This window comes from Conger conger, chromosome 4 (assembly GCF_963514075.1).
Source record: "Conger conger chromosome 4, fConCon1.1, whole genome shotgun sequence".
NCBI classification, from domain to species: domain Eukaryota; kingdom Metazoa; phylum Chordata; class Actinopteri; order Anguilliformes; family Congridae; genus Conger; species Conger conger.
This window is the reverse complement of record NC_083763.1, coordinates 14,041,525-14,113,613: the sequence shown is the minus strand read 5'-3', so window position 1 is coordinate 14,113,613 and position 72,089 is coordinate 14,041,525. Positions and strand designations below refer to the sequence as shown.

The 72,089-nt window shown below is 41.4% G+C and overlaps 4 protein-coding genes and 1 pseudogene across 7 annotated transcripts in view; 3 read left to right on the top strand and 2 right to left on the bottom strand.

The window, feature by feature from the left end:
• The first annotated feature begins 11,355 nt into the window (after nt 1-11,355).
• Nucleotides 11,356-18,762, top strand: LOC133126106 (zinc finger protein 480-like). Of its 3 annotated transcripts, none has more exons than XM_061237946.1 (3): nt 11,356-11,596; nt 12,840-13,411; nt 16,815-18,762. In XM_061237946.1, exons 2-3 carry the CDS (start codon nt 12,865-12,867, stop codon nt 18,401-18,403), a joined length of 2,136 nt encoding a protein of 711 aa, XP_061093930.1. In that variant the 5' UTR covers nt 11,356-11,596; nt 12,840-12,864; the 3' UTR covers nt 18,404-18,762. The 3 variants fall into 3 exon arrangements, with proteins under 3 accessions (XP_061093930.1, XP_061093929.1, XP_061093931.1); XM_061237945.1 differs by having other exon boundaries at nt 12,840-13,417; XM_061237947.1 differs by lacking the exon at nt 16,815-18,762 and having other exon boundaries at nt 12,840-15,289.
• Nucleotides 18,763-24,574: 5,812 nt separating this feature from the next.
• LOC133126112 (zinc finger protein OZF-like) lies at nt 24,575-27,971 on the top strand. 2 transcript variants are annotated; one of them, XR_009708499.1, is made up of 3 exons: nt 24,576-24,741; nt 25,654-26,232; nt 27,778-27,971. XR_009708499.1 is itself a non-coding variant. In XM_061237956.1 (2 exons), the coding sequence occupies exon 2, from the start codon at nt 25,800-25,802 to the stop codon at nt 27,336-27,338; it is 1,539 nt and encodes a 512-aa protein (XP_061093940.1). In that variant the 5' UTR covers nt 24,575-24,741; nt 25,654-25,799; the 3' UTR covers nt 27,339-27,755. The 2 variants fall into 2 exon arrangements, 1 of the variants encoding a protein (XP_061093940.1); XM_061237956.1 differs by lacking the exon at nt 27,778-27,971 and having other exon boundaries at nt 24,575-24,741; nt 25,654-27,755.
• A 1,100-nt stretch (nt 27,972-29,071) lies between these two features.
• On the top strand, nt 29,072-35,434 carry LOC133126109 (zinc finger protein OZF-like; annotated as a pseudogene).
• Nucleotides 35,435-42,750: 7,316 nt separating this feature from the next.
• On the bottom strand, nt 42,751-64,358 carry mfsd12b (major facilitator superfamily domain containing 12b). The gene is made up of 11 exons (XM_061237961.1): nt 63,749-64,358; nt 58,646-58,856; nt 53,227-53,356; nt 52,610-52,813; nt 51,297-51,389; nt 50,904-50,996; nt 49,242-49,415; nt 46,761-46,855; nt 45,466-45,596; nt 45,120-45,164; nt 42,751-44,531 (listed from the first exon to the last, which is right to left on the bottom strand). The coding sequence occupies exons 1-10, from the start codon at nt 64,011-64,013 to the stop codon at nt 45,139-45,141; spliced, it is 1,422 nt and encodes a 473-aa protein (XP_061093945.1). The 5' UTR covers nt 64,014-64,358; the 3' UTR covers nt 42,751-44,531; nt 45,120-45,138.
• A 5,045-nt stretch (nt 64,359-69,403) lies between these two features.
• Nucleotides 69,404-72,089, bottom strand: part of csnk1g2b (casein kinase 1, gamma 2b) — a 43,540-nt gene continuing 40,854 nt past the window's right edge. Inside the window, exons 10-11 of the mRNA XM_061237963.1 lie at nt 71,335-71,441; nt 69,404-70,596 (exon numbers count right to left, since the gene is read on the bottom strand). Of these exons, the coding sequence (XP_061093947.1) occupies nt 70,542-70,596; nt 71,335-71,441 (162 nt within the window). The 3' untranslated portion in view covers nt 69,404-70,541. The remainder of the gene's footprint in view (nt 70,597-71,334; nt 71,442-72,089) is intronic.

Below are 72,089 nucleotides of genomic sequence, written 5' to 3'. Positions count from 1 at the left end.
TTCTGTCTACACATATACAGTATGATAATGGTTTGAAAACCGTTAATAAACTCGCATTCAAGTTTGCCAAGTCCTGACAGCAACTGTAAGACTACAACATGTTAGAATACACACGATAGGCAACTTTTCACATTCGACTTCACAAGCTTGCTAATGCTCAAACTTTACTACAGTTTGTACAGGGGGCTATTAAACATGCTCGTTTTAGAGCATTTTACGTAAAGTTGATGCACTTCTAACCTCGGACTATTAGCAATACGAACAAATTCTGGAGCAAACAAATACACACCTGAATGCGAGCCTTCCTGACAGGCCGCAGTTTTCTAGTCAAAATAATGCGTGACAATAAGTAACGGGTCTGACATTGAAATCCAACATACTGCTTATGCTATGGACAGAGAAGTTACAAGAAAAATATATTGCTTATATTTTTTAATTTACCTAACATAATATATTCTCACGAAAAGATCACAACTTTATAGGCCGATGATAGCCTGTGTCCTCGAGCTTCTTTTCACAGACGCACAGCAGTCGATGTGTTTGTTGTCTATCGGTGTGTTTGTTCAGACTGCCTGCCTAAAATCATAACTTTTAAGCCAATATGTTTCCTATGTTATATAGGATACCTTTGTGGAGGCTTTCATCATTTGGGGCCTATAGTTTTCATTAGAAGTTAAGCAGCCCAAATTTAATAGCCAAGCCCAGTGCGCGGTTCATATTTTCTCCGTGATATTCCAAATAGTCCCTCAAGTTCCAAATAGTTCCACTATACCCTATATAATATATATTGAAATATATATTGAGTATAGGCTATTTAGGAAATATATATATATATATTCATCATTTATCATTTCTGACGAAGCAGGCTCAAAGCAAGGTTAAATGACTTTATAATTCATTAAAACAACACAATGAACAATGTCCGTTTATATGATTTCAGCAGCAACAGAAATGTATTTAAATGATTTAAAGTCGTCTTTGCAGATACATTAATGAATACAACGGAGTATTAATTTTATATATAGGCTTACTAAATACCTAGATATTTAAATGAATCTTTTATTTTGAAACAATGAGCGTTGGTTTGTATTCAGTTCCAGTCTTTTTTTTCTTTTTTTTTGTTAGCCATGTATTACATTTCCTTAATTGACATATTTTTTTTGTTATTATTCAATATGTGAACATTTGTATCTGGCTCAATATAATAGCATTAAACTGTTCCATAAACATGCCATTGCCTTTCTGTTGGATTGGAAATTATTCAACCGCTTCCCAGATATTTAGGCATGTTTCTTGTGCTTTTTTTACTGGAACCCTGTTTATTTGTATTATAGTACATTGCTTCTTATTCCAGTTGGAAATAAACAGATTTTGTGGACAGTTAGGCTATTTAACTGTTTTTTTTTATTTAATTTTTATTTAATTTTATTTAATTTATTGCCTATTTCTGTACTTTTATCAAACGCGAAGAACAAAAGTCGTTCCGTAATTTTCTATTCAAATTGTGTTGTTAAATGAATGTTGAGGAATTGCATTACTGGTTGAATGCCTGACACAGTCATCGATTTAATAATTAACTCTTGATCAGCATTTATGAAATACATGGCTATATCACAAGAGGAAAAACAACGGAAGTATTTTGGGGCAAAAAAAAGTTTACAAAAGACCTTAGTAATCACCCCAAATCATACATAGGAACATTAGTAATATAGTTACAACCTATAAATATAAAATATTATATATGAACACTGGTGGGAATAATGGAACTCACTTTCTATCTCTGTAAATATTTGAACTGTTTTTAAAAGGCAGGCTACATCATATTTTCCTGGATTACTAGCTATAGATTCTCACCTTTTATATCATAAGAAATGCATGGTTCCATCAAAATTAAGAAATAAAAATTACCTGGACTTTTGACCAAATTGCGCAAACCTAAACAGTAATTTTACAGGGAATATAATCTGATGAGGTATAGCCTTTAATTAGCAATAATAATTATGTTTTTAACTACTGTTCAGATGAACCCAAAGTTACCCTGTTTTTCCCTGAAACCTAATATACAGTAAACTTCAAAAGGCAGCATTAATAATTTAATATGGCTCGCAGTGAATTATTATGTATGCGTTCCCAAAGCTCTTCCACCTCTTTAACCCTTTTGTCTGATTTGTTCTGCGGGATATTGGCAATGTAAAATAGGCTTTGCTCACGGAAAGTCTGACAACACAAATATTTTGCATGGATATGGCACACTGCACGTACAGTTCTCTGAATTACTGGTGCATCTGCTCATTCTTGCAACTGTATTGCAGCACGGGCGACAAATTGCTGACGAAGGCTGAATTTCTACTGTACAACCAGTGCAAAGTGAACATCTGTTCTCCCTAACTTTCGTCTCCGCAGATTCGTTTTTTTTTTTTTTTTTTTTTGAGGTGAGGAGTAAATAGATTTGCAATTAAACAGGGGTTACCTTTTCTGTATTAAATACTTTGGAACTTGTAGGTCCATATTTCTGTTCAACGTGATATTTTCTCTCTATGTCAGTCATTATGTCATAATACCTAACCTTTATTGGGTTGTTTTAGATAACCACATTGTTTACATATAAATATTTATACGAGTATTATACACCAATATACAGCGTCGCTACATCGTAAATTGGAACAAATTAGGTGGGGGGAATCCCTAAGGCTATGTGAAACAATGCCAGCATCAGATTTTTTTCAGAAACACCGTTAAAATCGTTTGGTAAATATGAATATGCTTCAAAACTTTTATTGAATTTGGTCAAATTCCAGCACAAAAACCCCACGCGCTCTGACTTGTTAGCTGAAATATAAACGAATCGGAAGCGAATAACTTTTTAGGAGCTACCAATAATGTTAATATTTGATTTGTGATCTAACCTAAAAATGTTGTCATTCTTGAGACAATTCAAATGACTTTGTCACAGCACGTATACATAATATATGTTCAATATGGATTTTAATGGGTTTTAATCAATGCATTCCAACCACTGGACCATTTCTATTATTATTATTATTATTATTATTATTATTATTATTATTATTATTATTATTATTGAGGCTGACACTAAAATACTTAGAGGAGTATTCAGCTGTAAATCAAGTAAAACACCTTTTTCAGTAAATGGCAATGTCACCACTCCCCCTTCCCGTTACTTCCTAGCTTGCAAACTATATATTTTGCACAGACACAAACATTAAACAGGAATGGAATTATCGTAGACTAATTAACTCGGCGAAATCTGAAATGATTTAAGAGGAACACAAAGTTAAGAGGAACAAACACAGGTCAGCAGAACGCTAAAATAAGTAACGCCAACCAATAAATAAAAAAACAAATAGAGTAATATGCTGGCTGGATTTCGCCAACGAGCGTACCAGATCTGGCCTTTTCCCAAAAACACTCAAAGATCCGAAGGAGAAGCGGTATCTGGTTCATAGCACTCACAGCGCTTCCGTGGCTCTCGGTTAGATGGCACTGTCGCGGCACGCCACCTGAACCTGCTCGCAGGAGTCAGAGGAGAGAGACATTATCCAACACTTCAAGGTGGATTAGAGGATTGTGCTCCGAGACCCCTTTCAACAGAAAAACAAAGCGCCCTAGCCTACATTTAAAAAAAATGCTCAGAAAGATTACACCAGGGCTCACAATACATGTCATGTCTTCCCCTTTTAAAAACGAGAAGGTTACTGATCTGGAAACATTCCCATCAAGTGTCATATTTTGATTATTCTCTTTTCCTTCTTTCTTCTTCTTTTCGAAGGCACAGGGCATTTGGCAACGACAACAAGAGGTGGTTCCTTCAGTCTACCCGATCAAAGAGTCTGTGAAAGTTTACTAACCCTAATCCCATGGTCTCAGGTTTAACAGAACAGCATGTGTGTTTGGTTTGTTTAACAGTACTTTTTGTATTTAGCAGACACTGTCATCCAAAGTGTTGTACAAAACCCTGCATATCAAGGTCATACAACAAACAACCGGACACATCAGATAAGGTACAGTTCATATATGTTTGGTTGTAAGGCCATGGACATACTGTATGTTCAGTGCACAAGGTAGATAGGCCAAGTCTGTAACTACTATACCAAGACACCTACAACTTGAGTACACACATGTAATACACTCACCGAACACTTTATTAGATATTTATTAGACTTAATTTTTAGACTTCTACTGCTGTAGCATATCCACTTAAAGTTATGATGCATTGTGTGTTCAGAGATGCTCTTCTGCATACCACTGTTGTAATGTGCGGTTATTTGAGTTACTGTCACTTTTACTGGTTATTTGCTTTGACCAGTCTGGCCATTCTCCTCTGATGTTTTTCATTAACAAGGCGTTTCTATCTGCAGAACTGCTGCTCACTGGATCTTTTTCATTTTTGCACCATTATAGTGCGTGTGCATGAAAATCCCAGATGATCAGCAGTTTCTGAGATACTCAAACCACCCCGTCTGCCACCAACAATCATTCCATGGTCAAAATCACTTGGATCACATTTTTTCACCATTCTGATGGTTGATGTGAACATTAACTGAAGCTCCTGACCCGTATTGACATGATTGTATGCATTGCACTGCTGCCACACAATTGGTTGCATGAATAAGTAGGTGTAATAAAATAAAAATGTTCCTAATAAAGGGCTCTGTGAGTGCATATACACACACATGTACACATGTGCATGTACACACACACACAAATCTGAATATAAAGTGTGGAGGACACACATAATATACAGTGGGAGCAATAATTATTTCAGCCCTTGCTGATTTTGTAGGTTTGCCCACTTACAAAGAATGGAACTGTGTAGAATTTTAATCATAGGTACATTTTAACATTGAAAGACAGAATATCACAAAATAATCCGCAATAACATCATATACATTTAATAAATTTAATATCATATTTACACATGAAATAAGTATTTGATCCATAGAACAATAGGACTTAATACTTGGTGGAGAAACCTTTGTTGGCAAGCACAGAGGTCAGACATTTGTTGTAGTTTTTCCACCAGCTTTGCACAGATCTTGGGAGGGATCTTTGGTCCACTCCTCTTTGCAGATCCTCTCCAAATCCTTAAGGTTCCGAGGCTGTCGCTTGGCAACTCGAAGCTTCAGCTCCCTCCACAGATTTTCGATGGGATTTAGGTCTGGAGACTGGCTAGGCCACTCCAGGACCTTAATATGCTTCTTTTTGAGCCCCTCCTTTGTTGCCTTGGCAACAAAGCTGAGAAACACCTTAGCTGAGAAACACCCCCAAAGCATAAGGTTTCCACCTCCATGCTTCACAGTGGGGATGGTGTTCTTGGGGTTGTACTCAGCATTTCTCTTCCTCCAAACACGGCGAGTCGAGTTGATGCCAAATAGCTCTATTTTGGTCTCATCTGACCACATCACCTTCTCCCAAGCCTCCTCTGGATCATCCAGGTGTTCTTTGGCAAACTTCAGACAGGCCTGTACATGTGCCTTCTTCAGCAGAGGAACCTTGCGCACGCAGCAGGATTTTAATCCTTCACGGTGTAGTGTGTTACCGATGGTTCTCTTCGTGACTGTGGTCCCAACTGCTTTCAGGTCATTAACAAGCTCCTCCTGTGTAGTACTGGGCTGATCCCTGACCTTTCTCATGATCATTGATATCCCACAAGGCAAGATCTTGCGTGGAGCCCCAGACCAAGGGAGATTGGCAGTGACTTTATGTTTCTTCCATTTTCTAATAATTGCTCCAACAGTTGTTAACTTCTCACCAAGCTGCTTGCTTATTTTCTTGTAGCCCATCCCAGCCTTGTTCAGGCCTACAGTTTTGTCCCTGATGTCCTTAGACAGCTCCTTTGTCTTGCCCATGGTGGAAACGTTGGAATCTGATTGATTGTGTGGACAGGTGTCTTTTATACAGCTACATAACGATGTAACGAGTTGACACAGGTGTTTTGGGTAATGAGTTGAGATTAGGAGTGCTTCTTAACGGAAAACTAACTGGTCTGTGGGAGCCAGAATTATTGTTGATTGGTAGGGGATCAAATACTTATTTCATGCAAAAATACGATAATACATTTATAAAATGTATATGATGTTGTTATTGTGGATTATTTTGTGATACTCTGTCTCTCAATGTTAAAATGTACCTATGATTAAAATTCTACACAGTTCCATTCTTTGTAAGCGGGCAAACCTACAAAATCAGCAAGGTATCAAATAATTATTGCTCCCACATGTACACATGTGCATGTACACACACACACACACACACACACACACACACACACACATGCACACACACATCTGAACAGAAAGTGTGGACTATAACCAGCAGCTAGCAATGGATGCATCGGGTGATACGAAACCACAATTGTGTCTGGATTCCAAAAGGAATCAATCTCAGAGTCATGGGGGGAAAAGAAGCTGGAATGAATTTGAGCTAGAAAGGACACCATTGACCTCTGCAGATAAATCTCAGTCATCAGGCTACATGCCCTGTATCCTCACAGCGTCTCAAAGCTGCCTCCAAAAACTCACCGAAGATCCAGTCGATTTTATTCTGATCAGACTCAGCGATACTGCACTTTTGCCGAAGGCTGAAAAACGTTTTAATTAATAGTGCATGTACATGCAGCGCATATAATACACCACTGTGGGTATTACAGTCGGCCCATTGTGTTGTATCCCTGATAGGTACAGTTAGATAAATGCTCGAGTTTCAAATGCATGTTCCCTGTAAGTCATGGTCTAGTTCAGCCTAGTCCATTTGAGACTTTAAGAGACAAGTTCAAATAAATACTGTAAATCACGACAAGCACTGCCCTATTTGTTAAAGCAAGGGCAAGGTTACAGAATATTTACACACTGGTACTGTATCGCCGGACCCTTATCCGCATTCGTATGTATTTCATTTTGGTGTATACATATGTTTTAATCTGTGTTCTATCTGTTCATATGCCACCAGAAAAACATAAACCAGACAGCAAACCGGTTTTCTTCTTTTGCCAGTCATATTCTCGAGTTTCCTGGCACTGTAAGATTTTTTAAAGCAGTGTGCGGTGAGTTGTTCCTTCTCCATTAGTGTTTAGATACGCTGTGCGAATCTGCTGCAGGTCCTTGCTGTTCTGTCGGGAGTGGCTTCGACAGGGCTGGTATGCAAGTCGCACAACACGCTTTGCAGCAAGCTATTTGTGACATAATTTTCCGCTGGCAGTGAAAACATCAACAAGCCTCCGTGCAAAGGTCTCTATCTAGACAAGTTTATCAACATTTTTTTTTCAGGATTATTTCCTACATCGGACAACCGGCGGTAGATGAAGCGAGATTTAATATTCATATTCAGAGCCAGCAGTGTTTAATTGCATGCTTCCGAATGGAGCGCCATAGCACTCTAACTTGTGAAAAACAGTCCCGACTGTCAAAGTTTTAGGACGTGGGGTGGATGGGGGTTGGCTCACCAAGCAGGAGCCTGTACAAAAACGGGATGGGGTTCTCCTCAATAAAATTAATCCCCATCCGAGTACAAGAAAAATATTCGTAATTTTCTCTTCATAGATTGGCATTGGCCATTCTCATTCGGGAAAAATGTTTTTTCAAAATGTATTAAAAGTATTAACCAGATTTATGCTTCCCCCTCTTTTAATTTCTAAGAGCTACATAGTAGCATTTCCAAGGGAAGTGAATATAGCCTATGATTATCTTAGATTGACTGTACTGTAAATCAAAGATTTAGCAGTGCTTCTTGTGGTGAAGCCCTCCCTCTGCTGGATGAGCAGAAGCGCAGCAACCTAAATCATTGAAATGACAACGCCTGCAATCTGACATTATTGATAGTATTTGCAAAACTGTTATACATACCTAACTGAGGATTATGAAACAAGCTTTACAGTACTTCCGGTCTCCCTCAGTAAAATAGCAGTATTATAAAAAAAGAGAGTATTGCTCAAGACACCAAGAGAACATGATCATCTCTAAGTGCATTACAATTTGTTCGTGCTTTCCCATGACTTCACAACAATAACATTGATCACTTGTAGATTAATAAAACGGTATGTAAAGATTACTGTAGTTTTAACTTCTGAATTGCGAAGGTGGAAAATCCAGGTTCAGATGTATTGTATTTTGTTCCGATCACCTGGATGTGGTAATTAGCACAATTCTGCAGCCGGGAGACAGAACGAATTGGTGAAATCAGCTGGCCGAGTTCACGGGTAAAAGAAACACATGGCAGGACTTTCTGGCCGCTGGACTTTACAACTCTGCCGAAATATCTACTGCCCTGTCTGACTGTCATGCATGTCTCAATGTGAAAACCAACATTGATTTGAATTAGGCACAGTAAAATGAAGCTCTCATCCCAACGCTCCATTCTTCTGCAAAACTGCGCAAAAATGTGCGCGCATATTGTGTACATAGCAAAAGTGTCCAGTGTTAAAGGTGCAATCGGAAATTTCGGATTTTAACGGTCAAGAGAGGAATTGAAGCAACAAACACGCTCAAACCACAACACTGTTTATCCCTCCCCCTTCTCTGTGAACGCGCTTTAAAAGCCATTGGCTGCAGCAATTAGAACCAATTTTCAACCAATGAGCTTGAATTATTGTACAGCTATATGATGTTTTGGTACAGCGTGCTGGTCCGTCAACTGCATATTTTGAATTTAACGAATATAAACACAGGCAGAGGGTGAGTCAGCATGTCAGTGAGCCTTTTTCAATGATAGGAAGGGATTTACAATAATCTTGTAACAATGTTTTAACACAAACTTACCTATTGTACGTTTAATTCAACTAACCGAGTGCATACTATGACTCCAGTAGGAGCTGTATGTGCCCTGTAAGAGTTGAATTAACACCGAACATTTTACTGTGTCGTCTATGTGTGTGTGAAACAGGAAGAGAGTGACTGAGAAAATGGGGGAAAAAAGAACCACATCCACTCAAATCTGAGGGACACGGCCTTTGATCACACAACTCTTCCACCAAACTCTGATCATACTATGCATAATAACTTCATGCTATGTGTTACTGAATAGCAACCCTGAGATTTTACTAAAAATGTTTCAATAAAAATGTTCTTGAGCATCACAGTCTATTACCGTACACATACCCCGTAACTGACATCCATCCATTATCTTAACCCGCTTATCCTGAAGAGGGTCGCAGGGGGGCTGGAGCCTATGCCAGCATACATTGGGCGGAAGGCAGGAATGCACCCTGGACAGGTCGCCAGTCCATCGCAGGGCACAAACACCATTCACTCATACACTCATACCTATGTTGCCATTTCAGAATGTAGCGTACACAGACAAATGAGAGAAATAGGATGGGTATATAGAAATATGAATAAAATCTATCTGTCTGTCTAATATGTAATATGTAATTGAAGAAAAGGTGCAGATTATGCAGCATTCCCTAATCCCAGCAGTAGTGATAATGCTAGCAGCTGGCTGGCCCAGTGGTGGCTGGGACAGGAGTAAAGACAAATCTTTGTGATGGAGCTGTGGTCCTGCGTGGAAGGATCCGAGGATAGCAGCCGTTAGCCTGTCTTCATCGCTTTTGTGGGGACAAGCTTTCCCCCTCATAATAAGCTAATATGCTATGAAAGTTTAGACGGCATCTCAGTTTAAATGTCCAGCTGGACAGGTCAAACTGTTGCTGAGGAATTCCAAATTCCAAAGACAATGTATTTGTGCAGGAATGGGCAGGGATGGGTGGTCCAGGGATGATGGAGCTCGATGAAAGATCCTTTCAGGTTGTTCTGAAATATCTGGTGATGCCCCTGCACACACATACACACACACACATACACACATGCACACACATACACACACATGCACACACACACACATACACAAACATACACAAATACATACATACACACATGCACATACACATACACACATACACATACACATACACACATAGACAGACATACACACACACGCACACACACATATACACATAGATACACACACATACACACTGATTATTTGTCCAAATTAGTGACGAACACTCTGGAATACACAGTCTCAAACAGCTAGAGGCAGGAAAATGTTACACTCTGGGATTTTTCTTCACTATTCAAAACAACAGCTACATGAGCAGTGGAAGAAAAAAAAAAAAAAAAAACCTTCTGGAAACTTTCCCCCTTCCAGATGCAACCGTGCCAAGAGGCTGAGGGCCAAAATCCCGCCTGTTTTTCAGAGAAAGCAAGCTTTTTACTACCTGTCATGTGAATGCTTTCTCAGTACAAACTGCTTCATTTTCTCATTATGAACCGTTTGTGGCAGTCCTGTAGTCACCTTCCGGGGATGCCAAGACTTTCTATTAAACACAACTGCTTCAAATCAAGTGGCTTTGCCTTGTACTTTGTTTATTTATACTAAGTTCAAGCCTCAGTGTGGTAGCTTTCTTCAGGAGACCAGAGGGGGAGAGGGTGTCATTCAAGGCCATGGCTGTAGAAAATTCCATTAACTCTTTAAAGAGTTCTTTGGAATGTTTGTTCAGAATTCCAAGTCAGTGTTTTAGAACTCCACTGCTTTCAGTGACCTCCCATAGTGATTGTTACATCAGCATTAGAGTGTTCAATTAAGAACATTCCAATCACAAGACTACCTTGATTTGGCAGATTATAATACCTCAATTACTAATTGGCCAAAATAATTGGCTGGTGCAATTGAGCCAGTGGGGAGAAAAACCCTCAAACAGTGGCAAGAACAAACTTCCTAGTATACAAGGGGAAGCCCAACCCCCTGCCGGCAAAGTGTAAAGGTCAGATGGATATAACAGAAGTGTAGTAAGAAATCTATTACAGCAATTCAAATGGGTTGAATCTTCACCATGCATTCCCAGCAATCTGTTTCCGTCAACTTTCAATGGCACAACTCTGGTCCTCATGTTGACAGATGCCAATAGCAGACTCCAAAGGCAATCAAAAGCCTAGAATCAAGACTAGATACTGAAAGCTCACTTATATTTGTACAAAGAAAGGGACTGAATACACCTTATAGCACTCTGAAACTGGGGGACGTAGGGGACAAAGGGCTGTAAATCCAGCACGGGTCAGTGGAAATGAATGTAAATACCCTGAAATTAAAGGCGACAGCCTGCACTTTAACGTCACATCGATTGTTTTATTTAAAATCCAATGGGTTCATACAAGGATTATTGCAATTCAGAGTGACATTTTTTTGTTTTATACAGAAGGTAAGGGGGGGGGGTAAAATCTTAGGACCACACTCCAACCCAGTAGGTGGCGGTAACAGCTTGTATAAACAACAAATAAAAACAACGAAGAAGAGATTTTATTTAAGGCAGAAATCAGCGTGCCCCGCGTGACCATTGTTGGTATTTTCAATGGTGAAGAAGCTTTCAAATGAAGTAGTCACGAAACCTGGCTTTTAGTTGCCGTGGCCTAATAAAGTTTAAATAAATAACCAAATACATTCCACGGAGAGGAGTTCACGCCGTTCATTCCGTCCAGAACGACTCAACATTATGGGCTACTAGACTGTTTAAAACGCACTCGGGATCATTAAAATGGATTTAGCCTGTCAACCCAAGAAAGCAAATCAATCAGAATGAATACGGGTAAGATTTTAATGATCTTTTAATATTTTTAAATCGGAAAGCTTACTTTAACTCCTAACACTACTGTTTGCACAAGATCTGTTGACAAGATTCCAATGAATTTCTGCTGCAAGTAACGTTAGGCTAACCTTGTGTTAGCTACGCGTCTTGAATGAAGCCATAGATCGCCAGTTGTTCACGAGTAAGAAACTTTTAAACGTAGCATATGCCAATTTATTTACCGTAAATAGTGTCAAAAGTATAGACTAACAGTTGTTTTAACCAACTGAGAACCGTGCTTCCTTTTCGTATTTTGTGGAATATCCACTAAGCTAGGCTATGGAAATGAATGCGTTATCTACATTCCCGTTGTGTAGGCTAGCCCACATTTGTAAATATCCCGCTCTGCCGTAATTTGGTGAAGGCAATGGGCCTGCTGGAGAAACAGACCGGTGAATTCGTTTTTGCTTTGTCTTTTAGTAACTAAATAATGATGAACTGTAGCTTGGAATTACATTTAGGATTGTAATTTAAACTTAGTTCCAATCACTTAAAAAACCCAAAGTGTCGCTAGTCCGAAACTCCAAAAGTCAAGAAAAAAGGCTTTTGGTCGATTATAAAGCATAGGCTATCAATGTTCTCCTTATGGTGGTTTAATATTAAACATTGATATCGTATCAAAAATGTAGTACACACCTAACTTGTATGCAATCATTCATTCTTGTATGTTTTCTGTAATCTAAAGTGTCATCTTTTGTTGCAAGGGGATTTCAACACTCAATTTCATTACGAGTGGTATGAATTCTAGCATTGCACGCCACTATGAGCATGCTCGCTAGCACTGCTCTGGGTATTCTACAGTGCTGCTTTGCTAAACTCTACTTACGCCACAAAACAAAAACGGCAAGCATTATTAGCAAAACCAAACCGTTGTATATTAGGGCCAATGCGAATGTAACATTATAAAAAATAAGCAGTAATGTGTTCATCTTCGTCATGTTCGTATGTGTCCCAGAGATATGTCCTCCTCTTCTGACTGAATTTGCTTGTTTGCCATGTGAATAAATTTGAAAAAACTTCCAAAAACTAGAGCAAAATTACTATTGAGACTAAAGTGCCTGTATGTAACATACTATTCTAATATTACAGAAGTGCAGGCCATACCCCCTTGGAAAGCATATATCGTACTCGGTAAAACCGTTCTCAATCAAATGAATTGAACTCAGTAGTAAATCCCAAAATCCCTTTTACCTATTCCCTCCAGGTGCTGCACATCTTTGAGCAGCAGTATGACGCAGGCAGGTGTCCGTCTAAGATGCTACTCTGAGACGACCCTACCAGGCCTCACTGAGCAGCACAGGATCAGACTGAAAGAAGAGGAACTCAGTGGTCTGGAGTCTGGAGTCCACCTGGCAGAGTCGGAGACAAAGTGTACTACACCCGGACTCAACACACTGGTGCCAGAGTGTGTTACAGCACACAGCGGGGTCAATGATGTACACCACATAGACACAGTACAGATAAAAACAGAGACTGATCTTAAAACTGAGAGCCTAGACTCAACAACGACGGCAAATGTAACCCATCTGCATCCCGACCAAATCAAAACCGAGACCGATGATGGAGGCTATGCTGAGGCTGAACACATCCATGTCTCGCCAGACGTTAAATGTTTTGTCATTAAATCTGATGAAGTGAAGTTTGAATCCAGTGAAATTTTAGTGAGTGATCTCATGAATACTGTGCTGGAGGGAACTGGTGTTGATCAAAAAGGCCAGACTGAACCATGGCAGTGTGCAGGAGAGCCGAATCCAGTCGGCAAAAAAACGAGAAACGGTACAGGTAAAAACTCCCATCAATGCTCTTTGTGTGGGAAGTATTTTTTAACGGCATCAGTTTTACAGGAACACCTGAGAATTCATACAGTTGAAAAACCCTACAAGTGTACTGAGTGTATGAAGTGTTTTCATAAGAAAACCTATTTGTATAAGCATCAGAGAATTCATACAGGTAATAAGCCCTTCAGATGTACTCAATGTGACAAGTCTTTTCTTAGGAAATGTCAATTAGATTGCCACCAGTTATTTCATACAGGTGAAAAGCCCTACAAATGTGATCAGTGTGAGAAGTGTTTTGTGAACAAGTCTTATTTAATTACCCACCAGAGAACCCATACAGGTGAAAAGCCCTACACATGTATGCAGTGTGGGAAGTGTTTTGTTGATAAATATTATTTTAGTGTCCACCAGAGAATCCATGAAGGTGACAAGCCCTACAAATGTACTCTCTGTGGGAAGTGTTTTCTTCAGAAAACATCTTTAAAAAAGCATGAGATGATTCATACAGGTGAAAAGCCATACAAATGTGATCAGTGTGAGCAATGTTTTCTGAGGAAATTCCAATTAAATGTCCACCTGATGACTCATACAGGTGAAAAGCCCTACAAATGTACTGAATGTGGGAAGTGTTTTGTTCATAAATCTCATCTAAGCACGCACCTGAAAATTCATACAGGTGAAAAGCCCAACAAGTGTACATGGTGTGAGAAGCGATTTCTTCGGAAATCTCATTTAAATAACCACCAGAGAATTCATACAGGTGAAAAGCCCTAAAAATGTGCTTAGTGTGATGAGTGTTTTATTAGTAAATCTCATTTGAGTAAACACAAGAGAATTCATACTGGTGAAAGGCCCTACAGATAGATTCAGTGTGGGAAGTGTTTTGTTCATAAATGAAGTGCCCACCAGATAATTCATGAAAAGCCCCTCAGATGCCCTCAGTCAGAAGAATTTTATTCAGAAGTGTTTGTCATGCTGGATACTATGTAGCTTTTGGGCAAACTAAGCAGTAGGTACACTTTAGTGGTAGGAAAAGGTGAGCATTGCTGGGCTGAATGCCTTGTCTTCATTATATTAGGCTATGTTATTTTAATAACAATCAGAAAATTCATACAGGTGAAAGGCCGTACACATACTCTGTGAGTGATGAGTTTGTTTTTCCCTAAAATTACCAGATTGTTTATACAGATACAAAACTGTCCAATTAAAAAAATTAACATAGTCAACCAAACAAATATGCCACAAAGGAAATAATAAATATTTAAATACTCCAAACATACTACAAGGCTGTCCTGCTGTTTTCATATGAAAAAATTGCATTGTAATGAAATATAATTATTCCCTGCTGTTTTCGTGGCAAACATTTATTGTATTGTAGTGAATTGTGTGCATGGTTTTCCCTCACATCTCTGGCTGATGCCGTTTATACCAATATTGATAGCGATATTGATCGCTAATTCTGGGTCAGTGGAGTGGTTGTACTGCGTTTTGTGCAGCTCGCTGACTGGAGAATACGGATTACATTTTTATTATGTATGGACCACTTGTTTTGCACTGTAATATTTCATTCTTTAATACGTGTCACGTTCTTCTATTTTAAAGACTGAAAATTTGGCAATGATGAACCATCTGTTAACATGGTAACTAAAAGAAAGCCCAAATCTCTGCAAAGTTGTGCTGGCTCACTGATGGGATTGCATTTTTATCATGTACAACCAAGTGCTTTGGACTCTCATATCTGATTCTTTAGTACATGCAATTTTCTTTCGTTTTAACAACGGAAATATTTGCAGGGATGCAGTTGACACAAATGTGTTCCTTTTAAAATGAATTTTGAACAGCCGCTTGGATTTGGAAATAAACATGAGTAAAAGACGTCCCAAGTCTCTTTTTACCTCCGTTTCATTGCCAACTCTGGACAGATGTGCTGGTTCACTGCTACTGCCACATCACCCTCCCACCCTCCTCTTCCACAACCGCCACACCAACCTGGAAAAACAACTCACCAGCCACAGATATTTCTGATCTCTGGTGGAAGGAAACTAAAATAAAATAAAATGAAAATAGTGTGACACTATTTTATAGATAAACAGTGAGTGTCATTTAGTGCGCTGTATAGTTTACTGGTTAAAGTGAATTTGGACAGCAGACTTATCGCGTAGGCTGTGCACTGCTGTATATAGCCACAAAACCATTAACAAACATACCATATTGCCGGTTCTTAAAGGATGACTCCAGAGATATTAAACCTATTTTCTCTCTTGCAATGTCCAGTAAAGATGCAGTTCACTTAACCCTGCAGCTTTACATTTTTAATTAACATTAATTATTATTATTTTATTATTTTTATATTAAAAGAAGAACGTCAGATCATTTGTCCATATACACAGTCGAGATAATTGCAAGGGCAACAGCATTACAGTGGATTGAGAGTTACAAATTAAAAAGGTTATTCTCTGTACAGATTCCTGTTTTGTATTAGCATCATTGCAGTCATTTACATCTCACAGGCAGGGTATAGTTAACGAGATATATGAAACTGTACAGATTTCAAAATATGCATATTTTGATAACATTTATGTGGATACCAGCTCACAGAGGGATAAAGGGCAATGAAATGTTGGATACATTTGCTCACATGACACTCTAAAACATGAGATTGTGGACTCTAATGTAAAGAAACCTCATTAAAGAGTAGCAGCAGAATTGGGATACAGGAAACACAGGACGACACCTTTATGCAGTGCAGTAAGAAGTGGCCACAGTGAGGACAGCTAAACGGAGCACTAAAGAGGAAAACATCTTAACCTGGCTGAGGGTAGGACATACCAGGCTTAATAAACACTGCATTTAATAAACAAACATTCCTCAGGATTATGTGAATATTGTCAAATAGAGGAATCAGTGGAGCATGTAATTTTTTACTGCCAAAAGTACGCCTGGGAAATCAGGAAGCTTTGGCGGGGGGGAGAGAACTGAGTTTTAAAAATGTGTTTGGGTTATGGTGTCTATTCCATTATTTGAAAGAAACTGGGCTGATCAAAATAATTTAGTGTTCAGTAAATTTAATTTTATTTAATTAGCCTGTACATAAGTCGGCCCATTATACCTTTTAAAGTACACAAAGTTTCATTTTGATCAGTCACTTTCCACCTTACCAACTATTTGGTTCAATTTGCAACACTTAGGTTCGTTTTACTTCAACTTATTTTCTTGTGGCTATTCTTAACAAAAATATTTACTGGTCTTAGAAGTTTGGAAGTTATACATCCAGTGGCACTGATGTAGTAAACCATCAAATATGGAAGAAAATTGCCAAGCGTTACGATTTAGCTACTGCTCTGCTTTGTCAGATGACGAAGCTAGTGTAAGGCTAAATCCCTTCTACCATTTCCCTCCAGGAGGTTCCCTTCTGCACACCTTTGAGCAGCAGTTTGATGCAGGCTGGAGTCTGAGACGAGACACTGAGACGACCCTACCAGAGCTCTTTGAGCAGCATGGGATCAGACTGAAAGAAGAGGGACTCAGTGGACTGGAGGCTGTCCACATGGCAGAGTCAGAGACAAAGTGTACTACATCAGGACTCAACACACTGGAGCCAGAGTGTGCTACAGCACACAGCGGGGTCAATGATGTACACCACTTAGACACAGTTCTGATAAAAACAGAAACTGATCTGGGCCCCACCAACACTGGGGATCTTATTAAGATAGAGAATCTAGACTTTGTAGAGCGGGCATATGTAAGCCAACTTCACCCTGACAAGATCAAAACTGAGACTGATGATGGAGTCTACGTTAAGGCCGAACCCACCAGTGTCTTGCAAGATATTAAATGTGTTGATCTCAAATCTGAAGTGAAGCTTGAACCCAGTGAAACATTGGTTAGTGATCTCATTAATACTATGCGTAATGGAGCACAGGAAGAACCATTTACAGGAGAGCCAAATCCAATTGGCAAAACACCAGGGAAAAAGCGGTACCGTTCCATCCAGTCTGTGAGTTGCCTTAATACACCATCAAATGTAAGCCAAGTTGAAGGACTCTATACAGGTGAAAGACTCAACCACTGCTCTCCGTGTGGGAAGCATTTTGTTAAAGCATCTACTTCACAGAAACGCCTCAGATTTCATGCAGAAGAAAAGCCCTACATTTGTACTCAGTGTGGGAAGTCATTTCTTCGGAAAGCTTATTTAAGGACCCACCAGAAAATTCATACTGGTGAAAGGCCCCACAAATGTATTGAGTGTGGGAAGTGTTTTCTTCGGAAATCTCACTTAAGAACCCATCAGAAAATTCATCTAGATGAGAAGACCCACCAATGCTCTCAGTGTGAGAAGTGTTTTGCTGACGAATCTAAATTAAGTATCCACAAGCGAATTCATACAGATGAAAAGCCCTACAAATGTGATCACTGTGGGAAGTGTTTTACTCATAGATATTATTTAAATGCCCATGAGCGAATTCATACAGGTGAAAAGCCTTACAAGTGTGCTCGCTGTGGGAAGTCTTTTCTTCGGAAATCTTATTTAAGGACCCACCAGAAAATTCATACAGGTGAAAGGCCCCACAAATGTATTCAGTGTGGGAAGTGTTTTCTTAGGAAATCTCATTTAGAAAGTCATCAGAAAATTCATCTAGTTGAAAAGCCCCACCAATGTTCTCAGTGTGCAAAGTTTTTTGTTGACGAATCTAAATTAAGTATCCACAAGATAATTCATACAGCTGAAAAGCCCTACAAATGTGATCAGTGTGGGAAGTGTTTTGCTCGTAGATGTTATTTAAATGTCCACGAGCAAATTCATACAGGTAAAAAGCCCTACATGTGTACGTGGTGTGGGAAGTATTTTCTTCAGAAAGCTCATTTAAGTACTCACCAGAAAATTCATACAGGTGAAAAACCCTACAAATGTACACGGTGTGAGAAGTGTTTTCTTCGGAAATCTCATTTGAGCAGCCATCAGAGAATTCATAGAGGTAAAAAGCCCTAAAAATCTGATCAGTGTTGGAAGTGTTTTGTTCATAAATCAAGTACCCACCAGTCAATTCATGAAAAACCCCTCATATAGTTCTATTTTAAAGACAAAGAATTTGGCAATGATTAAAACAAAATGGGAACATGGTATCTAAAAGAAAGGCCAAATCTCTTTTTACGTGTTTATAATATACTCTGGAAAGTTGTGCTGGCTCACTGCCGGGATTGCATTTCTATCATGTACAACCAAGTGCTTTGGACTGTCATGCCTGATTCTTTAATACGTGCAATTTCCTTTTGTTTTAACAACGGAGATATTTGCAGTGATGCAATTGACAGGAATGTGTTCCTTTACAATTAATTTTGAACATGGAAATAAACATGAGTAAAAGACGGTCTCTTTTTACCTCCGTTTCATTGCCAACTCTGGACAGATGTGCTGGTTCACTGCTACTGCCACATCACCCTCCCACCCTCCTCTTCCACAACCGCCACACCAACCTGGAAAAACAACTCACCAGCCACAGATATTTCTGATCTCTGGCGTAAAGCTAGTTAGTAACATTATTTCTCTGTTCGGAGGACTGGCTATGGCTTATCCCTGTGCTTTGTCTACTGTCTGTGGTTTGAATGGTTGGTACGCGCTGCGCTGCAAGTGTGCGTGTGGGTAATGTTATTGAATGTTATTATACGCCACTGCCTGTGCTAATATGCTGTAGTAGGTATGAGAGGGAGAGGATGTTGGAAGCCGTGAAATGTGAGGATATTGTGGGATGTGATTTCTTGAAAAACTGGTAGTGTTTATGTGGCAAGTGAATGGTAAATGGTTGGCATTTATATAGCACCTTTATCCAAAGGGCTGTACAATTGATGCTTCTCATTCACCCATTCATACACACACTCAAACACCAATGGCGATTGGCTGCCATGCAAGGCGCCGACCAGCTCGTCAGGAGCATTTGGGGGTTAGGTGTCTTACTCAGGGACACTTCGACACAGCCCGGGCGGGGGATTGAACCGGCAACCCTCCGACTGCCAGACGACTGCGCTTACTGCCTGAGCCAGGGGTGCACAAATCCGGTCCTGCAGAGCTAATCCTGTACAGTCACATCTTTAGGAAATACTATCAGTCTGCGGCTGTAACTGGTGCATATACAAATTTTGATCGAGATATTATTTAGCTAATTAAATAATTAAGAACAGAAGTAAAAAATCCTGAAGCGGATCGGCCCTTGCTGTGCACCCCTGGTATAACCTCATGAACTGTGCACATTCTGCACTGACCCAACAGCAGAAATATACCACTGTTTAACTGCGCTCCCGTCTAGCTACATTGCTAGCGAATCTGCAAAAGTCAGTCAATTGGTATTTGTATATTTTCCTAAATAACTTGTGTAGAGAGCATAATTTGGCCAAACCAGCTAACGATTAACTTTGCCAACATATGTAGACATCAACTTTCATGCAGAACAGGTTTTACTATGATGGTAGTAATTTTTTTGGTGGTGGTCACTGACGAGTAGAAATTAGTGTTTGTGTCGATTTTGGAGCATCATATCTTTGGCATTAAAGCAGGGAAAAGACTACACGTTTTCAGGTTGACACAGAAAATCTTCAGAAAATGACCAAGAAGTGTTGTATATTGAACCAAGTAGTTGGTAAGGTGGAACGTTTCCTATCGAAATGAAACTTTGTGTACTTCATTCATTCATTCATTCATTCATTCATTCATTCATTATCTAAACCTGCTTATCCTGAATAGGGTCGCAGGGGGGCTGGAGCCTATCCCAGCATACATTGGCCGAAAGGCAGGAATACACCCTGGACAGGTCGCCAGTCCATCGCAGGGCACACACACCATTCACTCACACACTCATACCTATGGCCAATTTAGATCAGCCTAACCTGCATGTCTTTGGACTGTGGGAGGAAACCGGAGTACCCAGAGGAACTTTGTGTAGTTTGATTCACAATAACACATACTTTGATGGATTCCTACATCAGTGCCACTTGGTGTATGGTATCTAGACTTTAAATACCTAGACAAGTAAATATTCAGGTTAGGATCGGTCACTAACACAATTAAGGCAAATGGATAATTTGTTCCAAAAATATACAATGCCAAAGTTGGGTCTGGCCAGTAACTGACCAACCAAGTAGTTGTTCAACCAGGTAGAAAGTTTTCAATCAATATGAAACTTTATCTTCTTCAAACTGTATAATTGGCCTACAGATGTACAAAAAATTTAGTTAATACTGTAATGCATTTGGTTGTTTTGATCGGGTGGAAGATGGCAGGACACATGGCAGGACTTTCTGACCGCTGGACTTTACAACTGGACTTTTACCAAAATATCTACTGCCCTGTCTGAGTGTCATGCATTTCTTTGTGAAAACCAACATTGATTTGAATTAGGCACAGTAAAATGAAGCCCTCATCCCAACGCTTAATTCTGCTGCAAAACTCTTACCATGGTCTCAGAGAGCTACATTAATAATGTTTTTTTAAATGTACGCGCATATTGTGTACACAGCTAAATTATTCAGTGTTAAAGGTGCAATCGGTAATTTCGAACTTCTAATGCTCAAGAGAGGAATCGCAGCAACAAACACGCTGAAACCACAACACTGTTTTCCCACCCCTTCTCTGTAAACGCGCTGACGTTGAAACGCCATTGGTTGTGGCAATTACAACCAATTTTAAACCAATGAGCTTGAATTATTGTACAGCTATAGGATGTTTTGGTACAGAGTGCTGGTCCGTCAACTGCATATTCCGAATTTAAGGACTATAAACACAGGCAGAGGATGAGTCAACATGTCAGTGAGACTTTTTCAATGATAGGAATTATTAATTAATAATAGTAATAGTAATAATTGCTGACTGGGACAGGAGGAAAGACATGGAGCTGCTCACAGCAGCAGTGGTGATAAGGTTGGCGGTCCTGTGAGGATGGATCCGAGGACGTACAGGGGGACCAGCTTTGCAGTTATAAAGGGCCATTACAAAGCTAATACGCCATAAAAGTTTAGATGGCTTCTCAGTTTAAATGTCCAGCTGAACAGGTCAAACTGTTGCTTAGGGATACAAAATGACAATTCCAAAGACAATGTATTTTTGCAGGGACGGGTGGTCCAGGAATGATGGGGCTCAATGAGAGATCGTTTCAGGTTGTTCTGAAATATCTGGTGATGCCCCTGCACACACATACACACACATGCACACGCCTACACACATACATACACACATACACACACATAGACGTAGACACATACACGCACAGACACACACACACTGATTATTTTCCAAAGTCAGTGACAAACACTCTGGAATACAAAGTCTCAAACAGCCAGAGGCAGGGAAATGTTACACTCTGGGATTTTTTCTTCACTATTCAAAACAACTACAGCTACATGAGCAGTGAAATAAAAAAACCTTCTGGAAACTTTCACCCTTCCAGAAGCAACCCTGCCAAGTGGCCGAGGGCCAAAATCCCGCCTGTTTTTCAGAGAAAGCAAGCTTTTTACTACCTGTCATGTGAATGCTTTCTCGGTAAAAACTGCTTCATTTTCTCATTATGGACCATTTGTGGCAGTCCTGTAGTCACCTTCAGGAAATGCCAAGACTTTCTATTAAACACAACTGCTTCAAATCAAGTGGCTTTGTCTTGTACTTTGTTTATTTATACTAAGTTCAAGCCTCAGCGTGGTAGCTTTCTTCAGCAGACCAGAGGGGGAGAGGGTGTCATTCAAGGCCATGGCTGTAGAAAATTCCATTAACTCTTTAAAGAGTTCTTTGGAATGTTTGTTCAGAAGTCAGTGTTCTAGAACTCCATTGCTTTCAGTCACCTCCCATAGTGATTGTTACATCAGCGTTAGAGTGTTCAATTAAGAACATTCCAATCTCACATTTGTTGTCTCACACCTTAAAGGATTACAAGACTACCTTGATTTGGCAGATTATAATACCTCAATTACTAATTGGCCAAAATAATTGGCTGGTGCAATTGAAAAACCCTCAAACAGTGGCAAACTTCATACACTGCTCAAAACAATTAAGGGAACGCTTAAACAACACATCCTAGATCTCGATGAATTAAATATTCCAGTTACAAATCTTTATTCATTACATAGTGGAATGCCTTGAGAACAAAATAACATAAGAATGATCAAGGGAAATCAAAATCATAAACTCATGGAGGTCTGGATTCAGAATCATACTCAAAATAAAAGTGGAAAAATCAGATCACAGGCTGATCCAACTTCTGTGGAAATTCCTTCAAAATGAGGCTCAGTAGTGTGTGTGGCCTCCACGTGCCTGTATGCACTCCCTACAACATCTGGGCATGCTCCTGATGAGACAACGAATGTTCTCCTGAGGGATATCCTCCCAGACCTGGATCAGGGCATCAGTCAACTCCTGGACAGTCTGTGGTGCGACGTGGCGTCGGTGGATGGAACGAGACATGATGTCCCAGAGGTGCTCGATTGGATTCGGGTGTGGGGAACGGGCAGGCCAGTCCATAGCATCAATGCCTTCGTCATGCAGGAGCTGCTGACACACTCCAGCCACATGAGGCCGAGCATTGTCATGCATCAGAAGGAACCCAGGGCCCACTGCACCAGCATATGGTCTGACAATGGGTCTGAGGATCTCATCCCGGTACCTAATGGCAGTCAGGGTACCTCTGGCTAGCACATGGAGGTCTGTGCGGCCCTCCAAGGATATGCCTCCCCAGACCATCACTGACCCACCGCCAAACCGGTCATGCTGGAGGATGTTGCAGGCAGCAGAACGTTCTCCACGGCGTCTCCAGACTCTGTCACGTCTGTCACATGTGCTCAGTGTGAACCTGCTCTCATCCGTGAAGAGCACAGGGTGCCAATGGTGAATCTGCCAATCCTTGTGTTCTCTGGCAAATGCCAATCGGGCTACACGGTGTTGGGCTGTGAGCACAGGCCCCACTTGTGGACGTTGGGCCCTCATACCACCCTCATGGAGTCTGTTTCTCACAGTTTGAGCAGAAACATGCACATTAGTGGCCCGCTGGAGGTCATTTTGTAGGGCTCTGGCAGTGCTCCTCCTGTTCCTCCTTGCACAAAGGAGCAGATAGCGGTCCTCCTACGGCCCCCTCCACGTCTCCTGGTGTACTGGCCTGTCTCCTGGTATTTCCTCCATGCTCTTGACACCCCTTCTTGCCACAGCACGCATTGATGTGCCATCCTGGATGAGCTGCACTACCTCAGCAACTTCTGTGGGTTGCAGACACCGCCTCATGCTACCTCTAGTGGTGAGGGCACTGGCAAAATGCAAAAGTGACCAAAAATCTGCCAGAAAGGATGAGGACAGGGAAATGGTCTGTGGCCACCACCTGCAGAACCATTCCTTTATAGGGGTTGTCTTGCTAATTGCCTCTCATTTCCACCTGTTGTCTGTTCCATTTGCACAACAGCAGGTGAAATTGATTAACAATCAGTGTTGCTTCCTAATTGGACAGGTTGATATCCCAGAAGTGTGATTGACTTGGAGTTACATTGTAATAATTATGTGTTCCTTTAATTTTTTTGAGCAGTGTAGTATATATGGGGAAGCCCAACCCCCCGCTGGCAAAGTGTAAAGGTCAGATGGATATCACAGAAGTGTAGTAAGAAATCTGTTACAGCAATTCAAATGGGTTGAATCTTCACCATGCATTCCCAGCAATCTGTTTCCGTCAACTTTCAATGGCACAACTCTGGTCATCATGTTGACAGATGCCAATAACAGACTCCAAAGGCAATCAAAAGACTAGATACTGAAAGCTCACTTATATGTGTACAAAGAAAGGGACTGAATACACCTTACTAAACATCTGCAGCCATTTGTCCCTGTTGCTATAGCGCTCTGAAACTGGGGGACATAGGGGACAAAGGGCTGTAAATCCAGCACGGATCAGCCGAAATGACTGTAAATAATTAAAAGCGACAGACAGAACTTTAACGTCACATCGATTGTTTCATTTAAAATCCAATGGGTTCTTACAAGGATTATTGCAATTCAGAGTGACATTTTTTTGTTGTACATACAGTAGGTAAGGAATTTTCTTAGGACCACACTCCAAGCCAGTAGGTGGCGATAATGCAGCAAACAGCGTGAATACACCAATAAAAAAACGAAGAAGAGATTTTATTTAACGCAGAAATCAGCGTCCCCAGGGTGACCGTTGTTGGTATAGCCTTTTAGCTGCTTCATGCCGGTGCTTCCGTTCAGTTTACCGAAGAACGACTCACCAGTATACTTGACTGTTTAAAACGCACTTGGGATCATTTATAGCTTGTCAACCCAAGAAAGCAAATCAATCAGTGTGAATACGGGTAAGATTTTAATTTAATTTAAATTAATTTCGATGGTTTTTTTTTAGCGGAAAGCTTACTTTCACTACTAACACTACTGTTTGTACAAGATCTGTTTTTGAAGATTCCATTGAATTTCTCCTGCAAGTAACGTTTGGCTAATCTTGTGTTGGCTATCGGCCGTAAATGAAGCCATTGATCGCCCGTTCACTAGTAAGAACCCTTTAAACGTAGCCTATGACCATTTCTTTACCGTAAATAGTGTTAAAGTATAGACTAACAGTTGTTTTAACCAACTGAGAACCGTGCTTTCTTTTCGCATTTTGTGGAATAGCCACCTAGCTAGGCTATGGAAATTAATGCGTTATCTAAATTCCTGTTCTGTTGGCTAGCTCACATTTGTAAATATCCAGCTCTTGTATGTTTTCTGTAATCTTTGTTTCACCCTACTTACGCCACAAAACAAAAATGGCTAGCATTATTAGCCAAACATAACTTTTGTATATTACGGCCAATGCGAAAAATAAAGAACGTAAAGAATGTAAATGTTACAAGCAGTAATGTGTTTATCTTCGTCGTGTTCGTATGTGTCCCAGAGATATATCCTCCTCTTCTGACTCATTCGCCTAATCCAAGTGAACATGGTTAGAATTTGCTTTAGCCATGTGAATACATTTTGTAAAAACTTCCAAAATCTAGAGCAAAACGACAATTGAGACTAAAGTGCCTGTAACATTATGGATGAGTGCGCAAAACTGTGCTGAAGAAAACATTCTTGCGTTTATGCTCAAGTCTCAGTTGCACTTCTAATATTACAGAAGTGCAGGCCATACACCCTTGGAAAGCATATACCGTACTTGGTAAAATCGTTCTCAGTCAAATTGAATGAACTAAAAAGTAAATCCCTAAATCCCTTTTACCCATTCCCTCCAGGTGCTGCACATCTGCACAGCTTTGAGCAGCGGTATGATGCAGGCGGGTGTCCGTCTGAGATGCGACTCTGAGACGACCCTACCAGGCCTCACTGAGCAGCACAGGTTCAGACTGAAAGAAGAGGAACTCAGTGGTCTGGAATCCACATGGCAGAGTCTGAGGCAAAGTGTACTACACCCGGACTCAACACACTGGTGCCAGAGTGTGTTACAGCACACAGCGGGGTCAAAGATGTACACCACATAGACACAGTACAGATAAAAACAGAGACTGATTTTAAAACTGAGAGCCTAGACTCAACAACGACGGAAAATATAACCCATCTGCATCCCGACCAAATCAAAACCGAGACCGATGATGGAGGCTATGCTGAGGCTGAACACATCCATGTCTCGCCAGACGTTAAATGTTTTGTCATTAAATCTGATGAAGTGATGTTTGAATCCAGTGAAATTTTAGTGGGTGATCTCATGAATACTGTGCTGGAGGGAGCTGGTGTTGATCAAAAAGGCCAGACTGAACCATGGCAGCGTGCAGGAGAGCCGAATCCAATCGGCAAAAAATCGAGAAACGGTACAGGTAAAAACTCCCATCAATGCTCTTTGTGTGAGAAGTATTTTTTAACGGCATCACTTTTACATGAACACCTGAGAATTCATTCAGTTGAAAAACCCTACAAGTGTACTGAGTGTATGAAGTGTTTTCATAAGAAAACCTATTTGTATAAGCATCAGAGAATTCATACAGGTAAAAAGCCCTTCAGATGTACTCAATGTGACAAGTGTTTTCTTAGGAAATGTCAATTGGATTCCCACCAGTTATTTCATACAGGTGAAAAGCCCTACAAATGTGATCAGTGTGACAAGGGTTTTGTGAACAAGTCTTATTTAATTACCCACCAGAGAACCCATACAGGTGAAAAGCCCTACACATGTATGCAGTGTGGGAAGTGTTTTGTTGATAAATATTATTTTAGTGTCCACCAGAGAATCCATGAAGGTGACAAGCCCTACAAATGTACTCTCTGTGGGAAGTGTTTTCTTCAGAAAACATCTTTAAAAAAGCATGAGATGATTCATACAGGTGAAAAGCCATACAAATGTGATCAGTGTGAGCAATGTTTTCTGAAGAAATTCCAATTAAATGTCCACCTGATGACTCATACAGGTGAAAAGCCCTACAAATGTACTCAATGTGGGAAGTGTTTTCTTCAGAAAACATCTTTAAAAAAGCATGAGCGGATTCATACAGGTGAAAAGCCATACAAATGTGATCAGTGTGAGCAATGTTTTCTGAGGAAATTCCAATTAAATGTCCACCTGATGATTCATACAGGTGACAAGCCCTACACATGTACTCTCTGTGGGAAGTGTTTTCTTCAGAAAAAATCTTTAAAAAAGCATGAAATGATTCATACAGGTGAAAAGCCATACAAATGTGATCAGTGTGAGCAATGTTTTATGAGGAAATTCCAATTAAATTCCCACCTGATGATTCATACTGGTGAAAAGCCATATAAATGTACTCAATGTGGGAAGTGTTTTGTTCATAAATCTCATTTAAGCAGCCATCAGAAAATTCATACAGGTGAAAAACCCTACAAATGTACTCGGTGTGAGAAGTGTTTTCTTCGGAAATCTAATTTAAGCAACCATCAGAGAATTCATACAGGTGAAAAGCCCTAAAAATATGACCAGTGCCGGAAGTGTTTTCTTCATAAATCAAGTATCCACCAGAGAATTCATGCAAAGTCCCGATGATATTATTTTCATCTATTTTAAAGACTGCTAAATTTGGCAATGATAAAAAATAATAATAATAAAAATAAAAACTGGTAACATGGTAACTAAAAGAAAGCCCAAATCTCTTTTTACCTGTTTTATTGCCAACTCTGCAAAGTTCTGCTGGCTCACTGATGGGATTGCATTTCTATCATGTACAACCAAGTGCTTTGGACTGTCATACCTGATTTTTTAATACATGCAATTTTCTTTTGTTTTAACAACGGAGATATTTGCTGTGATGTAATTAACAATTGTGTTCCTTCAGAATGAATTTTGAACAGTCACTTGGATATGGAAATAAATATAAGTAAAAAACGGTTTACTTCCGTTTCATTGCCAGCTCTGGACAGATGTGCTGGTTCACTGCTACTGCCACATCACCCTCCCACCCTCCTCTTCCACAACCGCCACACCAGCCTGGAAAAACAGCTCGCCAGCCACAGATATTTCTGATCTCTGGTGTACAGCTTTGTAGATCAATTAAATATATGTTTGGATTGTAACACAATTTTAATCAAGCAACAGCGACCACAAAGACAATACAAATTATTGTATGAATTAAAAAAGAAAAAGAAAACAAAGGATACGTTTTGTAGTAACATATTCATGACTACAATATCTACAGATTAGGTTACATCGCTACCGCCTGCACCGAGCCAGTGGAATGAATGTCAGGTTTCCTCGCCTCCGACATGCCAGTGTGGTCCTGAAAGCCCAGTGTGGTTATTTCTTAAAACTATATTTATTTGCACATTCTCCAATTTTTTGTGTAAAACATTTGTTTTGCTTTTTGCCGATACGGCATTATTAGTCAGAAAGAGTAATATAATATTGAGATGTCTACTCTCCGTTAGTAACATTATTGCTATCTGTTCGGAGGACTGGCTAGCACTTATCCCTGTGCTTTGTCTACTGTCTGTGGTTCTGAATGGTTGGTGCGCGTGGGTAGTGTTATTGAAGGGGAGTATAATATGCACCGGGGCCCGATGGGTCTTAGTTACGCCACTGCCTGTGCTAATATGCTGGAGTAAGAATGAAAGGGAGAGGAATACGACGTTGGAAGCCGTGAAATGTGAGGATATTTTGGGATGTGAGTTAGGTTCACAAGCAAATATTAAAATTCTTCACAGGGCTGATCAGTTGGCTCTAACTAGGCCCCATAAGTGGTTTCCTACAAGAATTATTAAACCAGCAACATTGGATCAAAGTAAAAATCGATACGAACATAACTATTTACTGTAATCCCAGAATCCCGATGTGTCCGATCTGAACACCTTGTACTGTAGGATATTGTCAGTTGTATCGATCTCACATGTTCATAAATATTTCTGTAGATTAGTGAAATGTAGCCTAGCCGCAATGGAGTTTCATTTATGTATTCTCGTTTTCCAATGTTCAGTCTTCACATTGAAAAACAATTATTCCCCAATGTAACGTGTAAAAAATGTATTGGTAATAAATATGTAATTTGGAAACGGTTGAATAAATTAATTCGTTAAATGTTTACGGAGGCAACTGAAATAAAACTTAGGACCACACTCCAGGCCAGTAGGTGGCGGTAATGAACCGCATCCAAAAAACACGAGGCAGCATGGCCAGCTTGTCGGTCTTTTCATTTTGGAAAACATAGCTACTCTAAGGTGGAGTGAACTCTTTCATGTGAAATGTTCAGAAAACCAGCCTGCTATTAAGAAAATAACCAAATAGGTTACACGGAGAGGAGTTGATTACGTTTGTTTTGTTCACCTCAGGCCGACTTATCACGTTTAAGGTACTCGTGATAATTTTTTAATTGAATTGGCCCATCAACCCAAGAAAGTAAATAAACAAGAATGAATACGGGTAAGATTGTAATTATGTTAATATATATTGTTCAAATCGGGAAGCTTTCTATGAGTTACTTTCACTCCTAACACTAGTCTACTATTTACACGTCTGTTGACGAGATCGCAATTTATTGGAGCTGCAAGTAAGATAACCAAGCATTTGGAAGAGACCTAGCTAGGATGAAGCCAGAGGCCATTCTTCCCAAAAGGAAACTTTTACAAACGTTACCTCGGCCGTGTACCGGAGTGTCTTAGAAGTATAGGCTAACAGCTGTTTTAATTATTTAAACCGCTTCAGAATTTTGTAGCCAATCAATGTGTTTGGTAAATTCCCGTTGCCCACGTTTATAAATATTCACCAATAGCTATGATTTGCTGAAGAAACGATGAAGGAGTTTAGTAGGCTTCCATAGTAACTTTGCGTCGGGAAAAACAGCTTATTGATTTAATTTGTTCATTCTGAGAAGTGTCTTGATTTGTATACTGCGGGTACATTTGAATTGTCACAAATGAATAACAGAACACACGAATGTTTGATCATGACATTCATCTGGGCTCATAATTTCCAGACAGAAATAAAGATTTTTGTCATGCCTGGGCCCACATTCATGACAGCCCAGAGTAAAAGTGGCCCTTTAGGATCAGGACCGGTAGGTATAAAGCCGCGTTCCATTCGGAATTGAATTTTGGAACTTCCCAGTTTAAATGTCCAACTTACGACCTCGATTTACATAACATTAACGACGCCAAACGTAAACGAAGAACATGGATGATCTTGAAAAACTGGTGGTGTTTATGTGTACATAACCCAGGGGTGCACAGATCCGGTCCTGCAGGGCTAATCCTGTACAGTAAAATCTTTATGATATACTATCAGTCTGCGGCTGTAACTGGTGCATATACAAATGTCTGATCGAGATATTATTTAGCTAATTAAATCATTAAGAGCAGAATTTCGTACAAAATCCTGAAGTGGATCAGCCCTTGCTGTGCACCCCTGGTATAACCTCATGAACAGTGCGCATTCTGCACTGACCCAACAGCAGAAATATACCACTGTTTAACTGCGCTCCCGTCTAGCGACATTGGTATTTGTATATTTTCCCAAATAACTTGTGTAGAGAGCACAATTTGGCCAAGCCTGCTAACCATTAACATTGGCAACATATTTAGACATCAACTTTCATGCAGAACTGGTTTTACTATGATGGCAATCATTTTTTTGGTGGTGGTCACTGGCGACTAGAAATTGGTGTTTGTGTCGATTTTGGAGCATCATACCTTTGGCATTATAGCAGGGAAAAGACTACACGTTTTCAGGTTGACACAGAAAATCTTCAGAAAATGACCAAAAAGTGTTATATTGAACCAAGTAATTGGTAAGGTGGAACGTTTCCTATCAAAGTGAAAGTTTGTGTACTTCAAAAGGTGAAATGGGTCTACTTGTATATAGTTTTCAATCTATATTAAACTTCATGTTCTTCAAACTGTATAATAGGCCTACAGATGTCCAAAACATTTATTTAATACTGTAATGCATTTGCTTGTTTTGATACGTTTGAACAGGACCTCAATTTACAGAAACGTATGTCATATCAGAAATCCATTAAAATGCATGTTTGAAAAAAGTTAATAAATTACAAATATTTCTTCAGTAGGTAAGTTGTTTAGAAAATGGCTGGTGAAATGTATGGTTTTAATTTTTAAATGTAGTATGTTTATTATTCATCTTCAATTAAACAGTGATTTTCTATCAATGTGAAAATGCTTTAACTAAATGCACAAATGCAAAATACTGTTTAGCCACATGATTTCTGTTCCTTATGTAAATGTTCCTGCATGCTTTTTACTGTTTCCTGCCCAGAGGTAATGGATGAAAATTCACTGGATTGCTCATTCTGGAACAGTGGAGTGGTTGTACTGCGTTTTGTGCAGCTCGCTGAGTGGAGAATACTCATTATATTTTTATTATGTATGGACCACTTGTTTTGCACTGTAATATTTTATTCTTCAATATATGTCACGTTCTTCTATTTTAAAGACTGCAAATTTGGCAATGATGAACAAACCATGGTAACTATAAGAAAGCCCAAATCTCTTTTTACCTGTTCTTTTGCCATCTCTGAAAAGTTGTGCTGGCTCACTGCTGCTGGGATTACATTTCTATCATGTACAACTAAGTGCTTTGGGCTGTCATACCTGATTCTTTAATACGTGCAATTTTCTTTCGTTTTAACAACGGAGATATTTGCAGTGATGCAAATGTGCTCCTTTAGAATTCATTTTGAACAGCCGCTTGGATATGGAAATAAATATAAATAGTAAAAGACGGCCCAAGTCTCTTTTATTCTCTTTTTACCTCTGGACATATTTTTATCGGACAGATTTGCTGGTTCACTGCTACTGCCACATCACCCTCCCACCCTCTTCCACAACCCCCACACCAGCCTGGAATAACTATTCACCAGCCACAGATATATCTGCTATCATATCTGCTGTACAGCTTTGTAAATCAATGAAATATATTTTTGGCTTGTAACACAATTTCAATCAAGCAACAACAACAACTGAGATGCAATAAAAAAATCCTGTATGAATTATAAAATAAATCCTTATGTAAATGTTCCTGTAAATTGAGGTTTTGTTTGAACTGATTAAAATGTGGTGAAGCAGTGTCAACTCATACCTTTTGTAAATAAATCTGAAGTGAAGCTTGAACCCAGTGAAACATTGGTTAGTGATCTCATTAATACTATGCGTAATGGAGCACAGGCAGAACCATTTACAGGAGAGCCAAATCCGATTGGCAAAACACCAGGGAAAAAGCGGTACCGTTCCATCCAGTCTGTGAGTTGCCTTAATACACCATCAAATGTAAGCCAAGTTGAAGGACTCCATACCGGTGAAAGATTCCTGTAAATCGAGGTTTTGTTTGAACTGATTAAAATGTGGTGAACCACCTTTTGTAAATAAGTAGGCCAAATATACCTTTTGAAGAACATGACTTCAAACAGAACACCCACTTCAAGATCCATTAACTCCATACGCACTGAGCAAGTTTCATTTTGATTTGGAAACTTTATACCTTACCTACTTGGTTGAATATCAAACACTTTTTCTGCCCATACCCACTTTGGCATTGTATATATCTAAATTATCTATTTGACTTTGCTTGTGGCTGTTCTTACCCAGGACATTTAGTAGTATTTCATGCTTGGATTCTATGCACCGTGGCACGCATGTAGGAAGCCATCAAAGTATGTTTTATTGTGAATTAAGGTTCTTTGGAAATGATCAAAACATGCCAAGACACAGCAGTGAATTAAACTTCTCTTTGAAATGATGCTAACATAGCGGTAACCACAAAATGTTTTGTACATGAGTCAGCCCGTTATACCTTTTTAAAGTATACAAAGCTTCATTTTGATCTGAAACTTTCCACCTTACCAACTACTTGAAACGTGGCTCAATATGCAACATTTTCTTACTTTCTTTTGTTATTTTCTGGTCCAACCTAACATTGGCATTGTGTAATTTTTTAATAAACTATCTATTTCACTTAATTTTCTTTCTGGCTATTCTTAACCAAAATATCTACTAGTCTTCGAAGTTTGGAAGTTATACATCCAGTGGCGCTGATGTAGTAAGCCATCAAGTATGGAAAGAAATTATTACGATTTAGCTACTGCTACTTTATCCGCTGACGCCACTAGTGTAAGGCTAAATCCCTTCTACGTATTCCCTCCAGGAGCTACAGTTCTGCACACCTTTGAGCAGCGGTATGATGCAGGCCGGAGTCTGAGACGAGACACTGAGACGACCCTACCAGAGCTCATTGAGCAGCATGGGATCAGACTGAAAGAAGAGGGACTCAGTGGACTGGAGGCTGTCCACATGGCAGAGTCAGAGACAAAGTGTACTACATCAGGACTCAACACACTGGAGCCAGAGTGTGCTACAGCACACAGCGGGGTCAATGATGTACACCACTTAGACACAGTTCTGATAAAAACAGAAACTGATCTGGGCCCCACCAACACTGGGGATCTTATTAAGATAGAGAATCTAGACTTTGTAGAGCGGGCATATGTAAGCCAACTTCACCCTGACAAAATCAAAACTGAGACTGATGATGGAGCCTACGTTAAGGCCGAACCCACCAGTGTCTTGCAAGATATTAAATGTGTTGATCTTAAATCTGAAGTGAAGCTTGAACCCAGTGAAACATTGGTTAGTGATCTCATTAATACTATGCGTAATGGAGCACAGGCAGAACCATTTACAGGAGAGCCAAATCCAATTGGCAAAACACCAGGGAAAAAGCGGTACCATTCCATCCAGTCTGTGAGTTGCCTTAATACACCATCAAATGTAAGCCAAGTTGAAGGACTCCATACAGGTGAAAGACCCTACCACTGCTCTCCGTGTGGGAAACATTTTGTTAAAGCATCTACTTTACAGAAACACCTCCAATATCATACAGAAGAAAAGCCCTACATGTGTACTCAGTGTGGAAAGTCTTTTCTTCGGAAAGCTTATTTAAGAACCCACCAGAAAATTCATACTGGTGAAAGGCCCCACAAATGTATTGAGTGTGGGAAGCGTTTTCTTCGGAAATCTCACTTAAGAACCCATCAGAAAATTCATCTAGATGAAAAGCCCCACCAATGCTCTCAGTGTGAGATGTGTTTTGCTGACAAATCTAGATTACGTATCCACAAGCGAATTCATACAGATGAAACGCCCTACAAATGTGATCAGTGTGGGAAGTTTTTTACTCACAAATGTTATTTAAATGCCCATGAGCGAATTCATACAGGTGAAAAGCCCTACCAGTGTGCTCGGTGTGGGAAGTCTTTTCGTCATAAATGGCATTTAAATGACCACCAGAGAATTCATACAGGTGAACGGCCATACGCATGTACTCAGTGTGAGATGCATTTTTCATGGAAATCTCAATTAATTTACCACCTGAGATTTCATACAGGTAAAAACCCCTACACATGCCCTCAGTGTGGGAAGTGTTTTCTTCAGAAAGCTGATTTAAGTACTCACCAGAAAAGTCATACAGATGAAAAGCCCTACAAGTGTGAGCAGTGTGGGAAGGGTTTTGCTCATAGATGTTATTTAAATATCCATGAGCGAATTCATTCAGGTGAAAGGCCCTACATGTGTGCTCAGTGTGGGAAGTCTTTTAGTCATAAATGTCATTTAAATGTCCACCAGAAAATTCATACAGGTGAAAAACCTTACAAATGTGAGCAGTGTGGGAAGTGTTTTATTCGGAAATCTCATTTAACCAGCCATCAGAGAATTCATAGAGGTAAAAAGCCCTAAAAATGTGATCAGTGTAACAAGTGTTTTAGGAGTAAATCTCATTTGAGTAACCATGGGAGAATTTGTACTGGTGAAAAGCCCTACAAGTATACTTGGTGTGGGAAGTGTTTTGTTCGTACCCCACCAGAGAATTCATGAAAAGCTCCTCAGATGTCCTCAGTGGGAAGGATTTTCTGCAGAAGTCTTCGTCATGCTAGATAATATTTGCAAATTAATGATGCCACAAAGACATTTTAAGGAACTGATAAATACTCCGTACAACAATACTGTTTTCATTCGGAAAAATTGCATTGTAATTAAATATAATTATGCCCTGCTGTCTTTCGTGGCAAACCTTTATAATATTGTAGTGAATCGTCTGCATTGTTTTCCCCTCACATCATTGGCTGATGCTGTTCATACCAATATTGATGGCAATATTAATAGCTGCCACTTGCTTTTTACTGTTTCCTGCCCAGAGGTAATGGATGAAAATTCACTGGATTGCTCATTCTGGAACAGTGGAGTGGTTGTACTGTGTTTTGTCAACTGTAATATTTTATTCTTCAAGACATGTCACGTTCTTCTATTTTAAAGACTGCAAATTTGGCAATGATGAACAAACTGGTAACATGGTAACTATAAGAAAGCCCAAATCTCTTTTTACCTGTGCTATTGCCATCTCTGAAAAGTTGTGCTGGCTCACTGCTGCTGGGATTGCATTTCTATCATGTACAACCAAGTGCTTTGGGCTGTCATACCTGATTCTTTAATACGTGCAATTTTCTTTCGTTTTAACAACGGAAATATTTGCAGTGATGCAATTGAGACAAATGTGCTCCTTTAGAATTCATTTTGAACAGCCGCTTGGATATGGAAATAAATATAAATAGTAAAAGATGGCCCAAGTCTCTTTTTACCTCTGGACATATTTTTATCGGACAGATTTGCTGGTATTAAAAATAATACAATTATTAATTTATTAGAAATTTAAACTGATTACCGTTCATGAATGCACCTGCTGCAGCCATGTAACAATAAACAATTGAATAAAACTGAATTATAATACTTGATGGATTGATTAAATAAAAACCTAAAAAAGAAATACGTGCTGCATGTAACCACAGACATTTTGATTATTTTCCATTCCATTAAAATAACAGTTTTTTATTGAGTTTCAGTAGTTTGGCTACCCACTTTTAATATCCAGTGAGATTCCAGACAGACATGTAAATTACAAACTGGCTTGTAATTTCTCGTATGAAAAGTGACTAAAAAGGTACAAATGCTTGGCGATAACCTATTGGAACATAAAACTGGAGTTCTTGCCAGCAATATTTAACTAATTTGCAACTGTTTAGTTAACCTTTCAAAATTTTCTCTATGTACCCACAGAGAACATTAACTGTACTTTCAGGGCACACCTTTCATATTGATCCTCGAAGAACTAAAAGGTACCTTCACTGTCACTTCTTATTCACTCTCCACTTTCCAAAGTCTTCTGAAGGCCCTTTGTTTTCTCTTCAAACATCTCCCAAACAAGAATGAACCTTTCTCAATAGGTTATGACGTGGGTGGCAGCCGACAGAGGGAAAAAAGAAAGCAACTTCAGATCATAGAGAAATAAAGTCAACCAAGTGCTTTGGGCTGTCATACCTGATTCTTTAATACGTGCAATTTTCTTTCGTTTTAACAACGGAAATATTTGCAGTGATGCAATTGAGACAAATGTGCTCCTTTAGAATTCATTTTGAACAGCCGCTTGGATATGGAAATAAATATAAATAGTAAAAGACGGCCCAAGTCTCTTTTTACCTCTGGACATATTTTTATCGGACAGATTTGCTGGTTCACTGCTGCTGCCACATCACCCTCCCACCCTCTTCCACAACCCCCACACCAGCCTGGAATAACTATTCACCAGCCACAGATATATCTGCTATCATATCTGCTGTACAGCTTTGTAAATCAATGAAATATATTTTTGGCTTGTAACACAATTTCAATCAAGCAACAACAACAACTGGGATGCAATAAAAATTCCTGCATGAATTATAAAAGAAAAAGAAAACGAAAGATATGTTTTGTAGTAAGCTGGGTGGGGGGGCTGCACTGTTTTGTTATTTAAATATCGCGGTGTACTGGTGTTCATGACCACGTCTATCTTAACAGGTGCTCCAGCACCTATAGATTGTTTCGTATTTAAAAAAGTAAAGACCACCCACCATATATATATATACAAATATACATATTCCCAGATAAGTTTCACCACATGCATTACCATGTAATTCCAATGGAGAGAAGTTTTTTTATTTCCAGAGAAACGAATTAAAACGAGTTGAGAACGTTTTCGTTTTGAAGAAGGTTTTGGGGCGACGCCACTTTTGAGCTCACTGTATGCCACTGATCTCACGGCAGATGTGGGGGAGTCTGCTGACGACGCTGTCGGGATGACTGGAAGACGTAGCCGCCAGGCCAAACCCCAATTCCCCAGGAATGCTGGCCAGCCGACATCAATCCACAACTTCAGAACTAGCCACATTTTTCCATAACACTGCAGTGTTTTTTCAGTCGGCAGCTGTAATACTAACCCATTCATGTCTGTACTTTGTAATGATATGGATAAGCGCTTACACTTTCTCCTGATAAAAACCTTGGAGGCTACCAATAGCTCATTCCTTCATTCATTCATTCATTCATTCATTCATTCATTCATTCATTATCCTAACCCGCTTATCCTGAACAGGGTCACAGGGGGGCTGGAGCCTATCCCCGCATACATTGGGTGAAAGGCAGGAATACACCCTGGACAGGTCGCCAGTCCATCGCAGGGCACACACACCATTCACTCACACGCTCATACCTATGGGCAATTTAGACTCCAATCAGCCTAACCTGCATGTCTTTGGACTGTGGTACCCGGAGGAAACCCACGCGAACACAGGGAGAACATGCAAACTCCACACAGAGAGGCCCCGGCCGACAGGGATTCGAACCCAGGACCTCCTTGCTGTGAGGCGGCAGTGCTACCCACTGCACCATCCGTGCCGCCACTACCAATAGCTGTCAGTCACAAATGGGCCTCCTAGTTAAATTAAGGATAAATATATGCTTTAAAAATAATACAATTATTAATTTATTAGAAATTTAAACTGATTACCGTTCATGAATTCACCTGCTGCAGCCATGTAACAATAAACAATTGAATAAAACTGAATTATAATACTTGATGGATTGATTAAATAAAAACCTAAAAAAGAAATACGTGCTGCATGTAACCACAGACATTTTGATTATTTTCCATTCCATTAAAATAACAGTTTCAGTAGTTTGGCTACCCACTTTTAATATCCAGTGAGATTCCAGACAGACAGGTAAATTACAAACTGGCTTGTAATTTCTCGTATGAAAAGTGACTAAAAAGGTACAAATGCTTGGCGATAACCTATTGGAACATAAAACTGGAGTTCTTGCCAGCAATATTTAACTAATTTGCAACTGTTTAGTTAACCTTTCAAAATTTTCTCTATGTACCCACAGAGAACATTAACTGTACTTTCAGGGCACACCTTTCATATTGATCCTCGAAGAACAAAAAGGTACCTTCACTGTCACTTCTTATTCACTCTCCACTTTCCAAAGTCTTCTGAAGGCCCTTTGTTTTCTCTTCAAACATCTCCCAAACAAGAATGAACCTTTCTCAATAGGTTATGACGTGGGTGGCAGCCGACAGAGGGAAAAAAGAAAGCAACTTCAGATCATAGAGAAATAAAGTCCGCAGCGAATGGTCGGTTTTCAATTATCTGATGTTTTAAACAAAAGCGTGGATGGGTAATGCTAAGGGGATAGAGAGAGGGAGGGTGGCAACTCTGTAATTAATGCTAAAAAACGATTACAGATGAATAAATACACAGGAATGGGGAACTGAGCAAATAGGGCCCATTCCAAGACAAGAAAGGATCAGTCCAAACCTTAAAGATGTTTGGTGCGGGAAAAGAAGAAGCCGATATATGGTTGTGGATGGGGGCCCATACAGGCATTCGTCTTCATCACTAACGTTTTCATTTTAATGATTCAAATGTTTTTACTATATACAGTACTTTACTGTACTGCTCATTTTCTGCTGGAAGCTGTGAATTCCAGAGATTCAAATTAATATGGATTAAAGCAGGTGTGCGAGGAGCAATCTTTTTTAAGAAACGAGGTGTTTTGTGTTAAGCGGAGCTTACCCTTTGTGTTTTTAAAATAAATATACACTCAGTGAGCACTATCACCTCTCATTTACAACGCGTTTCTGCCCGCAGGACTCCTGCTCATTTTCCGTTTTTTAGTTTTTCGCACCATTACATCATTACCATAGCAGAGTACGTAAGTCTTCAGAAAGTTATTCGCATAACAGCATAATTAATAAAATGCAAACATGCCAGACCGAGTTCCATAGTAATTAAGAGCCAGTAACATTTCCAAATTATGGTAGCCTACTGCTTGCTCTCCCAAATGTGTGCATGTTCACTTTATGTGCTATTCTTTTTTCAGTGGCAGACATGATCTAGATATAGTTCAGCAATTCAAAACTGGATCAGGCAATGCAAAGTAATGTATAAGTAATGAAAACGTGTCCTACATTAGACCCTGGTACAGCCCATCATATACCTACCCTGGTGTAAAATCTAGCTATGACCCGCTTGAAGTTACCAGCTACTGGTTTCAAAACATGAGCAGGTCAAACCATTTTGACTATGTAGCTGGTCTGAACTGGTCAACCAGCTACCAGCTGTTTCAAAACCTAGCGAGTTTCTTCAAAACTGAGCTGTTTCTTCAGCGGGATGCTCTTCCACATCAAGTCCATATTGGATTTGTTTTCCTCCACAAGACTTCCCCTTATTTCCTAAACACTCCACAACAGTTTTTTAATCACTAGTTTTATACACCCAAACCCTTCATTTAGCCTCATCTCAACCATTAAGGAGCTGTAAATATACAGGGATATTTTCCTCTGAAGGACCAACATGGATAGGCGAACAGAGCAGCCAGGTGGGAAGGGGATGTTTGCAGTAACATGGCGTAATTTGGTGTTCGGTACAGCTGAAGATTTTTCCATTGTAATTAAAATTGTAATTAGCACGTCAACTTCTTCTCTCCACATTTTGTTATTTACAATTAGTTTTATTTTTGTCTTTAGGAATTTTCATTCAGAAGAGTTTGTTTCATAAGACGCCACCTGCTCCTCCACTCAAGTGTACAATATCGCACTTAGCCAGGTGTGACAAGTTCTTCTTTTTCTGCCAATAAAATAAAGCTGATCTTGTCTGAGACTTTTCAGTTGTCACAAATGTATTTCTCACTTATTTTATCCAAAGCTGCTGCTGTCAAAAATGCTCATAGACCAACACTAAAGCGAAAACTTTCTCACACCACAGAATAATGGAATACAAAAGCAACAAGTCTGAGTGCTATTCTACATTCTTCAATTTCCGACAATTAAATTTAATTCAATTTTATTTGTGAAGTGCTTTTTACAGAAGACTGTCACAGAGACGCTTTACATAAGTAACAGAAGGCGAAAACAGGGACAGACACCAGACCGGATGTCCCAAATAGCATGTTAAAAACTGCCTAGTGGGGAGAAAGTGGCAAGAAAAAAGTATCAATCATTAATAATAGCTTGTTCATCCTTTTGCAGTAGTTTCCATTACAAAACCACAGAAATGACAACTTCTGTTTTGCTCATTCACAATCCAAATACAAAAGCAACACAAATCCAAACACAAAAGCAAAATCATACATAACACTGAAGTTACAATACAGTTCCCAAAGAATGCGGTGAACAGTGAGAGAAACCAGGAATCTCAAACACAACCTTTATGATAAATGGTTGGTATTAATATAGTGCCAAAGCGCTGTACAATTGATGCTTCTCATTCACTTATTCACACACCAACGGCGATTGGCTGCCATGCAACCAGCTCGTCAAGAGCATTTAGGGGTTAGGTGTCTTGCTCAGGGACACTTCGACACACCCAGGATGGGAATCAAACCGACAACCCTCTGACTGCCAGACGACTGCCCTTACAGCCTGAGCTAATTTCACCCCACTTTATGGTTATAATTAATCAAATAATAATTATGAGCAACTGCAAATAACCATAACCTCCAACAAACCATGTCATCATAACTCAACAAAAAAACACGAGAAAACTTATTGACAAGACAAGCATCTCCAGCATCAAGAATAACCCACTCCATTGCAGTCTGTTGGAAACCACGGGGAAGCTCATGAAGCCCCTGCCTACTCACCATCCACCAGGTCTTGGCCGCCATGTCGTAGCAGAGCTGCCATTTGACGGTGCCGTCCGTAGCCTTACCTCCCGGGGGTGCGATGCCAAGCATATCCATGAGGAGAGCCAGGCACGAGGGGCAGAGAGAGGGCAGACTCCTAATGCCCTGGAGCAGACGTACAGACACGGGTCGCTGGCACGCTGTCCCTCCAGCCTGTTCTGGCTTCCCTCTCTCTCATCCCTGCCTCCCTGGGTGTCACTGAGGCGGGCCAGAGAGGCCAGAGGGAGAGACGGGGAGAGTCCAGGAGACCAGCAGAACCAGCAGCAGCGGCTCCAACTTACACACTCACTCTCCACTGCACGGAGGCATCGCCACATCATGACCACAGGCTGCTAGAGAGCTCAGCTAAAGCCAGCTGTGCTAACACACACTCACGCTCACGCAGGGGCACAGACGCACTCACACACACACCACACGGACACAGACACACGCACCACACATACACACACAGACACATGCACACAGACAAACTCACATACACAGCACAGAAACACAGACAAATTCACATACACACATACACACCACACGGACACAGACACACGCACCACACGCACACAGAGACACGTGCACACAGACAAACTCACATACACAGCACAGAAACACACACGGACCCATGCACACAGACAAACTCGCATACACACCGCAGAAACACAGACAAACTCACATACACACACCACACACACCACACAAACACAGACAAACTCACACACACACCACACGCACACAGACACAGAGGCACTCACACACACCACACACGCACAAACACAGATACATGCCCACACACCTTTCTAGTCTCTAGAGGAAGTGTGTGCTCTAATTTTTAAATGAAGGTGTGTACAGAGAGATTCACCTGACTGACCAAATAGTCCGTTTTCAGGTTTTCCAAAAACAGAAAAGTGAAACAACATGGCGAATACAGGCAAAAGGACTGGCAATGTTTTACCAGACTTATTCTACACAGTATATAGATTAAAAAATAGGAAATATTAATAAAAGGAAACACATAGAAGTCCAGTCACTGCCCTCAAGCCCACCTCCCGAACTACACTGACAACAAAACTTAAAAAGGGCCATATATGTTCTGAGCAGCTCAAGCAAACGTGACAAAGAGGCATGCGATCTGAGACGATCAAATCTCCCCTGCACTGTGCACCCCAGCCTCCCTGAACTCAGGAACACACAGGTAGAATCGCTGACAGCCCAGGAAATCCATCTTGGAGAATAGCATCTCACCACACAGCTGGGATCAGTTAGCAGGGCTGTCTTCCAGGACAAAAGCAGAAGAAAGGGGCTCATTACACCCTTTTATTGGGATGAAGGCAGTTTCGAATGGCTTTTCATTTTTCATTCAAAGTGTGTGGAAATGTTGAACATTTTCTTCTTGCCAGCCTCCTGAAATTGAATTTATCTTCAATTTTTAAAGGGCTACAAAAATGTCAATGTGACTAAAAAAACAAGTTGAAGGAGACATCCGTTTATCATAACAATGCAATCTCTAGCAGTCTCAAGACTAATAGTGCGATTTATATGAAGTTAAAAATCACAACAACAATCTGTGCTGTCATCAGACTTGAGCTGAATCACGGTCTTGACCAGTCAGTGACGTAAGTCCACCCACAGTGTGCCAGAGCTGGGTTTTTAATTGACACTGCAATTTGCATCCGTGCTTTAGGAAATGCACGCTCTGAGATGTTTAAAGGGCATTCTATTCTTACTCACTGTGTAATGTTTATGCAAGAGACCTACAGCAGGCAAAAGCTCAGAACGCAAATGGAGATGTCATATAAGGGTATACATACTGGAAGTTTCACTGGCAGAAGAATGCAGACGGGTAAGGTGCAATAGATTAGATTTATTGAAAATAAATAAAAAACATTATAAATCCCAAAGCAAAGCAGGACATGTCTTGAAATAACTCAACCCAAACCCTTTGTGCTCACAATACTGGCATTAAAACATTTCTGCAAGCTTGAAGGGGAAAAAAAAAACACACCATCCATTGTAGAGAATTATGTAATGTAGGCAATGTTTTTCAACTTATATAGCATCTTTGATAATAATAATGCCATTATGTCATAGTATTTGTAATTAGCAGGAGAGGTTTTAGAATAACCATGTACACACTGCCCGTGATTGCAATGCAAGTGGTAGCCTGATAGCCATGCTATGGGCATTGGCTGCAGTAGTGATACAGTACGTGTTAGCTACAGAACCGGTTCCAGCCGGTCAGATCCAGAAACACGCGGCCTTACTCACACGTTGACCCAGCTGTGGCATTTCCACGCCGTGGGTGACTTTGGCCTTCCACAATGAATCTTAAACTGTCCCTACGCAGACAATAATGACATGTTCCTCAGTGGTAACCTTTTCCCCTCTTTAATTCTCATCTTCTACCCCTGCTTTTTTTTCCACTTTGATCAGGAAAGTGTGGTGAAACTGACTGTGGCAAAAAACCTGCACAATCGCATCGAAAATGAATTATTTTTCTCAACCAGAAAAGACATTACAAATATAGATTTTTAAAAAGACAATAAACAGAACAGTTTGTTCTGCCCACACAAGGGGTTCCAGTCCATTGACAGCTAAGCAATAATCCGCTACAAACAACCACAAGAGTCACTCAACAACAAATAAGAATAGGGTTCTCAATTCTCCACACCACTACATACAGAGAGGAACGAGACTAGTTCAGTCCCACGCACATAATCTGGATGAACAACAACCCCCTGCATCCTTTTACAGCCTACCATAACCAAAATGAAGAAAGAAACATAATAATCAGAGTACATAACATACATAGCCAGCAAGGCTACATTTTAATTACATTGACTTTTCCAAAATTTTCCCCCAAAATCTAAAAATATCTATCACTGAAATATTTTGTGAACGATATAGTGATTTACTAAGGCCACTAGTTAATCAGATGGATGCTATCTGATAACTTTTTGGCGGACACAATAATAACCAGACTCCCTCGCAACAGGTCAAAATATATACACTCAGCGATCACTTTATTAGGTATTTATTACTGATTTTTATTACTGGTATTTATCATTGACTTATTTAGTAAACAGATTACAGCAGTGTTGTACATACACACATGTGTATGTATGTAAATGAAAGTAGTCATATAGTCAAAAATAGTAGTCCTTTGCATGCCGTGACTTCCTGATGGTCTGTGACCTATCAACATCATCAGAGTCTGGATGTTTTATTACCAGGTTGTCCAACAGGCGAGACTAACACCCTTTGCATTTGAATGTATCTCAATAATTAAGGCATCGCAAGCAAGTGAAAATAGGTAATTCATTCATTCTTTCCGAATGAAGTTGGGCTGTTCAGAAAATAGGTAATCCATTAATTCAAACAACCTTGGCCTGGTTTTTATGTGTAATGATGGTGTTAAGGCTGTCCAGGGGAGCAGGAAAGCAGACTGCATTGGAGAAATGAGAATGAAGTGTGGCTTTTTGGGCCCCAGGCAATGCTGGGAGTTTTCTCCGCAGTCCAATAGTCCTTGACCGTGATCAGCTCTCTGTTGACAGCCGGCCAGTTTGTAAGATTTGTGTCGTCATTGTCTTGTCCATCCCCATCAGGCTGGATATACAGAGCAGGCCTGGGAAGACAGGCTGACGTTAGTACGTGGAAGGAGAAGAGAGGGCAGGCTAACGTTAGCACGTGGAACGAGGAGAGAGGACAGGCTAATGTTAGCACATGGAAGGAGGAGAGAGGACAGGCTAATGTTAGCACGTGGACGGAGGAGAGAGGGCAGGCTAACGTTAGCACATGGAAGGAGGAGAGAGGACAGGCTAACGTTAGCACGTGGAAGGAGGAGAGAGGACTGAGATCAGCCGTCCTTCTCTGAGACGGCGTATGAATGCAGGCCACTGAATGGAGAAGCGGATACTAGCCCATGGCAGTGCCCGTTTCAGTAGCGCACTGTGTTGTAATTCCTGTATTTCAAAGAGAGCAACATCCTCTAACGTAACAATACAAAATTATTGTACTGTTATCCTTATATTTGTGATATCAAAACGTATGTAAGTTGAAGACCAATTTCCACACGATTAGCAAAGATAATTTTTTTAATTCAAGATTGGTTACTGCCAGAGCAAAATCTACAATGATTAGTATCATGCACAACTGGCACGGTACCTGTTCCATCATATACATGCATTTGGTAGGGGGGATTTAGACCCTTTACCTGTTGGTAAGGTCGGCTTTCAGTTTACCAGAATTTCCTGAGCGTCTGGAACACAAAGCAATGGCCATGTCAGAGAAATGAGTCACCGCAATCACAATAGTCACCCAATGACAATGTCACATACCAAACAGGCGACTCAAATAACCTTCTCCCTCATCCTTTCAATCCACATGGTGGAAAAGAGACGATGTCTGATATTCTGAGAGCACAAATGTCGGCATGTGTATGTGTCTGTGTGTCTGCACACGTGTGTACAGTTGCACGCACTCATGTGTGCTTTTACATTGCATGCAAGCAAAGAATAGGCGCCTGTTTTTCAGTGCAGACGTGCATCTGGACTACTCACGGCGGCGGATTCTGATTGGACAGATGAGGATGGTGCAGAGAGAGATGGCGGCTACAACTGCCACGCCCCCTGTGACGAACACGATGACGTAATGGTAGAAGCGCATGCTGTCTGGGCAGCTCGCAATCGTACTAGAAAAAAGAAACCCAGCACAAAACACACAGAATCGGAGCACATCAACACAACGTTAATAGCCAGCGCAACTTTTCCATGCATTTCCGGACTCTCAGATATAGAAAATAACCAGAAGCTTAACCTGGTAGCCTTACTATGGATCTTTAAATGATATACACACAATAATTACATGCCTGTGTTTGGTTTGGGAATGTCTACTTTTTCATACAAACACGCCTTGTGTGCCTGTGTGCGGATGTGTGTGTTCTCGCAACTGTAACCGCAACGTCAAAGTTTGAGTGAGCTCTGCCACTGCAAACAGTCGTTTCATGTTGCTACAAAACTACAAAACAAGAAAACTTTAACTACTGCTGCTTGATGCTGAAAAGTGCTCTTTTTTCAATGCGTGATCATGAAAAATGCAACTGCAACCGTCACTTGTGGGTGAAATGGGTCTTGTAAGGGTCTAACCAAGAGAGGAAGTGCATACAGAAATTCGTGGCACTTCTCCTGGTGTGGTTATGTGTAAGAAACGAAAACCTAATTCAATGTCTGGAATATCTGGTGCTGTCCATCGAGGCCCTTCAGTTGTTTAATTCCTGTAAATACTGTACCATAAATGTTTGTTGGGCAGATACTTAAAAAAAAAAAAAAAAAGCTTGGCAAATCAGACACCAGTTCAATTATTGCAGATTACTGATGATTTAAAAGGAAACAATACATCTTATCATTTTGGCAACTAGCAAGTCTTGTCAAGATACCTCAGGGATTGGAGAGAGGGGAACAGGACACTCTTTGCAGGGGAGCAGTAAAGGGGAAAAGGACTCTTTTAGCAGGGGAGCAGTAGAGGGGGACAGGACTCTTTTAGCAGGGGAGCAGTAAAGGGGAACAGGACTCTTTTTGCAGGGGTGCAGTAGAGGGGAACAGGACTCTTTTTGCAGGGGAGCAGTAAAGGGGAACAGGACTCTTTTTGCAGGGGTGCAGTAGAGGGGAACAGGACTCTTTTTGCAGGGGAGCAGTAAAGGGGAACAGGACTCTTTTTGCAGGGGTGCAGTAGAGGGGAACAGGACTCTTTTTGCAGGGGAGCAGTAAAGGGGAACAGGACTCTTTTTGCAGGGGTGCAGTAGAGGGGAACAGGACTCTTTTTGCAGGGGTGCAGTAGGGGGGGGAACGGGACTCACGAGCAGGGGTGCAGGCTCTGGATGATGATCACTGCCACGCCATTGGCCACCTTCTCCGTGAAGCTCATTGCCCCATAAACAAAGGCCCCACTTTGCTGGCAATCAGAAGATACATGGAGGACAAACTTACTGAAAGAGCACCACAGAGCTCCTCATTCCATCCAGGAATTCTGTGCACACACCAGTTGAGACTCATACCGGAACTCATGTGTTCTCCTCTGCATGTGTTCAGAACAAGAGGTCAGAGGAGAAGGACCAGACTGGTCAAAGCTCACAGGAAGGTGACAGTAATGCAAATAACCACGCATCACAACATTTGCATGCAGAAGAGCATCTCTGAACACACAATGCGTCAAACCTCTAAGTGGACAGGCTACAGCAGCAGAAGGCTTAATAAGTCAAAAGATAAGTCTAATAAAGACCTAATAAAGTGCTCATTTAATGTATTTTACAGCATCCTAAATTCATGGCACCAGCAGGCTCCCCAGACGCAGTGTTCCCCCTCCTCTCCCAAACCCCTAAACTGTGTAAACTGAGTGACATACTCGCTGATACCGTCCAACACCAAACTGCTCCACGGCCCAGCAGCCATGCCAAAATATCTGTGCTAGGCCGAGAAAGACCATGGGTTATACCATTCACCATCAAACTGATCCACTGGCCAGAAACTATGTCACTATCACTGCTGGTACCTACCCCCTCTTCTCCAAACACCCCCACTCGTCCTCTACTCCAGTGACCCTGAACCACCGATAAAGTGTCCCACTGCTGAGCATTACTGACAAGATCAGACCTTCTGTCTATTCTCAAGAAGATTTTGGCTACACACAACACGATACTGGGCCAACCCATGACCATGGTCATACGTCAGACCAGGATATTGAACGGGTACTTATAGTCGACATACTGTCAGCGAGTATTTACTGAGTCTACGCTGTAGGGAAGAATACAATTCCTGCTTCATTTTTCTTGGATGGTCACCTAAAGGCCCGGACACACCAAACCGATGGTCGGCCGTCGGACGTCGGTGGCGCCCTGTCGGCCGAGTCTTTCCGGTGTGTCCCGCACGCCGACACTCCGTCGCCGTGTTTTGGAGGGCTCCGACGCCGATTCAACATGTTGAATCGGCGTCGGAACCCCCGGAGCCGTCGATGAGAGAGAGCTCTCTGATTGGCTGTCCAGCTAGCGAATCAGTGCACGAGAAGAGAAACGGAAGCGACGAAAGCAAGCCATTCCAAAGTTACTATCACTACCAGACATAATTTTCGATTAGTATTACTAAATAGCGAGAGAACAAGGAAATTGCTGCAAACTGTTTGTTGTGAGCGAGACAATGGCTGCTTCTAGGTCCAACGCAATGCAAACGCATTCCCCGGTCTTCCGGTTTCCATTTTTTGAAAGACAAATACAGACTACTGCCACCTGCTGGTGTGGAGAGTTATTACCTCTCACGCAGGCGCAGAACGTACGTGCAACTGGGCCGTCGGCGGACCGTCGTTGCGGTGTGTTCGGCACAGGCAACATTAACGACGCGTATCGACGGGAGGCGATCTTTGTTGGCGCTCCGCGCCCGACCGTCGGTTTGGTGTGTCCGGGCCTTAACACCTCAGTCGTACTAAATGATTAAGGGGGGTTAGGAAGCCCATACTGAATGATCAAGGGGGTTCACTGTCTGCTTTGCTGACAATGACCATTTGGTTTAATGTCTATTCGTCTGCCTGTCACCCAATCAGGGACAAGTACCTGCATTTTACTTCAGGAGGTTTGGGGCATAAAAGCTCATTCCTTTCAAACGTGATTTTGTAATTGAACTGCCTTGCTTTTACCCGGTATGCTGGATACTGTAATTAAAGACTATTTTTGCGATATTAATAAGTTGTTGTTAACCTGAATATCAGACTACAAGTTTTACTTCACAAAGGACCAATCTGCAATACAAATACCGCAGTGAAATGCTGAATGCACAGTAAAGACAGTAAAGCTTTCTTTCATCTGAAGTACTTGAACATTTTATTACTCAGTAAATAACCAGCCTAACCAACCACCTTACCTAAACATCCCTCAAATATTCAAATTTCATGATAATACCACTTTCTGAATGTGTACGCCATGTGTATGTTGAAATTAGTATAGTTATTTACCATTTCTATCTTTGAAGTCGATTTTCTCAAAACCTGATTTTGGACAATATTACAGGACTCCACCATTTTTCTCAGTGCATAGTCATCCAATCATCATTTGGCAAACCTTTACTGCATATCCAGGAGAGTGTTTTGAGTCAATTATTCTCTTGTTATAAGCTTTAGAGGCAGGTACAGCATCACAAATCTCATTGTTAGATCCTGAAATTTCATCCTTTCATCCATGTCTGAAGGAGCCCATAGTCACAGATTGGAAGTGCTAACACAGACAGGAAGTGCTAACACAGACGGGAAGTGCTAACACAGACAGGAAGTGCTAACACAGACAGGAAGTGCCTACCGTTTGATCCCCGATGAGCTCCGCAGTCATGGATGATGACATCACCAGAATGATGGCTGATCCGGCCCCCAGAAGTACCGCGGGCCCAAAGACCCCCTCCTGGCCTATCTGCTGGTCCACGAGGATCCAGTAGGAAAATCCATTGATGAGCAAGAGGCCAATAAAATAGGTCATCTATCAGAGGGAGAGGTTGGTTGATTGATTGATTTTTGGTGACATATTTTAACATATACAGTACCTAGTGTTACTAGCACTTAGGCAACAACTGTGTACATTGTAACATTATTGAGGAAATCAAACACAATTCATTTATTTCCAATGTGGTCCTCTTGTACTAGGCCTTGGTCAGCATGGGCAGGACTGACAGGTTCACTTGTGAAAATACATATATAGATGCTTGAACAAACAGAATTTGTAATTGCTTCCTTCTGTTAGCTAGATTCTGTTTCCTCTTGTTTGCCATTTAGGCATTTGATTGTTAGCTTCAACTGTATATTTTACTGTACGTTTTTAATGTTGCTTTTATGTTGCTTGCAACACTATATTGCTGCTATCTTGGCCAGGGCTCCAACAAAAAATAGATCTTGTAATCTCAATGGGACTCGCCTGGTTAAATATGTAATGTAATGTAAAAATAAAGTAAAGTAAAGTAAAAATAAAGGTTAAATAAAAATGAAAGATAAAAAATACAATAAGTACACACCATTTTGCACAGATTAGCATAGTATTTACTTTCAAATCCTGTGACTTCTGTGCCTGGTGTGTACATGTATGCAGAAATAGAATCAATACATTCTGACTGGAAATGTCAGAAAAGTGAAGTGGATATGCAAAGAATATATGACTTAATATATGATTATGTTGTTCATTTCAATATAATTTTGAGCACTTCCATCGAACACATTAAAAAAAGTTTCTCTGTTGGCTACGTAAATGTTTTATATATTTATGTTTATATTTTATAGAATATATGCACTGTTGTAATGTGTGGTTATTTGTGCTATTGTCACCTTCCTGTTAGCTTTGACCATTCTGGCCATTCTCTCTGGACGTCTGGACCTCTCTCATTAACAAGACGTTTCTGTCCGCAGAACGACTGGATTTTTTTTGTTGTTTTTCACACCACTCTTTGCAAACTCGAGAATAGGGTGCATGAAAATCCCAGGAGATCAGCCGTTTCGGAGATACTCAAACCACCCTGTCTGGCACCAACAATCATTCCAAGGTCAAAGTCAAAATCTTGTCCCCATTCTGAGGGTGAACATTAACTGAACCTCCTGACACATTTCTACATGATTTTATACATTGCACTGCAGCCAGATGATTGGCTGATTAGATAATCGCATGAATAAGTAGGTGTTCCTAATAAAGTGCTAAGTGAGCGCATTAGCCCGCATTATGCTATTGGTCAGTGTGGTTGAGGTGGCTGAAATGGCCAATTGGAGCTACGTCGACACACGCAGTAATTTTTTTGTCTGAAGCCGTAACAGAATGCTGGCTATATTTTCACATACCCAAAATTCAGACCGACTTATCTCATGTCAGCGTCATCAGTGCACAGGCCCAGAGAACCCAAAGGGTACGGACGAGTCTATGGGCCTGATGGACGAGGTTATGGGCCTGACGGACGAGGTTACAGGCCTCACGGACGAGGCTACTCACAGGGATGCCAATCCACCTGCTGACTGGCTTCATCACCAGCGTGGAGGGGACCCCACTGAGGCACATCACCAGCGGGATGATGGCGATGTATTTCTGTGGAGGAAAACAGATCTGTTCCTTCCATCATTCATAATAACAGTAGAACCTGCACAACCCAACTCAATGTCATTCTACCAGTTCCAGTTTGACCTCCACTAAGGGAGGAAACGTCGTTTAATAGTAATAAAGAATTATCTTGAGTTTGGGTGCGCAGGCTGTACTTCAATTATAATCACTACTGCCCGGTTGCCACGCACCCTGGCCGATAATAGTTCACATTCCATCATTCAGCCGTGGACATACAGACCCTGAAGCTGTGGTCATGACTGCAAAAACCTCGCTACGATACCTCACCTTGGGCAGCAGCAGAGAGTTAAGGAGGAACATGGATATGTAGGTCTGGGACAGGTTGACTATCAGCCGCGTGCACACGTACAGAATGGTGACCTGGAAGTGGGTAAAGGGGTCAGGGGTCAGGGGTCAGGGGGGAAACAGGGGTCATGCAAATGTTGTCTAAGTCTAACCGAGAGTGGAACGCGTGCACAGGAATCAGCTGCACTTTCCTTGGTGTGGTTATGTGTGTGCATAAAGCAGGTGGGTCTCACCTGGTGTGTACATGCATACAGGTACGTATAATAATAAATATTTTACTGAGGCGGGTCTTACCTGACGTGCGTTCAAGACAAAAGTTTTGCGGTGAACTATATTTGCAGCAAACGGTTACTGTTGAATGATTTTAAATGAACCGTTTAGTTCACCACCAACGCCTTTTTAATACAAATGGATGCGACTTCGGTCGGCTAGCTGATTCGTTGCTTACCTGCTATTTATTTTTAAAGGTAAGAACAAATATTACATTGATTAAAGTGTATGATAACAGTCAAATGTCAACTTTAGTTTCCCCCATCAGCAGCCATTTTTGTTCGCCAGGCACTACCGTTTCAAACTGTTAGCTAACATTAGCTAGCGTTCGTGGAAGAAAAAAAGTTTGAATAGGTTGGCAAACGTTAACTAACGTTTGTCATCCTGAACGCACGTCTGGTGTGTCTCATGCACACAGGTACCATGAGAGGCTCACCAGGTGTGCACAGGTACCATGCGAGGCTCACCTGGTGTGCACAGGTATCAGATTAGTCTCACCTGGTGTGCACAGGTATCAGATTAGTCTCACCTGGTGTGCACAGGTATCAGATTAGTCTCACCTGGTGTGCACAGGTATCAGATTAGTCTCACCTGGTGTGCACAGGTATCAGATGAGTCTCACCTGGTGTGCACAGGTATCAGATGAGACTCACCTGGTGTGCACAGGTATCAGATGAGGTTCACCTGGTGTGCACAGGTATCAGATGAGTCTCACCTGGTGTGCACAGGTATCAGATGAGTCTCACCTGGTGTGCACAGGAATCAGATGAGGTTCACCTGGTGTGCACAGGTATCAGATGAGACTCACCTGGTGTGCACAGGTATCAGATGAGGTTCACCTGGTGTGCACAGGTATCAGATGAGTCTCACCTGGTGTGCACAGGAATCAGATGAGTCTCACCTGGTGTGCACAGGTATCAGATGAGACTCACCTGGTGTGCACAGGAATCAGATGAGGTTCACCTGGTGTGCACATGAATCAGATGAGTCTCACCTGGTGTGCACAGGCATCAGATGGGTCTCACCTGGTAAAAGGAAGGCTCTCTCAGCCAGTGTTTCCACTGCAGCAGGGGTCTGGGCGTGGCGTTCTTCTCAGAGCTAGCGGTGAGAGGCTGGCTCGCCCCATCGTCAGAGCCCGTGTCCTGCAGCCGACGGTGCTGCTCACGAGTACCCAGGTGGAAGAGGACCGAGAACACTGCTCCGATTCCCAGAACAGTAAGGATCAGGTTCTGATGAGAAAGGGACACAGCGACACGCCCGGTATTATACAGCGCAAACCCGGCCAATATTTCCCCCATTGTGTTATCATCATCTGGGATTTTATTACTGAGGCTTCGATGCTCACTGAATTACTGAATTAATATAATTTTGAATCAAAGCTGAGTAGATTTTTTGCATGTCCTTTTTTTAACGTCAGTCACGCGACAAACTTCCACCACAGCACAAAGAAGCACATAGCTAAAGATGATTTTACAATATTTTCCAGTATAGTCACAAAACTCCAATTAGTAACGTCAGTCGCGACGGATTCGCCCTTTTACAAATGTCAGATGAAGATATGATTCAGCTAATGAAATCCTGAAATGGATCAGCCCTTGATGTGCACCCCTGATGTACAGGCATGACTAAAGCGAGGCCTTACCGTGAATATGGGGATGTCCCAGGGGCCCAGACCATCGAAGAGAGACGGATCCCTCTGCCCATTTTGAAAGTGAAAGAGGAGCCAAGCCACAGTGTACACTGTGATGTTAGCCATGACGGTGAAGGCATACCTGTCATCAAAACAAAGACAGAGGCATCCTGCTCATTGCCAGGCTGCTCATTGCCAAAACATTAAGTGTGAGTTTGTGTTATAATTTGGCTCTTTATGCTCCATGAATTTGGAATTTTCTATGTGGACAGGCGGAGATAAAGTCAGAAATAAAATGAAGACCCTTATTCCCCTGAGCTTTTTGTCACCTCTTTCAGCAGGTAGTGTAGGGAAACATTCACAGAGCAGCATTCTGGCTAAGTTGGAGGGGTCTGATGGCGGATGCTGGGAGGCCAGCCAAGAGGGAACTGCAGTAGTCCAGGCGGGACAGAACCATCGCTTGGACCAGGAGCTGGGTCGAGTAGGGGGTGAGAAAGGGGCGGATTCTCCGTATGTTGTATAGGAAGAACCTGCAAGACCGGGTCACCGCCGCAATGTTCTCGGAAAGGGACAGTCTGCTGTCCATCACCACGCCGAGGTTCCTTGCACTGGGTGATGGCGTGAGTGTGGTATCCCCGAGGGAAATGGAGAGATCCAGATGGGGAGAGGTATTAGCAGGGATGAATATCATTTCAGTCTTGCCTGGGTTGAGCTTTAGATGGTGGTTGTCCATCCAGCTCTGGATGTCCCTCAGGCAAGCAGAGATACGGGCTGAAACCTGCGTATCAGACGGCGGGAACGAGACGAAGAGTTGGGTATCGTCCGCGTAGCAATGATTGGATAGCCCATGTGCAGTGATCACAGGGCCAAGGGAGCGAGTGTAAAGAGAAAAAAGAAGCGGGCCTAGGACTGAGCCCTGGGGAACTCCTGTGGCGAGGGGCCGAGGTGTCGATACCGAACCAGCCCAGGCGACCTGGAAGGAGCGACCAGAGAGGTAGGACTCAATCCAGTCCAGGGCTGTGCCACAGATGCCCGTTGCTGACAGGGCAGACAGGAGGATGGAGTGATCCACAGTGTCGAAGGCAGCAGAGAGATCTAGAAGAATGAGGACAGAGGAGAGGGAGGCTGCTCGTGCGGCATGGAGTGACTCACTGACGGAGAGGAGTGCAGTCTCTGTCGAGTGGCCCGATCTGAAGCCAGACTGATGGGGGTCTAGCAGGTTGTTGTTAGAAAAAAAAGAAGAAAGTTGAGTAGAAGCGGCTCGTTCTATAGTTTTAGAAAGGAAAGGAAGAAGAGATACCGGGCGATAGTTCTGGATGATGGAGGGATCCAGAGTAGGCTTTTTTAGCAGCGGAGTGATGTGGGCCCTCTTGGAGGATGCCGGAAAACAGCCGGAAGACAGGGAGGAGTTGACAAGGGAGGTGACAATGGGAGAATGTCAGGTGTGATAGTTTGGAGAAGAGAAGAGGGGATAGGGTCAAGGGCACAGGTTGTGGGGCGGTGGGAGAGCAGGAGTTGAGAAACATCAGAGTCTGTAAGGGGGGAGAAAGTGGAAAAGGAGGGGATGGGCCTAGAGGGGGGGAAGGGCACTAAGGAACAAGCTGGTTCCTTCAACGCTCTCGAAAATTTATGCTAAGAGTGTATCTGTTTCCTTCAACAGGAAAGCCCATGACTCATGCCCAGCTCATATTATAGCTACTGCAAGCACTTCAATTGCCCAACGAATTGGCCATTATCAAAGTGCAGACAAAGAAGCCAAGAATTTGTTGTGAGCGGAGCAGGATGCCACTCCCCCACAAGAAAAACGTCAATGGACATCACATGGTGCACGGCACACTGATGACGGGTGGATGGGTCCCGATAATAAGCCTATCTTGCCGAAATCTCTTTTCCATATTGCTGCTCAGTTGGTACATGGGCAGTGCCATGTATCAAGAGAAGGGATGAGGCAGGTAATAGATCAAAGTTACTATACCATTGGACTCACCACTTACTTAAAAAACTTTTCTAAGAAATGCCCAACATGACAAAGTTATAATACGCGGGGTGGGGTAGTAGCACAAAAGGGGGCAATTCCTACACCCCCTGAGCCATTCCATACATGGATGATGGATTTTATACATCTAACACCGTGTGAAGGGAAGAGATATGTATTGGTAATGATGACCTTTCTCTAAGCGGGTAGAAGCTTTCCCAGCCACAACTATAAATGCAATTACAGTAGCAAAATGTCTGAGTAGAGAAATCATTCCTAGGTGGGGTATTCCAAAGGCATTATATAGTGATAATGGGCCAGAATTTAGGAATGAAGTCTTGACCTGCCTAGGAGCAAAATTGGGAATAGAGTTAAAAAAACATTGCGCATATCATCCACAGTCAGCAGGACTGGTGGAAAGAACTAATGGGACTCTAAAAGCAAAATTACGCAAAGCTATGGCAGAGACTAAATGGAATTGGATCGCATGTCTACCACTGGCATTAACTAGCACGAGAATAACACCACAGCGTGGATTGGGGTTGTCACCTTATGAAATAATACATGGGAAATCATTTGAATTACCACATTTATTGCAGAGAACACAAGTGGAAGAAGCAACCCTGGCAGAATATATGAATAGAATGTTAACTAATAAAAATGAGATTCTAAATGTGCTTCCTCCCAGATTGCCAGCGGAGCTGCCACCAGGAGAGATTAAGCCTGGAGATTGGATCCTGGGGCAAAGTGTTGGTAAAAAGAAAAAGTGGAGCGAACCGACGTGGAAGGGTCCATATCAAGTGCTCATGACCACACCTACTGCAGTGAGAATCCAGGAGAGAGAGACGTGGATACATCAGTCACACTGTAAGGTAGTATCGCCTCCAGTTGCTGGTGTGTAAAAAATATTGTACCGATAAAGATGGATATCTGAAATTGGGGAATATGACTTCTAACATTCCACTCATGGTAGTCCAGTATAAATCGGGGCAGAAGTTTTGGCGTTGTGTCAAGGGAAATGGCACTGAATTTGTGGGAGTAACCCAGGGGTGTCAGGGGAAATTACTGATTTTCTGTGGATATCCGCTCGTAACCGAACTGTCCTTTTCCACCGGTAGAGAGAACAGTCCAAATGGCACGCTATGTAACCCATCGGCACCGCATTGGAATAGGACGAGAGCCGTGGACAGTTGGTATTGGTTGTGTGGACATCGTGGCATTACCACCGAACTGGGGAGGGGTATGTGCTTATGTACAATTGAGAGATCACACGTACATTGAGTACGCATGAGACCATGCGGGGGAGGCGAGACGCCAGTGCGCCTCATGATTCTATCTGGGGCACCAAAGTCCCAGATGACGCAAAATTGTGAACAACCGGACAGAAGGTAGCCCTCGCCGTATTTCCTTGGACAGGGGTGGGGAAGATAATGCTACGTTTGGAGACTGTGAATTACCGTTTAAGTGCACTTATAAATTAGATCAGCAACATAACTAGAAGCATACAGCGACAGTTGACTACTTTACCGCTAATGACACTGTAAAATCGGATGGTGCTAGACCTGTTGACGGCGGCGCAGGGGGGAGTGTGTCATATCGTTGGAGCCTCGTGTTGCACTTACATACCAGCAAATGATGAGAAAGGCGGAGAAATAGATCAGGCTTTGCAGCGCTTAGAAGATCTGTCGGATGCACAACAAAACGACTACGTATATGATGACTCCTGGTGTCAGTGGCTCATTTCTGGGGGGTGGAAAGCAGCAATAACATCTGTACTGACCCTCATAGTAGCAGGATTCGCAGTACTGTTCTTCTGCAGCTGCTGTTGGGTTCCCATAATTAAAGGATTGATATCAAAAATGTTGAATGCTAACCCACGATATCAGATGTTTATGTTACAGGACGTCAATGAAGTGACCGCCCCGTCTGACACGTCGGAGAGACCATACCAACATGTGATAGAATTAAATGACCTGTTTCAACAATGAAGTATTTACCTGTGAACGAAGCACATGTCGAAAATCGAGAGAAGTGGCATGTTAGCGGATAATCAATTAAAAAGAGAAGGGAAATGTTGTTGAAATTATATATTCATGTGATTATTTCATTATTAATTGCTTATCATATTATTAATTGCTTATCCTTTACTAATTGCTTATACTATTATTGGTTGCTTATGCTGGAGTGATCCAGAGCATACACACTTATTAAAGTATCATAACTTGCTTTGTATTAATGGAAACTATTTTCTGCAAACTGTGTGAGTTGAGATGTCTCTTTTCCTTCTCTGCCCTGCGGGCTTTGAAGGCCACAAGGCACCACGAGGCATAGAAACAACATGGTATCCGTTTATTTGAGAAGGAGCCGGTGCCTGTGATTCTCACAGATCATCAACATTCTGCGTCGACAGAATGTTGATCTGGGGAGTATCTCTCCCTGGAGACAGGGAACCTAAACAAGATAAGCGAGGGCCCTTCGGAATGTTCCCAAAACATACATTCATGTGGACAGATACCTTAAGGGAGGAGAAAGTTAAGAAACATCTGTTGCAAGGAGAAGAGGGGTGGATTGTCTTTGAATATTGATTATTGGAAATACTAATGAATACGAATGAAGGGGTGTACATTTGTTGCGCTCTGCGCATACATATATCCAGACAAAGGTCCTGGAACCTTTGTCCTTGTTTTTGTTACTTGGACCCTATGCATAGTAAAGATTGGATTTTATTTACTGTCTTTGTCTCTGAGTGTTTTCTTACAGGAATAAATTAAAATTCCCACCACAGTATCAATATATATGTATACACAACATGTAATCAATATATCATATATATGCTGTTTTATTAAATTGAATGAACCTAGAACCTTTTTATAACTGAGCTTATGAAAACGCAAGAAACCACAGTGTACACTGTCGAAAAGAGAGCAAAGACTGCAAGTTAAAGAATTACATTTATTCACTTAGAAGAAAGTAGTGATCAGATGTGTAGTATTATATATTCAATGATTTCTCTGATGATTATTATATATAAAAATTTGCCACAATGGTTTCAGGACTGAAAAGTAAATACCTGCAACATAGCCAAGTCATCTGATGGTTTTCAAGAAAGCTATTGGTTGTGCTGAGATAAGGACTGGGCATAAAATGAGAGTTTAGTCTGATATTCAAGGTTGGAAATCTGAGGATTTCAACTGGCTGTTGTGCATGTGTGCCACAATAAAGTCAAATTTTCTGCAGACTTTGCTATCGTGGGATCTTTCGCCTCTTGGACTTGTTTTACAACTGATTGGAGATTGGACCTTGAGAGCTACTGTTTCCTAGCAACGACAGTAGGCCAGTACATTAGAACAGCATCAGATTAAGAAACCTGCTGAACTGGAAATCGACCTGCTGAACTGGAACACCCTTTTTGAGGTTTTATGTAACTTGTACAGACAGCTCCACCCTGACGCTTACCTGTACGTAGTGAGCTCTGCTCGAGCATGCTCAGAGGACACCAGCTCGGGGATGAGTGACAGGTGGGAGGTCTGGGAGGAGGCCCAGGCTAGCTGGAAGACCTGGATGAAGGGGCTGAAGTACAGGAGCCCCACCCACTCGGGCGTGTCCTCGCTACAGGCCAGACACGGGCTGAAGATGAAGGGGGAGGAGATGAGAATGCCGACCGTTCCTGAGGGAGGGAGAGAGAGAAAGAGAGAGAGAGAGAAAGAGGGAGAGAGAGGGAGAGAAGGAGAGAGAGGAGAGAGGGAGAGAGAGAGAGAGAGAGGGAAAGAGGGAAAGAGAGAGGGAGGGAGGGAGAGAGAGGGAGAGAGAGAGAGAGGGAGGGAGGGAGAGAGAGAGGAAGAGAGAGGGAGGGAGAGAGAGACAGAGGGAGAGAGAGAGACAGAGAGAGAGGGAGAGAGAGGAGGGAGGGATAGAGAGAGGGAGAGAGAGAGAGGGAGGGAGAGACAGAGGAAGAGAGAGAGGGAGGGAGGGAGAGAGAGAGGGAGAGAGAGAGGGAGGGAGGGAGAGAGAGAGGGAGAGAGAGAGAGGGAGGGAGGGAGAGAGAGAGGGAGAGAGAGACAGAGGGAGAGAGAGAGAGACAGAGAGAGAGGGAGAGAGAGGAGGGAGGGATAGAGAGAGGGAGAGAGAGAGAGGGAGGGAGAGAGAGACAGAGGAAGAGAGAGAGAGGGAGAGGGAGGGAGGGAGAGAGAGAGGAAGGGAGGGAGAGAGAGACAGAGAGAGAGAGAGGGAGAGAGAGGAGGGAGGGATAGAGAGCGAGAGGGGGGAAAAGAGAGAGGGGGAGAGAGAAAGAGAGAGAGAGGGGGGAGAGAGCAAGAGAGAGAGAGGGGGAGAGAGAGAGATGGGGAGGGAGAGAGAGTGAGAGAAAGGGGGGAGAGAGCGAAAGAGAGCAAGAGAGAGCAGGACCTTATAATATGATATAATTTTAGACCCAAAAAGAACAATTTTACTCTCATCAGTCCACAGAATGTTACACCATTTCTCTTTGGGCCAATCAATGTGTTCCTTGGCAAATTTTAACCGATTCTGCACATGCCCTGTTTTCAACAATGGTGCTTTTACGGGGGCTTCTTGCTGATAGCTTAGCTTCGATCTTCTGACTGTAACAGCACTTACAGGTAATTGTAGATCACCATTGATCTTTCTGAAGCTGATGAATGGCTGAATCTTTGCCATTCTGACTATTCTTTGATCCGTTTTTAACAGTAGTTGCTCATTTTCTTCTGCTTGTTCCGAGTTTTTGTTCCATTTGAAAGCATTTGAGATCATTTTAGCTGAGCATCCTATAATTTGCGGCATGTCTTTATATGTTTTCCTCTCTCCAATCAACTTTTTAATCAAATGACATTGTTCCACAACGTTCGGAACGGCCCATTTTACTTTGCAATTGAGAAGGAAATATATTTTATAACAATGTGTGAAACATTTGCTTCTTCCTTAATAAAGGACAATTAACGACACCTGTTTTTTCACAGAATGAATGAATTCTCTAATTAAACTCCACACTACTATTATTTCGAACACGCCCCTTTCAATGAAGGAGTCAATGTGTTAGGGAAAAATGCCCTTTTTAACATTTCACAGGTGAGCATCATCTAATGAAACAGATCCCAGTAAAAACAACGATAGCTATGCTTGAGTTTAACTTTCGTATTTATTTGCAAAGAAATGACAGAAAGTGAGAAAGCTTACCGGCTTTCTGATTTGAATCAGACATAGTAAGACTCTTATATACACTTATCCAGAAGGGGGGGCTTTACCAAAACAAAAAGACATGACCATGCCACGAACATTTATCAGTATTTTGTCTTCTGAATACCCCTTGTTGACCTTGCTGTAAGACCAGAATTTGCTAGCTGAGAAGCAGAGACATTAAGGTCAAAGGCTGTCTGTCTGCTGGGAGAGAGACAGGGAAAGACTCCTAGTAAGCACTTAATTCAGAAAGTGGTCTAATAGTAATAAGGATTATCACTAAAAGGTTATTTGTAATCATGTGATTGTCTTTATGTTAACACACATTGTCAATTAAGAATCAATTAAGAAAATTACCCTTACATTTCCCTCCTTTCATCATTTCATGATAACAAAAACAATTTTCTGATCACGAGCCCCCTTACCATATTACACAACAAGGTAATTTACTTTAGAGCTCAGTTCTTTTTTATACCCATTTACTCATTAAGACCAATCAATTATAATAGTTAACTATTAACTATTACTTCTATCAGCGCTTGGGACCCAGTCCCCAGAGTGTTAGTGAGAGCATACCGGCTCTCGTGTTTGAATCACTCCCTGAGTGATGGGCCCGTCAGCCCCAAGTCAAACAAGGTACCGTTTTATGATTTACTATGGCCTCACCTGAGTGTTCTTTTTTTTTAGGATCGCGTATTGGTTACCCCACACATAAACGTCTCAGAACTCAACCGGATACCATCATCCTTCCCCATAGGCGATTGCTTACAATCTCTTTGTGGGGCGGGTTTTTGGTTCAAGGGACTCTAACCCCCGGCAGTGTACACTGTCTGTCCACGTCACAGACTCCGAGACTGTTCTGTATAGGGAAGAACCACGTTAGCGATCCCATCCACATTGCCAAACTGTTAGGGAAAAATGCCCTTTTTAACATTTCACAGGTGAGCATTGTCTGATGAAACAGATCCCAGTAAAAACAACGATAGCTATGAGTTTAACTTTCATATTTATTTGCAAAGAAATGACAGAAAGTGAGAAAGCTTACCGGCTTTCTGATTTGAATCAGACATAGTAAGACTCTTATATACACTTATCCAGAAGGGGGGTCTTTACCAAAACACAAAGACATGAAGCTGGCCATGAACATTTATCAGTATTTTATCTTCTGAATACCCCTTGTTGACCTTGCTGCAAGACCAGAATGTGCTAGCTGAGAAGCAAAGACATTAAGGTCAAAGGCTGTCTGTCTGCTGGGAGAGAGACAGAGAAAGACTCCTAGTAAGCACTTAATTCAGAAAGTGGTCTAATAGTAATAAGGATTATCACTAAAAGGTTATTTGTAATCATGTGATTGTCTTTATGTTAACACACATTGTCAATTAAGAATCAATTAAGAAAATTACCCTTACACATGACAGTTGGGTCTGTTGTTTTTCTATTACACTATTAGATCTACAAGTAAAGTATTTGCCATGCCATCCAAGAGTTAACGTAGGCTTGGGCACCCTATTCATATACATTCAGCAAGAAAAGTATTAGGTAGACCTGTATACCAGCTTGTTAATGCACATGTTTAATCAGCCAATCATGTGCATAAAAGCATGCAGAAGTGATCAAGAGGTTCAGCTGTTGTTCAGATCAAATGTCAGGAAGAAACGTGATCTAAGTGACTTTGACCTTGGAATGATTGTTGGTGCCAGATAGGGTGGTTTGAGTAACTCAGAAACTGCTGACCTCTAGGGCTGTTACAATCATGAAATTTTAGTTGACGATTAATTGTTCTGCAAATAATTGCGATTAATGATTTAATGCAGGTACCTGTCCCTGATGAGGTGACAGGCAGAAGAATATGCATATTTTGTACATCGTGTGATGTGAAGAAGAAAACCAAATGGGCATTGTCTCATGTTTGCATGTGTGATGTGGAAGGAAACCAAATGGGCATTGTTTCATGTTTGTGTGTGTGATCTGGAAGAAAACCAAATGGGCATTTTCACTAAAGCAAACAGTCATCTCCTGTTCCACACCCATCTACCGCCCTGGCATCCTCCCTGGTGGTACTCTGAAGCAGGAAATGTATTCTTCTTGATGATATTAATTTTTCCTTTTTATTATTTTACTTTATTTTATTTTATCAAGAAACTAAACGGTTTATCTAGAAACACTTTGTGTAATATAACCAATCAACTAAGAACATTTTGATTTAAATGATCAAAAGATCAAAATAAAATGACCTTTAAGAGAGTCATGCTCCTTGTACAGTTGAAGGAGGTTTTATCAATGAAATAATTGTTAGGCCTAATTATCTCTTAGGCCTGTATAAAATCACTGAATCATAAATGATTATGCTCATGATTTATCGCAAAGCATTCAAATATCAAATATCTAATGAGTGTCAGGACCTCAAAGGAATTAGTCTTCCTTTGTTTATTAGCAAATTATGGAATTATACAAAACAAATATTAAATGAAAATTATTTTATTAGTATCTGTATTTGACCCACTTGGTAGACTGCTTCATGTTTATTTGTCTCATGACAAGGTGTAAAAAAGGAGTCTTTTTAACTGAAAAATTATGTTTATCTGCTGGAACAGCATTTGTCACAGATACAGGCAATGCACTCTGGATTCAGTAGACTTTATCTTAATCCCGCTATTAGGAATGGCTTTGAATACCCTTTTCAGGCTGTTATCTGTGGGGGGAAACAAATGTTTATTCCAAAGACAGGAATCGTACTCAAAACTAGAATTGAGTATTACACCTATCAGTGACGACGCATTGTCATTTTATATTTATATATTTTCCTGTTTATAAGTTGCTATAAAAGGTTATTATACAATATCACTTGAGTGGATCACATTAACTTGAAAAGGTGAAGTTTATAATGTTTAAATAACAGCCAGATCATATCACCTTAGGTCAAAAAAAAATCTGTTATAGCAATTCGCGACTGGCCCCCGCGGAGGAATGGTGAAAAATGCCTCTAAATGTGTTCTCTCACCCTATCACACATTATTCGAAAAGTCTCATGACTGTCATCTCAGCCTGGGGGGGTTGCACAAAGTAGGCGACCCTAGGGCACACTACTTTATACATGTCGAAAAGCCAAGTTTATGTCAATAACGGTATTATTTTTTAGTTTATGGTATTTTTGTATATATTTATCAAGGGTTAAACATTATGCATGACAAATGCATAATTTAAGATATTTATTTATCAACACAGCAGAAACGTGATTTCATTTGTGATTTCATTTTCCGGTTAATTGGTGAGAAATATTAGCTATATTCGCAGCTAGGTAAATGGTAAACCATAAATATTTCATTAATAACATAAAACCAAAATACTGATTAGGATCATAACACTCACCCAATAGATGCCATGTCTTTCTTTTTCCGTAAGTCTCGCAGCCCGGGGTCCGGTCCGATTCATACCCGATTACGGGAGTGCAGATACCGCCCGCTATCTGCCCAGTAAGTAGCAGCGCACCTACGAAGGTACTCCGAAATCCAAGCACGGAGTGGTAATACACTAACAAGTAGGTAAACCACATAGAGGCGCAAAGATCGTTCAAAAAGTGTCCGACCGCATAACTCAGGCGCCTTAAAATTGGTAGAGAAAGCTCGTCCGACATGGTTAATTAATAAATTGCCTTTGAAACACGTCCACGTTCTACGATTTCACACAATTTGTGAAGGGATTTGAAAACTATTGCCGAAACAGGTGCCCATTCACGTAGCCTATTCCACGGTTAATGTTGTTGAAATTGTCGCCTCTCCGCCGGTTACATTTTAAATCAAATCCAAAACGAAATGTTTAGCGGTTAGCGGTTTGAATGATAGCGATTTCACTAGTCCTACGGAGAGCTCTTTTCCTCTGTCGTGACTGTCACCATTCTTAGTACCACACAACGCGTAATATCGCTTTTGCTTCCCCGTATCCTTATTCCTAATCCCAGAAACAGAAATGAAACCTAACGACCGTGGCACCGCATAATCCCAATGCACCATAGTTCCCATAGGTAAACTACCTGCCTCATGCACCGCCTACCTGAAAACAAGCATCACCCCAAATGACCTTACCCTTCAAATGATTACCCTAAAGTTCTGGGATATTCGGAATTCCGAATTCAATAGCCAATAGTCAATAAGCAAACGTCCAAACATGATAATACATTTGTGACATTGGCTCAGGAGGTAAGAGCAGTCGTCTGGCAGTCGGAGGGTTCGATTAGTTTGTTCCAAAAAATGGCAGTGTCGACATTTTTCTCTTCAAACTGTATAAACTGAAGACATTTTTCAAGATTCAACTTCACTTTAAATTACTGAACTAATATTTAATTGTCTAACCATTGTTTTTTTATACCTGCTGCGCATCTTTAAAAACTGCTGCGCGTCATTAAAGCTCAACCAACTTCTGGCACCTAGAAACAGGCATTTCAGCCCAGGATGAATTAACTACATTCCACAGTTTTCATTACATTATATTACATTATTGGCATTTGGCAGACGCTCTTATCCAGAGCGACGTACAACAAAGTGCATATCCATAACCAGGGATAAGTTCGCTGAAAGACCCTAGAGGGAAGTACAATTTGAACTGCTACCTGTACAACAAAGATAAGGACGAGGGCCATTTTTTTTTTTTTTTTTTTTTTTTTTTTTTTAAACAAGAAACAAACAAACAGAGCAAAAGTGACCAAAGTTAACTATCAAAACACTGCTTACCTAGCCAACTAAAAAATACCGATACACAAAGCAAGTCACAGAGACAACAATTAAGGTTCACAGGGAGGGAGGTGCTGCTTGAAGAGGTGTGTCTTCAGCTTGCGTTTGAAGGTGGGGAGAGATTCTACAGTTCTGACCTCAACGGGGAGTTCGTTCCACCACCGTGGAGCCAGAACAGACAGCAGTCGTGAGCGTGAGGTGGAGGTTCGGAGAGGGGGAGGTGCCAAGCGGCCTGTGGAGGCTGAACGAAGAGGTCTGGCAGGGGTGTAGGGTCTGATGATTTTTTGTAGATAAAAAGTTTTCAATGGGGTTGAAGTCAGGGGATTGAGTTGGCCACTCCATTACCTCAATCCTTTTTGTCTGGAACCAAGATGTTGCTTGCTTGGGGTCGTTGTCACCCATTTCAGGGGCATTTCCTCTTTGGCATACGGCAACATAATCTCTTCAAGTATTTTGATGTATTCAAATTGATCCATGATCAACACCATAGTATGAAAAACATCCCCGTACCATGATTTTTGCACCACTATGCTTCACTGTCTTCACAGTGTACTGTGGCTTAAATTCATCAGACGACCCCCCGGGTGTACTGTCGACGACCACTAGACCCGAAAAGAACTATTTTACTCTTTTACCCACAGAATGGTACGCCATTTCTCTTTGGGCCAATCGATGTGTTCCTTGGCGAATTTTAACCGATTCTGCACATGCCCTTTTTTCAACAATGGCGCTTTACGGGGGCTTCTTGCTGATAGCTTAGCTTCGATCAAACGTCTACGTACAGGTAATTGTAGATCATCTTTGATCTTTCTGGACATTACATTAAATTATTGGCATTTGGCAGACGCTCTTATCCAGAGCAATGTACAGTTGATTAGACTAAGCAGGAGACAATCCTCCCCTGGAGCATTGCAGGGTCAAGGGCCCAACAGCTGTGCAGATCTTATTGTGCCTACACCGGGATTAGAACCACCAAATCTTTGCCATTCTGACTATTCTTCGATCTGTTTGAACAGTAGTTGCTCGTTTTCTTCTGCTTGTTTCGAGTTTTTGTTCCATTTGAAAGCATTTAAGATCACATTAGCTGAGCATCCTATAATTTGCGGCACTTCTTTATCCGTTTTCCTCTCTCCAAACAACTTTTGAATCAAATTACGTTGTTCCCCTGAACAGTTCCTCTGAACAGTAGTTTGGAATGGCCCATTTCACTTAGCAATTCAGAAGGAAATATATTTTATAACAATATGTCAAACATTTGCTTCTTCCTTAATGAAGGACAATTAATGACACCTGTTTTTTCACAGAATGAATGAATTCTCTAATTAAACTCAACACAATTACTCAGAACAAGCAGTGTGCATGTCCTGACAGTTGGGTCTGTTGTTTTACTACTACATCTACAAGTAAAGTATTTGCCATGCAGAAATATCACTACTACTAATAACAGTGGTTCATCAGGTTACTGATGTTGTACTAGTATTTTTTTATTTTTTTTACCAAACTGTAAATGCCAGCCATTTACATTTTAAACTCTGGCAACATAGACGGTCAACTACAACCTATTTGTTGTCGGAATTACTTCGGTTTTGAAAATGAAATGACGTTGACGTCTATGGCAATCCTATTTTAGGGATGTTCATCTCATTAAGCAATATCAGTGGTCCCCAAACTCAGTCCTGGAGTAGGCCACCCCTGCGTTTGCTGGTTTTCGTACCGATCACAACTGCAATCCAATAATTTCAACAGTTACATTTTCTTAATTAGGAGCTTTTCAGTGGGCCTGATCCAACCGCTGCTCCAGTTTCTGCCTGTAACCTACTCTAAATCTTAGAGCGTAGAAACTGCTGTCCGCGTCATGGACAAGATGGGCTGAATAACACCCATCTGTCAAGCCATCTTGGAGTGTGTCGACAGGTAAGGTGTTGGAGGCGTTTTCCAACTTGGTATGCTGGAAACACATCTTAACCCAGCTTGACCATCTTAGGCAGACGAGATGGAATTTTCAGCAGGGAAAGCTGCAGTCAGACTAAAGTGTGTCCTTTCTGTCACCATTTCTCAAGGGCTACAAACCCATTATTATTTACAAGTTGTAGATTCAGTAATGGTGAAGCTTAACTTTAATTAGACATTCAACAATGAGTTTTTAAGCAGGGTCTTAATGCACTCTGGCCACTCCAATCTCTCAACCATTCCACATTATACTCTCAAGTGGTCACTTATTGGTCTTCTCCTGCTGTAGCCCATCTACTTCAAGGTTCCACATGTTGTGTGTTCAGAGAAGCTCTTCTCCATGTCGCCTTCGACCAGTCTGGCCATTCTCCTCCGACCTCTCATTAACAAGATGTTTTCACCCACGGAACTGCCAATCCCTGGATGTTTTTTTTTTTTTTTTGCACCATTCTCTGTAAACTCTAGAGACTGTGTTGCGTGCAAAAATCCCAGATCATCAGCAGTTTCTGAGATGCTCAAACCACCCTGTCTGGCACCAACAATCATTCCACCATCAAAGTAACGTAAATCACTTTTCTTCCCCATTCTGATGTTGGTCTGAGCAACAACTGAACCTTCGAGTTGCTGCCACTTCATTAGGTAAATAGATATTCCGCCAATGAAGTGGTAACAGATTGTAAACACCTCTGCCCAACCATGCGCTGAATTCTTCAAGGCACTGACTAGGCTCCCATAATAAACACAGTTCAGCTCACATCGCTGTTCTTGTTGTTCCTCCTTTGCTGGTACGTTGCAGGAGTCAGCATGGAATAATACACAGTGTTGCAATACAGACATAAATTGGCATATTGCATTTCACACAGGGTTATTGCACATAGCACGGTGTTGTGGCTGGGAAAATCACCGCCCTTAAACTCCAGAAGCAATAAAACTCTTTAATAAAGATGAAGTACATCGATTTCATGTTTTTTTTAAGACTACTTACTCGCAGTTCTTTGTTTTAAGTATATGCAAACTGTAGCAAAAGAAATTAAAAGTAACAGCAAGTTAATTTTTTTTTTTTGTCGGTGAGGTATCTTCGGTAAAGACAATGAACCCCCATTATTCAGCTTCAAATATTAACACCCTTCATTTAAATTAATTCGTTTTGCAATTAATCCTGCCTAATAAACATTGGAGTACAAGAATGATGCCGTTTCTTGAACAGTGATTCAACCAAGACAGTAGACTGCTGCTGAGATCGCAAAGCTACACAACACCAGATTTACGAGACCGTTTACGAGCCTTAATCCCCAAAACCGTCCACTGCATCCAGCCATGGTTAAAACACTCTCTTGGCTGAATTTTGGTTCAACAAACCAGTATAACTGGTCAAACGAGGAACAGCTTAGAATTCAACGTTTGTAAAAAGCAAAATTAATTATAGACAGTTCAAATGAAGGTTGTGGAAGCCTACAGTGACAGAGGAACATTGCAATGGCCGGGCATTTTCGGGAAGAGTGTCTGATTACTGGATAACTGTACTTAACTGAAAGGTCCCATTGTATACCACAGAGAGTAATGAGTTCCGTTGGCTTTAACCCTCGGAAGAGGTTGTTCCACCCCCCCACCCCCCCCCAACGTTCTAAGTCAGTGTTCTAGAACTCCATTGCTTTCAATTACCAGTAGTGATTGTTACATCAGCATCAGAATGTTCATTTAAGAACATTCTGATCACACATTTGTGACCTCACACCTTAAAGGGTTAAGAGGGAATGACTTCATTAATCGGAACAAATTTGATTGGCCACAGATTCGGGCAACATTGTATCTGAGGGCAGAGGAGACCAAGTTTGGAATCGAATTTCAGTGCATTTTCTGACTTGAACAATGGGAAGGCAATTGACCCCAGTCCTAGCTGAGACAGTAACAGACTGTCTGCACTTTGCCATCCCAGAGGACCAGAGTCCCAGCCTGGATAGACATTCCCAAAAATGTCCCCTTGGGAGAGGCAGCAGCGGGGAGACAGCAGAAGCTGAAGTGTGGACGATTGTCGTGAGCAGTGGAGGAGGGGAGCAGTGAGGAAGGCAACAGAACACAGTGCAGACTGAATGGCAGGTGCGAGTGCACACCCTCAAGACCTGTATGCACTGACACACACACACACACTGACACATACCTGCACGCGCAAACACACACGCACACACTGACACATATGTGCACGCACACGCACACGCACACGCACACGCACACGCACACGCACACGCACACGCACACGCACACGCACACGCACACGCACACGCACACACACACACACACACACAACCATCATTGCACTATGGTCCAGATAAAAGTACATTGCGGGACATTTAGTGGAGCTTTAAACATTTTACTTGGAAAGGCACAAACTATGATTTCCTGGTAAATTATTCTGACGTGAGAAATAAAATTGAAAGACAGTTTTCTTTTTTCCTTTAAATGGACATTTCGGCTTTGCACAGAGATGAGCCTCATATAGCAATCTTCCTAGATCAGTCTTTATTAAGTTCTTTTTGTTTGTGAATTTCAAGTCCAGAATTCCACTGGTTTTTTTTTTTCTGTTTTTCCCAAAGTGCAATTTAAAGAGAGATTAATGAGTGTCTCTCAATCTTCCACAGTACCTGAGGACAGTGACTGTGCTACAAAGTCCATACTGACAGAAAAAAAATAAAAATAATCCTGAACACTACAACATGAAAGTAAAAGTTCGTTTCAGATGAATGAGACTCAACCAACCTTAAAACCTTTAAGGGAATTTACAAAATGGAGGGGAGGGGGGGGGGGGGGGGAGGCGAAAGGAAAAAAAAAAACAATGAAGTAACATAACAAAAAAAAATCTTCCGATTCTGGTTCAGATGAAATGTGTCCTGTTGTTCTCACTGATTCTTGGGTTACCGTTAACAATAGTTCATTCTCACCTCCGACCTTGATCCCACAAATAAGCACTACTTCTATGGAACACGTTTCGCTCACCCGACCGGTTCATGCCTTCGTCCCCAAGCTCATTGGCTCCCGTACAGGTTAATGCTCTGTATGGAATCTAGGATACAACAACTGTTTCGAACAGTATCTTTTTTTTTTTGTCATTTTTTTTTCTTTTTCTTTAAATGTTCATGTCACGGGTATTTCATGTATCATTGTTTACAGTTATCTTTTACTTCTTTGTATTTATTTTTGTCATTTTTTTTTACTGCATCCCCCATTTTAGGTATGTACTTGTTTCTTTATTTTTCTTTGTTTTAAAAAAAAAAAAAAAAAAAGAAGAAGAAAAGAAAAAAAAAGAAACCACAGTCTGTTGCTCGACCCACTTGACCGATGGGGGAGGGACAACAATGTTCCTTCCTGCGTGTGGCCAGAGGGGGGTGCCCCGAAGCAGTCAGAGAGAGAGGGGATGGGCGGTCCGTGAGTTAGCTCCCGTTTAAAACTTGACAGTCAGCAGAAAGTTTCAAGTTCTCTCTGACAGGGCCTCACTTGTGCCGCTGAAGAGCTTTCCTCTTTCTCCTCTTGAAGAAGCAACAGCAGCTAAATGGAGAAGAGAGGGAAAAACACAGACTTAGGCAGAGAACAGTCTGCTTTAACCTCCTAAGACCCGCACTCTTTTTTGGTATGCATTTTTCATTTCTCTTTGCTATTTGGGCTTATTGGGACCTGATAAGTATAAAAACTAAGCATCATCTTTTGACATGATGTAGTTTTTGAGAAAAATTATGTCCACATATGTGGACTCTCGGTCTTAAGAATGAAGTATTATGGTTGTACAGCCCAAAATGTGGAGTCCACGCATGTGTACGCCAGGTCTTAGGAGGTTACGGCCCAGTTAGCTGTGGATAAACAGGCAAAGAACACCTTCAAGACTCAGTAACTGCAGAACAGGCGAGGATCACCAATAAAAGAACATATGAATTGTCACAAACATAATTTCTATCTATCCAGCCATCCATCCATCAATCACTCTATCCATCCATCCATCCATCCATCTATCTATCGATCACTCTATCCATCCATCCATCCATCTATCCATCAATCACTCTATCCATCCATCCATCCATCTATCAATCAATCACTCTATCCATCCATCCATCCATCTATCTATCAATCACTCTATCCATCCATCCATCCATCTATCAATCAATCACTCTATCCATCCATCCATCCATCTATCTATCAATCACTCTATCCATCCATCCATCCATCCATCAATCACTCTATCCATCCATCCATCCATCCATCAATCAATCACTCTATCCATCCATCCCCTACTTTGTGTCGTCGGCCACCTCCACCTCAGCCGGGGCGGTGATGGGTGCGTTGGAGTGGCCAGCGGTGGGGTCGTCCGTGTTCAGCTCTCCGTTGGTGGAGCTCATTACCTGCAGGGGGCAGCAGAACAGAGGCGTGGCCTGTCAGAACCGCCGTGTCACACGGTCCGGACCCCGGTCAGCGACCGGCTCGGCCCAGAGGTCCGCCCGGGGTCCTCCCGGCACTTTGATTGCTGTAAACTCTCGAGTGACGTATTCAGAGCCGTTCCTGCCGTTGCCCGATTAAAAGTCAAACTGCTGGGAAACAATGTTGTCCTGTTTGGTCGTGTTTATTTTATTATTTTCTTTAAAGGTTAGGGTTATGTTTAAATATTAAACTTGCACTGCGCTCTAACAGTCATGTTTCATGCCAGCTTCATGTTTTGTAACATGTACTTTCAGATTAGATTAGATTAAATTAGATTAAACTTTATTGTCATTTACTGTCAATGCCCTCTGCATTTTACCTATCCTAGTTAGTTAGGAGCAGTGGGCAGCCATAGTGCAGCGCCGGGGGACCAGCTCCAGTTCGGAAGCCAGCGGCCTCGGTCAATTTTACACAGGACATTTTTTTGACTCTCCAATTAACCTAACCTGCATCTCTTTGGATTTTGATCACTGCCTGATCACTAGTCTATAGCAATCAAACCGCGACAGGCCACGATACGTCACTACACAATAAGGACCCCGACCAAATCGTTGAGGAGCAGATCGCCGACC

Coding starts and splice junctions, on each gene's coding strand:
- LOC133126106 (XM_061237945.1), top strand. CDS start 12,865: ATGACGCAGGCAGGTGTCCGTCTAAGATGCTACTCTGAGACGACCCTA. Junction 13,418..16,814: donor AAAAACGAGAAACGGTACAG/GTAAAAACTCCC, acceptor ATTTCCCTCCAG/GAGGTTCCCTTCTGCACACC.
- LOC133126112 (XM_061237956.1), top strand. CDS start 25,800: ATGGCAGAGTCTGAGGCAAAGTGTACTACACCCGGACTCAACACACTG.
- mfsd12b (XM_061237961.1), bottom strand. CDS start 64,013: ATGTCGGACGAGCTTTCTCTACCAATTTTAAGGCGCCTGAGTTATGCG. Junction 53,357..58,645: donor GCAGAGCTCACTACGTACAG/GTAAGCGTCAGG, acceptor TTTTGATGACAG/GTATGCCTTCACCGTCATGG. Junction 46,856..49,241: donor AGCTCATCGGGGATCAAACG/GTAGGCACTTCC, acceptor TCTGATTGCCAG/CAAAGTGGGGCCTTTGTTTA.